The 52,338-nt window shown below is 36.8% G+C and overlaps 1 protein-coding gene and 1 non-coding gene across 3 annotated transcripts; both read left to right on the forward strand.

The window, feature by feature from the left end:
• NSRP1 (nuclear speckle splicing regulatory protein 1) lies at positions 4,117-45,984 on the forward strand. Of its 2 annotated transcripts, XM_005693285.3 has the most exons (7): positions 4,117-4,215; positions 5,382-5,478; positions 38,238-38,294; positions 40,222-40,350; positions 41,212-41,419; positions 42,252-42,360; positions 44,266-45,984. In XM_005693285.3, exons 1-7 carry the CDS (start codon positions 4,196-4,198, stop codon positions 45,308-45,310), a joined length of 1,665 nt encoding a protein of 554 aa, XP_005693342.2. In that variant the 5' UTR covers positions 4,117-4,195; the 3' UTR covers positions 45,311-45,984. The 2 variants fall into 2 exon arrangements, with proteins under 2 accessions (XP_005693342.2, XP_005693344.2); XM_005693287.3 differs by lacking the exon at positions 5,382-5,478 and having other exon boundaries at positions 4,148-4,215; positions 44,266-45,310.
• MIR423 (microRNA 423) lies at positions 4,418-4,537 on the forward strand. Its single transcript, NR_129748.1, has one exon. It is a non-coding gene; the product is annotated as a microRNA 423 (primary transcript).

Consider the following 52,338-nt stretch of genomic DNA (forward strand, 5'->3'; position numbering starts at 1 on the left):
ACTGTCTGCAACACTGAGAAATCAGCCCTCTAGCTTTGGGAAAATCTCACAACTGCTTCATTACAACAGCCTGTAGGCAATAGGAGAATACAGAATCCAACATTCCAATTTAGAAGTTCAAATTATATAGGATATTGAGCCTATAATTTTGTGTAACTAATTCTCCACTCATTCTCTTTAAGAAGCAGATAGCCCAGGCGGGGGGTGGGGGGAGGCTTTATTATTTACCCTTTACTGATTCTTTTTATTTTAAGCAAAGTAACACATGCTCATAGTTTAAAGAATCCTCTGTCATACAAGGTCTGTCAAAACCAGAGCATTTCCCAGCTCCACCTTACCCCTATTTTCCTTGCTTCTGAGTCAACTATTTTCAATTCTTTTAGCTCGAGTTAATAAACAGTACAAGCTAAATCTAGCCAGTTTCCTGTCATGATACAGTTTTATTGGAAAAGTCATGCCCAAATTGTGACTTCTCTCATACCCCTGGGCAGAGTTGAGTAGCTGCCAGAGACCTCTGAGCCATAAAATCTAAAGATTTACTATTTGACCTTTTGCACAAAAAGTTTGCCAACCTGTTTTGGCTGTAGTTTTGACATGCACCTCCATGTTGCAATATAACATGCCATGTGGCATGTGTTTTTTTTTTTCCCCTCTGAATTAGGCAGTATTTATTAACCTCCCAGAATCCAATAGAGATTTAGCTCCTTCCTGAGCGTGTGCATCCCCCCACATACACACTTCCTACTCCTTCATTCTTCCCAACTACCTTGTAATTTAATCAGAATAGCTGCTTATTCACTATCATGATCATGTATGCTTATTTAGGATGTAGCCATGTAGTAAGTTATTATTTTTCTTTTCATGTTGACACATTTATTATATAAAGGATATGATATAAAGTATACATGTGAACAACCAGATAGAGATATATAGGTGAGGTCAGGAAGGGTATTTCTGTCCTCAAGTTGGGGTGCACCATCCTCACGGCAGGCGGCTATTTTCACCAACCCAGCAGTCTCAGAATTCCATATATTGGGTTTTCTTAATGGACACTTCATTATGTAGGCAAGAACAATCATTAATTTGGTTTAAAAGCCCTCTCCCCTTCCCTGAGGATAGGATGCGAAAGAAAATTCCAAGCTTCTAATTATGGTGTGGTCTTTCTGGTGATAAGCTCCCATCTGATGCTATCCAGGGTTACCTCATTGAAACAAAAACCCTATCACCCAGAGAACCAGGGACCAGGGTCAAAGATCAAATATCAAAACAGAAGTTGCTCTTCGTGCTTTTATTACTCAGGAAATCACAAGGGTGTTAGGAGATCTGTACCAGGAATCAGGGGCAGAAAGCAATATATGTTTCTTTTTTTTTTTTCATTTTTATTTTTGGCTGCACTGGGTCTTCATTGCTGTACATGGGCTTTCTCTAGTTGCATGGTGAGTGGGGGCTACTCTTTAGTTACAGTGCATAGGTTTCTCATCACAGTGGCTTCTCTTGCTGTGGAGCAAGGCTCTAGGGCCCTGGGGCTTCAGCAATTGCAGTGTGTATGCTCAGTAGTTGTGGCGTTTGCTTAGCTGCCCCGTGGCATGTGGGATCTTCCCAGACCAGGGGTTGAACCTGTGTACCCTACACTGACAGGTGGATTCTCAACCACTGGACCACCAGAGAAGTCCATATATGTGTGTGTATATATATCCTTTTATTACACTGTGCCCCAAGATTTCATATCTGGCTTCTGTCTGGCCTTACCCTAATCACTTTGAGCGGGAAAAAAAGACATTCAGCACATTCCTATATGCAAAGTTATATAATTCCTATAATAGTATGTTTCAGCATTAATTCATTTAAAAGAGTGGATCTTAAAGTGTGGTTTGTGGACTCCTGCAGGTCCCTAAAACACTTTTGGGATTTTCCAGGTCAAAACTATATTTCTAACAATGCTAGGAAATTATTTGCCTTTTTTCACTCTCATCCTCAGAACAGTGTGCAAGAGAACTTTTCAGAGGCTTCTTGATATGTGATGATGTCATTGTTCTGACAGTTAATAGAACATGTGTGGATTCTTTTAACTTTTTTCTTCCAGTTTTATTGATACAATTAATATACAGCACTGTGTAAGTTTATAGTGTTTAGCATATTGACATATACATTACGAAAAGATTACAGTAAATTTAGTGAACATCCATCATCTCCTAAATACAAAATAAAAACTATTTTTCCTTATGACGAGAACTCTTAGGATTTACTCTGTTAACAACTTTCATATACAGCAAGTCAATTATATTAATCATATTATACATTACATCCAAATACTTATTATCTGGAACTCTGTACCCTTTGACCATCTTCTAAAAAAAAATAATTATACTACACAAAGATACAAAGATCTACACAAAGATACAAAGACACAAGAAATGGTAAGCATGTGTAATAATATATTTTTCTTATTAAAAAAATATTTTTAAAGGGTAATTGTTTAAAGAAAAATAATAATTTATTGTGCATTTACAACACTGTTAGAAATAAAACTCATGACAAAATACAGCACAAAGTTTCAGAGAGGGAAATTGGAAATATATTTTTTTAAAGTTTTTGAGTGGTACATTGTTACTTGAAGATAGATTGTGATAAAGATGTATACTAGAAACCTTAAAGCAAAACCTTGCCAAAAAAAAAAAAAAATCTTAAGCTAAGTCGTAAAAATTTATTGATTAATCCAAAGTCAAGGGGAAGGTGGCAGAGGAGGGTACAAAGAACAGACAGGAAAAAGAAAAAACAAACTGCAACTACACTAATACTTACGTTAATGAAAACGTTCTAAATACCAACTTAAAAGGAAGAAATTGCCATACTAGATAAAAAGCAACACCCAACAATATGCTAGCAACAAGAAATCCACTTTATATTAAAAGTTAGGTATTATATAAAAAGACAAATCGATTAAAATAGGTTAAAAGGATGGGAAAACATATACTATGCTAAAAACCAATGCTGGTTATAAATACTAATATTAGATTAAGTAGATAAATAAATAAAGAGGGTCATTTCTTAATGGTATAGGGGTCAACATAAAAGGACACAACAACTCTAAATGTTTAAATATGTAGTAGGGAAAGTTAGTCGCTCAGTTACGTTCGACTCTGCTACCTCGAGGATGTAGCCCGCCAGGCTCCTCTGTCCATGTAATTCTCCAAGCAAGAATACCGGAGTGGGTAGCCATTCCCTTCTCCAAGGGATATTTCCCACCCAGAGATTGAAACTGGGTCTCCAACATTGCAGGCAGATTCTTTACCATTTGAGCCACCAGGGAAGCCCAAGTATCTAATAACAAAACTTCAAAACGCACAACTACACTTGGAGGTTTAAACGTCCTTCTGTCGGCAGTTTACAAGATCTCTTCAACTGCTGTACAACTAGTTTGGCATAGGCCGAGAAAGAGTGGGTTCACACGTGAAATGTGACTAAAATTTTTTTAATATCATGTATGATTTTACTTTCTATACCCAGTGGCACTATAGTATTGTTATTCATCACTACTGTCCAATAGTAATATATTTAGCGTGTGGATTTTCATCTTCTGTCAAGTTACCCTAAGCCAGGAATGGGTGCGTGCTTAGTCATGTCCGACCCTTTGCGATCCCCTGAACTGTAGCCCACCAGGTTGCTCTGTCCATGGAATTTTCCAGGCCAAGAACACTGGAGTGGGTTGCCATTTCCTCCTCCAGGGAATCTTTCCCACCCACGGATACTTACACTGAACACCTCAGGGGTTAAAAAAAAAACACTGCCTAGGGCAGTGGTTTTCAAACTTGAGTATCAGGATTATCTGGTGGACTTGTTAAAATTCAGATTTCTGGGCCCATCCCAGCGTTTCTGATTCCGTAGGAAGGGAACAGGGGCAAAATTTTCAATTTCTAACAAATTGCCGGGGGATGACAATTCCCGGGACCACACTCTTAGCCTAAAATTTTGTTATTCCTTTCTTACCACTGATTTCGAGGCAATCCGTCGGTTTTCAAACAATTCCCAGGGCTAAGGACTCCACTCCCAGCAATGCGGAAGTAACTCAAAGTCATACCCAGCAGCTAGGCGAGTTCTAGGCAGCCTAAAGCCCCGCGAGAATTCGCGTGATGACGCCAGCGTCTGCATCAGCCTTACGTCGGCGTCGGCCACGTTCAGCGGAGACGGGAGCAAGATGGCGATTCCGGGCAGGCAGTGAGTGATCCGGGAGTTAGGGTCGGACTGGGGAGTGAGATACCACGGCGACTGTGTCTTTGGCCGAGGAGTAGAAGTGCGCTGGAATTGAAGGGGCTGTGTCGTCAGGGATAGAGGCGGGGAAAGCGAGAAATCCCGAGGAACATATATTCCCATCCCCCCACACATTCTGCAGGATGGAAGCCCGAAGTTTGAGGGAGAAACTTGTGAGGAAATAAAGGAAGTTAGGCTGAGGGGCAGAGAGCGAGACTTTTCTATTTTCCAAAAGCTCGGTCTGAGGCCCCTCAGTCTTGCTTCCTACCCCGCGCTTGAGTTTCTCCCCGGTTGGATGCTTTCAGGGGAAATGAGAAGAGAGACATTTCCTGGCTTTCTTAGAGGGCCTTGTTCTCCTTGGCAGCTCAAGTTCTGATTCCCGCCCTCCCTTCTCGGTTTAGGAATGTTGTGCTGAGAAGCCACAAAAAAGGGTAGGCACATAGGGAATTGGGGTTTACCTTGCCGTAAAAGGAAATGTTACATGTTTTTGGAAGCTTTACCTTAGATGTATAATCCTCAGTTGTGATGCGGCTTCCCGTTATATCTGCATCTTAAAGGCCCAAACGTGAGAAGAAACCAATTGAGTTGGGTCTGATGGGATGGTTCTTTCAGGTGCTCCAAGACAAAGCACGTGAGCTTTATAAAGTGTAATGGTAATTTGCCCCATAGCTACTTGGGTTTCTCAGTTAATGTAATCTTTAAGAAATTTTAATGGATGACATTAATCTTTATTTAATAACTTATTTAAAATGATACATACCCAGTAAGGGGAGGGGGGATGTTTTCTTGACTCTTGTTAGGCCACAAGGATAATTTAGAGTCTTTTTCTTTTTAGTGGGCCTCAACTGAGCTTTCCACTAACTTTTTTTTAACTTTCCTATCGTTTCACTATCTAAAACTTCCGAGCTCTTCATTCACTTCTCTTCTTTAACCTAGAATAATAGTTTAAAAATCTTCAGTGCATTTTGAAGCGTTTAGATCGTTGAAAATCAGAACCAGGGTTGTGTGAAGATCATAAGCTCTGTGACATGTTTTGACTTGGTAGCTTCATCCGGAAGAGGTAGTGGATGTATTACTGTTTTAACATTTAGGTATAATGGTGTAATTTCTATTTCAAAACAAAAAATATGCAGGTATGGGCTTATTTTGCCAAAGAAGGCACAGCAGTTGCACCCTGTTTTGCAAAAACCTTCAGTGTTTGGGAATGATTCTGATGATGATGATGATGAGGTAAGGGAAACTTTTTCTACTGCATTGTTGGAATTGTTTTTGTTTTTAAATTGAACTTGTGAATTTGATATCTTTGCTTGCTTCAAATGTTTTGTTAGTACAGTGTATCTGTAGCATAATTTACAGAAATAGCAAAGGAATACTTAAAGAAAACTCCATTGGTGGTTTTTTTTTTGCTAAGTGATACATGGATAATCCAAGAGATTTTCTTTCAACAGTTATGAACTTCAGCTATTTTTAAGCAGTTAGACAAAAGTAATTTCATACAACTAATACTGATACAACAAAATTGTTAGTGTAAAGATCCTAGGAAATAAGCTATTGAGATGTCACCAATTTCCTAGAAATTTTTATCAGCAAAATAGTTTCTTGTGAGATGACTTTTGTAGTTATTCAGTATCTGCTAAATGTAATTACACAGTGTAGTTATGGTAATGTATAAAGTTAGCATTGATAATACTACAATAATGATATCTAATATGAAAATTCTATGTTTTAGCAGCCAAAACAGTGTTTTTCTATGAAGCCCACAGTTCTTAACAAGCATATCAAAATAAGTGCACCCTTCCAAATGTCAAATTTGAAATTAATAGATTTTAAGTGTGTAAAATATGAAATTCATGGATTTTAAGTGTATAGGTTGATGACTTTCAACAAATACATATGCCTCAAAGTGAAAGTGTTAGTTGCTCAGTCATGTCCAACTCTTTACAACCTTATGGACTGTAGCTTACCAGCCTCCTCTGTCCATGGAATTCTCCAGACAAGATTACTGGAGCGAGTTGCCATTCCTTTCTCCAGGGAATCTTCCTGTCTCAGGGGTTGAACCCAGATTTCCTTCATTGCAGGCGGATTCTTTACCATCTGAGCCACCAGTCAAGACGTAAAACATTTCACTCTTCCCTGAAAGTTCTTTCATACCTCTTTGCAGTTAATTTACTTTCCCATATTCTGCCCCAGACAACTATTTCATTGTGGTTTTGATTTGCATTTTGATGATGACCTATGATTATGGCCATTTATGTATCATCTTTAGAAAAAGGTCTGTTGGCATAATTTGCCTAGTTTTTTTTTTTTTTTTTGCCTAGTTTTTAATTGGGTTATTTGTCATTTTGCTATGAGTTGTAAGATTCCTTTGCATGTTCTAGGTACAGATCACTTGGTGGTGATGGTGGTTTAGTTGCTAAGTCATGTCCGACTCTTGTGACCCCATGGACTGTAGCCTGCCAGGCCCCTCTGTCCATAGGATTCTCCAGGCAAGAATAAGTTATTAGATGTAATTTGTAAATATTTTCTCCCATTCTGTGGATTGTCCTTTTACTTTCTTGACAATGTCCTTTGAAGTACAAAAGTTCAATTTTAAGGAAGTCTGGTATATTTTTTTCCTTCAGTTGTTACTGCTTTGGTGTCATCACCTAAGAAACCATTGCTTAATCCAAGGTCAAGGTTTATGCTGTGGTTCATTTTGAGTTAAATTTTGTATTTGATATGAGATAGGGGATTTCGTTTCATTCTTTGCATGTGGAAGGATATCCAGTTGTCTCAACACCATTTGTTGAAGGCTCTTCCCCATTGAATTGACAGTACCCTTGTGGTTTGTTTTAATGTACGTTCAGTCAGTTCATTAGCTCAGTGGTGTCTGACTCTTTGTGACCCCATGGACTGCAGCATGCCATGCTTCCCTGTCCATCACCAACTCCCAGAGCTCGCTCAAACTCATGTCCACCGAGTCGGTGATGCCATCCAACCATCTCACCTCTGTTGTCCACTTTTCCTCCTGCTTTCAATCTTTCCCAGCATCAGGGTCTTTTCCAGTGAGTCAGTTCTTAACATCAGGTGGCCAAAGTACTGGAGCTTCAGCATTATTGCTTCCAATGAATATTCAGGACTGATTTCCTTTAGCACTGGCTGGTTTCATCTCCTTGCAGTCCAAGGTACTCTAAAGAGTCTTTTCCAACACCACATTTCAAAAGCATCAATTCTTTGGTGCTCAGCTTTCTTTATGGTCCAACTCTCGCACCCCTACGTGACTACTGGACAAACCATAGCTTTGACTAGAGGGACCTTTGTCGGTAAAGTAATGTCTCTCCTTTTTAGTATGTTGTCTAGGCATTTTTTAAAAAAATATTTTAAAGCTCTCCTCTTTCACTTCCATCAAGAGGCTCTTCAGTTCTTCACTTTCTGCCATAAAGGTGGTGTCATCTGCATATCTGAGGTTATTGATATTTCTCCTGGCAATCTTGATTCCAGCTTCTGCTTCATCCAGCCCAGCATTTCTCATGATGTACTCTGCATATAAGTTAAATAAGCAGTGTGAGAATATACAGCCTTGATGTACTCCTTTCCCAATTTGGAAGCAGTCCATTGTTCCATGTCTGGTTCTAACTGTTGCTTCTTGACCTGCATACAGATTTCTCAGGAGGCAGGTAAGGTGGTCTGATATTCACATCTCTTTAAGAATTTCCCTCAGTTTTGTTGTGATCCACACAGTCAAAGGCTTTGGCGTAGTCAATAATGTCAAAAAAAACTTAAATGTACAAGTAATTTTTAAAATCACTATGGACACAACAGAAAAATATGACACATTTATCTTGAGGTTTCATATAAATTATCCTGGCATACCCATGTAATACAAAGCAGCATTGCTCCAGTTTGAGAAGGATGGGTTTGTACAAGTGATCTAGAAAGTTTACTCGTATGATTACTGTTTCTTTTCCATTGTGAGATGAGCCTAGTGGTGGTAGCTGGACAGTGGGTACTGTTTACTCAACAGAAAGGTCTAGAGCCATTTTTCTCTTTCTTTTTGTCCCCCTTCTTTTACATAGAGGGACTTTAATGCAGAGAATTGGTTACATGGCTAATTGAAGACTTGAGAAGCTGCAAAAGATGGTGAAGCAACGCAGAGTTTGTTGTTGTTTAGTCACTAAGCTGTGGCTGACTCTTTTGCACCCTCTTGGACTGTAGCCCGCCAGGCTCCTCTGGCCATGAGATTTCCCAGGCAAGATCTTGGAGTAAGTTGCCATTTCCTTCTACAAGGGATCTTTCCCCACCCAGGGATTAAATCTGTGTCTCCTGCATTGGTAGGTGGATTCTTGACCACTGAGCCACCTGGGAAGCCCAACCCAAAGACTAGCGGTAGTAAAAAGCAAGAAGTGATAAATGGAGAGATTCAAGTAGGAGTTGGGTTCTGGAGGCCAGGGGCTAGGATTACTTGGTGGGAACTGAACTTTTCTAAAAGGAGTTGAAGCCACAGGGAAGATTCAGTCTTAGACAAGCAGGGAAAAATACTAGTTGTATCCCCTTCTTCTGCCCTCAAATATACTATCTTGGTATCTCTTTGGTAGAGCCCAGTCAGAAGCCTATTGATGAAGGAGCTGCAGTTTAGTTCTTAATGAGCAGAGAATATAAAATTGTTCCTTAGCATAATTTCTTTACCTATAGAAAATCAGTCTAGGGGAATTCTTCAGTGGTCCACTGGTTAGGACTTTGCTGTTTCACTGCTGAGGGCCCAGGTTCAACCCCTGCTCAGGGAACTAAGATCCCACAAGCCGTGCCATGCATCTAAAAAAATGTGATGATTCCAGTTTATCCTCACATATTATTTGAATGTTAGTAAGCTTTGAATATAAACTCTTTTTTAAAAATTTATTTTATTGAAGTGTAGTTGACTGAGAATGTGTGAATTTCTGCTGTCCAGCAGAGTGATTCAGTTTTACATATATATCTATATACACATGCTTTTTCATATTCCATTATGGTTTATCATAGGATATTGAATCCAGTTCTCTGTGCTGTACAGTAGGACCTTGTTTATTTATTGTCCGTAAAATAGTTTGCATCTGGTAGTCCCAAACTCCCTGTCCATTTCTCCCCCACTCCCCCTACCCCTCGGCAACCACAAATCTGTTCTCTATGGCCGTGAGTCTAAAACTCTCTTCTTTAAAAATTAATCCGTTTAAGCAACAATAAGGTTATTCCTATTTTGAAAAAGACAGAGAAAGATATTTTATGGTTCCCCTCCTGAAGAGGGCATTTGATACACCTGATGAGTTTCCAAAGCAAATCCAGCTATTCTTATTTTCACCAATTCCACAGAAGCAATTAAGAACCCAAATTTAAGATCAGACTTTTTCAGTGGTCCAGCAGAGGGGGCCCTACCAAATGAAATCTGTGTTTTAATATGCGCTGGTATCCAGAATTAGTTTAAAAATGGGAGAAGGTAGTAGTCTAGCACTTCAAATTATTACTTAAATAGTCCCTCTTTTTTAAATTAGCAGAACTAAATAGACAGTTATCGTTTTGTTCAAATGCAGAGGAGATGAAGAGTTTTTACCCTATATAAGTAAGGTTTATGTATGTGTGCTCAGGTGCTCAGTCACATCCGACTCTTTGCAACCCCATGAACTGTAGCCCGCCAGGCTCCTCTCCATGGGATTTCCCAGGCAAGAATACTGGAGTTGGTTGGCTTTTCCTTCTCCAGGGGATCTTGCTGACTCAGGGATCAAACCCAGGTCTCTTGTGTCTCTGGCATTAGCAGGCAGGTTCTTTACCACTGAGCCACCTGGGAAGCCCCTGTAAGTAAGGTTTATAGTGTATCCAAATGCTGTTATCTGGTCATAAGTATTTGAGTAGTTTCGCTATGGTGCTAATGTGTTTATTTTCTGTTTTTCCAATTCTTCTTTATTCTAGTCCCATTGCTACCACCTTTATCACTTCTGTCATGAATTATTTTAATAGCTTTATAATTAGTTTCCTTATCACCTCTCTCTCCTCAAATTCATTTCAAATACTGTTGATAGATTGATCTGCCTCAGTTCAGTTCAGTCACTCAGTCATGTCCAACTCTTTGCGACCCCATGAATTGCAGCACGCCAGGCCTCCCTGTCCATCACCAACTCCTGGAGTTCACCCAAACCCACGTCCCTCGAGTCAGTGATGCCATCCACCCATCTCATCCTCTGTCGTCCCGTTCTCCTCCTGCCCCCAATCCCTCCCAGCATCAGAGTCTTTTCCAATGAGTCAACTCTTCGCATGAGGTGGCCAAAGTACTGGAGTTTCAGCTTTAGCATCATTCCTTCCAAAGAACACCCAGGACTGATCTCCTTTAGAATGGACTGTTGGATCTCCTTACAGTCCAAGGGACTCTCAAGAGTCTTCTCCAACACCACAGTTCAAAAGCATCAATTCTTCGGAGCTCAGCCTTCTTCACAGTCCAACTCTCACATCCATACATGACTACTGGAAAAACCATAGCCTTGACTAGACAGACCTTTGCTGGCAAAGTAATTTATCTGCTCTTGAATATGCTATCTAGGTTGGTCATAACTTTCCTTCCAAGGAGTAAGCGTCTTTTAATTTCATGGCTGCAGTCACCATCTGCAGTGATTTTGGAGCCCCCAAAAATAAAGTCTGACACTGTTTCCACTGATCTGCCTTAAACAGTTCTAATCACTGTTACTTCCTTGCTTTTGAACCTAAATGTATTTAAAATCTAAACTTCTTATCTTGACATAGCCTTCCCTGTGCTTTGGCTTCAAAATGCTCATTAGCGTTTTCTCCTATGTTTTTCCATGCAGAGTACACTGTCACGTTTGTATTTTTTTACAGCTCTACTTTTCTTCACACTGGAAGTGTCTCTATCATATATGTCAAATTATAGCCGTCTTTTCAAACCCAGTGCAAAAGCTGCCTTCTTCAAGATTTTCCCCACTGAAAACACTCTTCCTTTTTTCTGACACTCTTTATCATTTTTAGAGCACTTAACTTTTTTATACCTTATATTGTAAGTTATTTGCATACCAGTTTTACACTGTGCAAGAGTATGAGCTCCAGGAGTTAAGATCTATCTGTGCTGACTTCAAAGAATGAGTAAAATTATTTACTCAGATGTTTTAGCTGTGTTGTAAAGAGCCAGATAGTAGACACTTTAGGTTTTGCAAGCTAAGTGCTCAAATTTGCTTTCACAGTGTGAGAGTAGCCATTAGATAACATGGAAATGAATGAGCGTGACTAATGTGTTCTAATAAAACTTTATTTACAAAGTGGGGGGAGGGTAGCTGAAATTTAGCTGTGCTTGCTGTCCACTAATGTATACAATTATCCAAAGCACTTCTGACAACAAGTATTTCACAAGTGTTTAAAGTGGTCAGTGACTAAAATAGATGTTGCATAACAAGTTAAAACATGAAACTTCCTTTTAGATATTTCTGTGATAAATGCTTGCTCATTTCGCAGAATATAATGAATTTTCCTTTTAGTCTTGGCAATTGAAATACTTATTTCTAGATAATGATATTCTCGTGAGATCCAGTTTTGCAATATAACTTATATGCCATGAAGAGGTATGATTTATACCACCTGAGAATTGTTGCTGTTGGATAAAGATAAAAACTTCTGCATCTCTTTAAAGAAAGTATTAATTTAAAACAGATAACTAAAGTTTATTTAGTTTTTTTTTTCAATATTTACCAAACATGTCAGATAAATGGTGGATGATAATAATTGCACTTTGAATACTCAGAAGCCATGTAGTCCTTTTATAGGTTAAGCTTTCATTTTCATAAGATATAAAGCAGTTATAAAAACTGTAAGAAAAACACCAAAACCCCCAGAGAAAACTGGAAAACATAAGGTAGAGAAGAAATGGAAATATCTAATAAGCAATAAAAATACTTAATCTTACTATATCTAAGAAGGGTAAATAAGGGCAGCAGTAAGCTGCCATTTTTTTTTTTTTTTTAGTAAGCTGCCTTTTAAAGAAACTAATGTAGATAATACTTTTGAAAATGATATGGCAAAGTTTTGATGAAATGGGAAATTTAAAAATTCAAAATTTTGTTGATGTAAATCAGTGCCCCTTTCAGAAAACAATTTTGCAATTTGTATCAATCCTTTAAGGGTCAGGTATGTTTAACCCACTGTATCAGTCAGAAGGTGGAAGCTGTGCCAGTATTTTCCTTTCTAAAATTCTCTCCTGAGGACATGGTCAGAAATTTGTATTAAAGATTTATAGATACACAGAAGTATTTATTTCAGAGTTGTTTATGATAGTAGAAACTTAGAACCAGTCCAGCTTTCAACAGTGAAAGCATGGCTAAGTAAAGTGAGGTACAATGTCTGTACAAAATTATTATAAATAAAATGAAAGGAAAAAAGTAAATCATTTCAGAATTAATAGTAGTCTTTAGTGCATTTATGAGTGATTTATGCTTTTCTGTATTTTCCTGTTAAGAAATATTTTTTGAGAAAAATTTATGCCGGACTTTAAGAATTTTCTGTAAGATACTTAGCTTCCAAATCATATTAAAATATGAAAGGAAATAACATTTAATCTGAGAAGGCATAATAGAGTACTGGAACCATTTAAAAGCATGAAATAAGTAGAATATAAAATTGAATATGTATATGTGGTTGTAGAAAACTATATGCATAGATAAGTAGAAAATAAGTGAAAATTGATCTGAGGGGATTTTTTAGTGATAGTATGAGCTTTTTTCTTTTTTTCAAAATTGTGTTCATTCCACTGTTACAATTTTTGAGAACAGAAGGAAATCAGTGCTTTAAAAAAAAATGTGACTATGGTTGTATGGGCTTCCTTGGTAGCTCAGATGGTAGAGAATCTGTCTGCAATACAGGAGGCCCAGGTTCAATCCCTGGCTCAGAAAGATCCCCGAAGAAGGGAATAGTAGCCTATTCCAGTATTCTTGCCTGGAGAAGACTATGGGGTTGCAAAGAGTCAGACATGACTAAATGACTAATACTTTCACTTTCATAGTTGTATATTCCCAAAGTTAGAAATATTTGCAATTTACTGGATTACATGACATGTTTTCATTGCTTTCACTACTTCCTTTTTTAAAAATTGCGTTGAAGTATAGTTGATTTACAATGTTGTGTTCATTTCTTCTGTCCAATAAAGTGGCTCAATTATATGGCAATCCACTCCAGTATTCTTGCTGGGAGAATCCCATGGATGGAGGAGCCTGGTGGGCTACAGTCCACGGGTCGCAAAGAGTCGGACACGACTGAGCGACTTCACTTTCACTTTTCACTTTCTAAAGTTGATTTACATTGTTGTGTTAATTTCTTCTGTCCAACAAAGTGGCTCAATTATACACACACACACACGCATATTCTTTTTCATATTCTTTTCCATTATGCTTTGTCACAGGATACTGTGCTATACATTGTTGTTTATCCATTCTGTATGTTTGTCTCTACTAATTCCAAACTCATATTCTTTTCCTTCTCTCCTCCTTCCTCTAGGCAACCACTTTTTATATCTGTGGGCCCATTTTTGTCTTGTAGATATGTTGATTTGTATTGTATTTTAGATTCCCGTATAAGTGATGTTACATGGTATTTATCTTTCTGACTTTGCCTAGTATGATAAGCTCTAGGTCCATTCATGTTGCTGCAAATGGCATTATTTCATTTTCTTCCATGGATGAGTACTGTTCCTGTGTGTGTGTGTGTGTGTGTGTGTGTGTGTGGTGTGGTGTGGTGTTTGTGTGTGTATTCCACATCTTCCATGGGTGAGTAGTGTTTGAGTGTGTGTGTGTTCCATGTCTTTATCCATTCATCATTTTCTTCTGTGGGTGAGTAGTATTCCCGTGTGTGTGTGCATGTGTGTGTATTCCACATCTTCTTTATCCATTCATCATTTTCTTCCATGGGTGATAGCATTCCTCTGTGTGTGTGTGTGTGTGGTGATCTTCCATGGGTGAGTAGTATTCCTCTGTGTGTGCGTGTGTATTCCACATCTTCCATGGGTGAGTAGTGTTCCAGTGTGTGTGTGTGTTCCATGTCTTCTTTATCCATTCATCATTTTCTTCCATGGGTGAGTAGTAGTCCCGTGTGTGTGTGCATGTGGGTGTATTCCACATCTTCTTTATCCATTCATCTGTTGGTGAACGTTGTGGTTGTTTCCATGTCTTGCCTATTGTAAATAGTGCTGCTATGAACATAGAGGTGCTTGTATCTTTTTGAATTGTTATTTTGTCTGAGTATGTGCAAAGGGGTGGGATTGCTGGATCATATGGCAACTCTGCTTTTAGTTTTTTGAGGCATCTCCTTACTGTTTTCCCACCAAAGGTGTGAGAAAGGTTTCCTTTTACCTCTACAACACTTGTTACTTACAGACTTTGTAATGATGGGCATTCTCATTGGTGTGAGGTGGTACCTCGTTGTAGTTCTGATTTGCATTTCTCTAATAATTAGCACCATTGAGCATCTTTCTGTGTGCCTACGAGCCATCTGAATGTCTTCTTTGGAGAAATATCTAAATAGATGTGAAATATATATATATACATTCTGAAGTCTGGGAGTTATGCCTATTTGTCTTTCATCACTTTAATTCCAATATTTTAAAAACACTTTCTTGAATAAGTAGTCTTCATAGGTCTGTTTTTCTTAATGAAAAATGAATTTATTTTAGTTGGAAGCCTGTTTGGCTTGCTGATGCTAAGAAAAAGTTAAAAATTTAATCTCTGAACATTATAATTGCATTTTTCACTGTTTATCAATCTTGAAATTTCCTATTTCTCTGGAGGTAGTCTAGTATAGTTCAAATAAAATGAGTTGTATAGACATGACAGCATATTATTTGTGAAAATGGCAGGAAATTGGGGTTATTTTAATGATGGCTAAGAATTTTTTTCATTTTTATCATTTGCTACTACACTGAATTCTGAGAAATTCATAATACTGAATATATTAATACATAATAACAGTATAAACAAAGATTTTAAGTAAATGTGTAATTTTGCCAAGAATTCATTTTTTAACCTGTTATCCATGAGTGAAATAGAAACATAAGGAAATGCAAGGAGAGAGCAAAGGGCAACTTTAAATGATGTAATTTTGTTAGGAGTGGGAGCCGCAGCAAGAGAACTCTGTTCTCCTTATTTTATCCTCCAGTAGGATAAGAGCATTACAGAAGTGGCTAAACTAATCCAGGTTAAGAAGATGAGTGAAGTAGGAATTTTTGTTCTTTTCTAGGAAAGAAATGGTAGTATTAATCATGAGTCCTCTTAGATGTAAAGTTATTTTGTGAATCTCTGGTTAAATCTATTGAGTTTTTTGCCAAATTATGTTGACACATGGCTAAGGGTTTTTTTTTATTTCCTATCTTCGTTGGTCTAAAATATAATTCAGAAGCACTGTTGTATTTTTCAACTCCTGAGGTTGGTTTGGTTTGTCTCCTTGCTTTAAAGTAATTTTTTTTTAATTGGTATTCTCTATTTGGTGAGACATTCTGGCCTGGAGAATTAGTCCTCAGTTGGACACGACTGAGCGACTTTCACTTTCACTTCTTCATACTTTAGTTCTTTAGACATAGTTTCCTTTAGTTCATTGAAGGCTTTTATTCTGTGCGTGAATCGTACTCTCTTATTTATGTATATGTCTCATAATTTGGGGTTGAAAATTAAAAATTTAGAATAATAGAAAATGGCAGCTCTGCAATCAGAGCTGCCCCTGTTCCCAGGGTTTGTTGTTTGTTTGTTGATTGTTTTGCTTTTTTTGTTTAGTGATTGTCTGAACTAATTCTTTGAGTCTATGTTTGTCGTGTGTGGCCACCAAAGTCTGCTTGGTTACTTTAGTGGTCAACTAATGACCTGACAGACTTCCTTAAACACCTGTAACTAATAGGTCTCCAGTCTGCCGAGAGGCTTTGTGTACATGTTGGCATATGTCTTGAGTATATAACCAGGCATTTTACAACTTTGCCTTAGCCTTCACTTCTGCTTGTACAGAGCCTCATGTCAGTCCTCAAGATCAGTCTTGAGAGTTTAGGACCTTCTCAGGTCTTTCCTGATCTTGCACAAAGGTCTGTGTGTGCATGTGGTTTTCATGATCCCCAGAAACATTCTGGAGATTTCAAAGTCCCGGTGGACTTTCTGTTCTGCTTTAAGCTTTTTGCTTAACCGTAACCTATTGTTTTCCCCAACTATTAAAACTGTTACCCACTGCCTCAGGCTACCCTGATGTTCAACAGTTGTCTTTGATTGTTTTTGACAGATACCTCCAGGGAAAAGGCTGTTTTACAACAGCAACTCTTGTCAAGTCAAATAAAAACAGCCTTCTGAGTGGCGTCTTCCAGGGACCATCAGACAGTTCCAGTAATTCTCTTGGATAGGGTTTTGAAAGAACCTCATTTGCCCTCTGTAGTGGCTGCCAGACTGCTGATTTTTCTACTGTGATTGTGGTCTCTTGTTTTTAGGCCACCATGGTACTAGGGCGGGGGTGATGGAAATAGGGTAAGTTAAAACCATAGAGTTCTTACCAAGATTCAGCTGTTCTTGGATAGATGTTCCCTGGACTGCTGTTAAGCTGTTGGTTAATTTCCAGAGTTCTAAAAAAGCTGATTCTAACTATTTTTGGCCAGTGTTTTTATGCTGTTTTGGAGAAGAGAATGTTTGTCAGGTCTATACTCTGCCATTTTCAGTGACATTCCAGGTTGTCTGTTAAGCCTCTCCGATGCATTTTTTGCACACAAAATCACTATTCATTTCCCATTGCTCTTAGAGACCAAAATGTTCATTATTGTCCTACAAAGTCATGCATTGTCTTGCATTCTCTTTTCCTCAGTTGTTCTTCACTCTATTGCTCTTTCCTTATTTAAAATTGCCTTCAGTCATTTAAGTGGATTTTTGTGTCACCTTCCATTTTATAGCAGGCTTCCCAGATGGCTCAGATGGTAAAGTATCTGCCTGCAATGTTAGAGATTTGGGTTCGATTCCTGGGTTGGGAAGATCCCCTGGAGAAGGGAATGGCAACTCCAGTATTCTTGTGTGGAGAATCCCATGGGCAGAGGAACCTGGTGGGCTACACAGTCCATGGGATCGCAGAGAGTCAAACGCCACTGAGCGACTAACACCACAGTTTCATAATAAAAAAAATTATAGAGATTTTGATTGGAATTGCATTGAATATATAGTTTAGAAGAAAATTGATATTTTAGTATTTTACTCTTTTCATATATGAAAATGGCATATTTCTTTATTCAGGTGTTCTATATATCCTTTAGTACAATTTTATTATTTTTTTCCGTAAAGGTGACACCCGTCTTTTGTTAGATTTATTTGTAGGTACCTTATAGCCCTGTTATTGTATAAGGAAACTTTTTCTAATTTATTATAAAAGCTTCTGTTTTTTGTTATTGTTGATTTAATTTTAGTAAATATAGTTCTAATAGTTTGCCTGATGATTCCTTCGTATTTCCTTTGTAGACAATCATATTGTCTGTAAGCAAGGATAATTTTGTCTCTTTTTAGTTCTTTTACCTCATATTTCTTGTTTTGCTATGTGATTATGAGTGTTTTATTATATTGCCTGAAAGCTACAATATAGAGATAAATAGAAGCAATGATAGAAACTTTGTTACATTCCTGACTTTAATGGAAATTGCTTATGAAATTTCTCAAATGTGATTTTTGCTTTAAGTTTTGGATACTGTTTTTAGTTCACTAATAATTTTTATCCAAAGAGTATTAAACTTTAATTTGTTAGCATCAATATGAATTTATATTAATGTTTTAAAGTTAAATCATTTCTTGTATTTCTGTATTTTGAAATTCCTTGGTTTTTTAATTTAATTCAGTGCACTCTAGTAGTTCTTTTACCAGTGATTTCCATTTCTGAGGTCTTTTGCATAATTTCCTTATGGAGTAGTTTTTCAACATATTCTCATGGGGCATTATTTCCTAAATTCTTAATTGTTAAGGAATGATTGATTGTTGTTTTTATCACCTAAATAACCTGAATGGTGTACTATCTCTAATAACAATTTATTTCAAAGCTTTGTAGACTTTAGTCATTTTCTCTGGGACTGAATGTTTTTATTAGAAAGTACAGTAGTGTAGTTATTTTATCCCACTTCCAATGAATTTCTTTCTTATTGGCTTGGACAGCTGGTGACTATTTTCTTTATATCCTTTAAGTTCTGTGTGTTTTGGTACAAATAATTTTGAATTACTTTCCCTGGAATACGTTGTTACTTTTTACCTGAAATATTTAACTATTTCTTGTCATAGAATTTTATTTTCATCACGTCAATACTTTTTCTGATCCATTTGCTTTTTATCTCTTTGAAGGATCATCTCTGTTTGCCATATCATCATGCATTCATTTGTTCATTCAAATATTTAGTGATTCCTGCTCTGTCCCAATGAAACACAGCAAAGCCACTGCCCTTTTGGAGTTTACATTCTACTGGGAAGAGAAGAGGTGATAAATGGTTAACAGATTAGTAAATTACTTGTTAGTTTAAGAAAATGAGGACCAAGAGAAAGTGGAGTCGGGTAAGATGAGAGAGTTAAACAGATATTAAAGAGAGTTAAATAAGTATCAATCTTTGTCTTTTTTTTGCATCAAGTATTTTAGTTACCTTTTTTCTGTCTTGTTTCTAATTTGTTAGTTTTAGTGGTTGTTAATGGTCTGTTTTAGTCTTCATATTTTTTCTTAGTTCATTCTTCAGTCTCCTTTTCCGTCCTTTTTTTCCTGTCACGTGATCATTAACTTTTTAAATTAATGGTCTTATTTTGAAAGAGTTTGATTGGGAAAAGCAAGAAGGAAATGGAGACGATAGAAGGGATAATGGTAGAGTTGGTGGAAATTTCCTTTTTCTTGTTGTCTTAGATGGAGATGATTTGTGCATGTTTAAAAGGAAAGAAGCTAAAGGAAAAGGGAGATTTTATGCTAAAGAATCTTAGGTGTCAAGAAGTTAAGTAAATTGACCTGTGTCACACACGCAGTAGTTAGGTAATAGAGCTAGAGTTTGACCCCAGAAGATCTGCTGGATGTGAAATGCTGGGCTGCATGAAGCAGAAGCTGGAATCAAAATTACCAGGAGAAACATCAGTAACCTCAGATATGCAGATGACACTACCCTTATGGCAGAAAGTGAAGAACAACTGAAGAGCCTCTTGATGGAAGTGAAAGAGGAGAGTGAAAAAGTTGACTTAAAACTCAACATTCTTAAAACTAAGATCATGGCACCCGGTTCCAACACTTCATGGCAAATAGATGGGGAAACAATGGAAACAGTGAGAGACTTTGTTTTTGGGGGCTTCAGAATCACTGCAGATGGTGAGTGCAGCCATGAAATTAAAAGACGCTTGCTTCTTGGAAGAAAAGCTATGACCAATCTAGACAGCATATTAAAAAGCAGAGACATTACTTGGCTGACAAAGGTCCATCTAGTCAAAGCTATGGTTTTTCTAGTAGTCATGTGTGGATGTGAGAGTTGGGACTATAAAGCTGAGCACCAAAGAATCAATGCTTTTGAACCGTGGCGTTGGAGAAGACTCTTGAGAGTCCCTTGGACAGCAAGGAGATCAAGCCAATCGATCCTAAAGAAAATCAGTCCTGAATATTCATTGGAAGGACTGATGCTGAAGCTCCAATACTTTGGCCACCTGATGGGAAGAACTGACTGATTGGAAAAGACCCTGATGCTGGGAAAGATTGAAGGCAGGAGGAAGGAGACAACAGAGGATGAGATGGTTGGATGGCATCACCGACGTGATGGACATGAATTTGAGCAAACTCCGGGAGTTGGTGATGGACAGGGAAGCATGCTGCAGTCTCTGGGGTCACAAAGAGTCAGACACAACTGAGTAACTGAACTGAGGTGATCTGCCTTATCCAAAGTCTGTGCGTTTAAAAATGATAATTACTCCTTCTGAGAGGAAGTTTGTTTGTAATGGAATTTTAAAAGTTTGAGAGACCCAACGGAAAAGGGGTTAGTTGGAAAATTAGCAGAGCTCAGAGACTTCAAGAGTCGATTTATTTACTGGTTGGAACAGGAACACAAGTAGCTTACAGTTGAGTTGCAGTTTTTATCATGTGAAATTATACAGCTTTGCTTTCTTGTGGTTTAGGAATATATTGGGGAGATGAGTCTATTAATTTTCAACAAGATGGATGTCTATTTGTCCAATTTTTTTGAACAGTCTTATTCCAAGGGTTTTTCAACACTTCGAGAGGCATTAAGAAACTTATATAGTGACTTTTATAACTTTTACTTACCACAGTTATTGAGGGTATTATTGACACCAAGTTTTGATGTGGCCCAGGGATTGTAAATATTCTGTATTTTGTTACCCCCATCCATATAGATGAAATCCCTCTGAAGATGTATACAGATGAAAAACTATAATTTTGTGAGCCTTGGACTTGTTCTTTTTACACGTAAACACAAAATGTGTTTTGTGCATTTTGTTTTTATTAATCAAAGTTTGTAATAGAATGAAAATTTCAATAGTTTTTAAAAAGTATTATTTATATGTGGCAAAATGTAGGCTAAAATTCTCCTCTTTTTTTGGTGATTTTATCTATTTATTTATTTTTGGCTGTGATGGGTCATCTTTGCTTTGTGTGCGATTTCTTCTAGTTGCAAGGAAGCAGGGTCTACTCTGGGAGTAGGGTCTATTCTGTGTTGCTGTGCAAGGGCTTCTCTTTGCACTGACTTGCTTCTCTTGTTGCATCGCACAGACTCTAGGCACATGGCCTTCATTAGTTGCAGCACATGGGCTCTGTAGTTGCAGCTCACAGGCTCTCTAGGCTGTGGCCTCAGTAGTTGTAGCACACGGGCTTAGTTTGCCACAGCATGTGAGGTCTTCCTGGACCAGAGATCGAACCCATGTCGTCTGTATTGGTGCTGCGCCACCAGGGAAGTCCTTCCTCTGCTTTTAACTTTTGTAGAGTGAAGATTGTACCCTTGTCTGTTTAGAACTTCACCAAGAGTCTACCATATAAGAAACTCATGTCCCCGTCCACAGTGTCACTTGTAGTGTTTGAGTCACCAATTCAAGTTAGCATTTGTGTCCATAGCATTAATGGTGATTACATTGATTCCAGCTGGTAGAAGCATTTGACAAATTACTGTTTTCTAATGTGGTTACATGTTTACATATTACTATTTTATAAATTAATTTCTCTTTATTCTTTACAGTTCTGTAAGGATGTACCTGTTTGTGTATCCAAAACTGAGTTAGAAAGAAGTGTGTGTGTGTGTATAGCTTTTAAAAATTGTGTGTAGAGTTTAGATTATCCATTTTCAGAATGATTAAGGGGATTTGCTTCCCTGGTAGCTCAGACTGTAAAGAGTCCACCTGCAATTCAGGAGATGTGGGTTCAATCCCTGGGTCAGGAAGCTCCCCTGGAGAAGGGCATGGCTACCCACTCCAGTATTCTTGCCTAGAGAATTCCATGGACAGAGGAGCCTGGCAGACTACGGTACATGGGATTGCAAAGAGTTGGACAGGACTGAGCGACTAAAACACACAACGGACATTTACAAATACTTCCTATAAAAGGAGGGTATTGAGTATGATACGATGAGAACTACCATTATGTGCTATCCTCTCTAATACATAATAATTTGTTTATTATATATTAAATTCGTATAAATTTGTGGGTCTGTATCCCTGACTATTCTGTTCCATTTTATTTCTTTCTCTAATCCTGCTTCATTGCCTTTTTATTTCAGTTGCTCTAGCAGTATAATCTGTTTTGATTATATATAATCAAAATATATACTGGAGTGAGTTGATATATATATGATTAAATATAGTAGGACAAAGAATAAGAAAATTAATATTTATTGAGAGTTTGCTGTATATTAAGTAGTGCTCTTTTATATGAATTAGTTCATGTGATCATCATAGTAACACTAAATATTACCGTATTTTATCAAGTGTAAGATACTTTGATGCTTTCTTGATGTTATCAGAAAGTGTCAATGAAAAATTTTCATATACTACATTATTGCTTCTTGGGAAACAGCTGTTCTTTCAAGAAGTCATCAGTTTCTGAGGTTAAAGTATGAAAAAATGTTTTTAGAATCAATGAAATAGATTTTCGTTATCTTCACAGTGGAAGAAACAAGCAGTTTGTCTAAGAAGATGACATAGTTAATTGGCTTCATAGGTCATATGTTTGAGATCTTCTAAGTTTATTATTACATTTATTAATTTTCTAAGCATTTATTGTTGATATATAGCAATAGTTATTTTTGCTCTAGGTTCATGGTAAATACCTTTTTTTCAGGGAGTTGCCCTTTGCTGCAGATTGGTCATCCCCAAGTTACGTTTACAATTACTGGGTAGCCCTCTCTAACTGGGTCCATCTCTATAGAGTCCTCCCATCAGATGACCCTCCCTGCAGGAGAGTATCCTTCCTGACCCTTGGCTTATTCATGAGACTTGTTTTGACCAGTGTAGAATGTGAATGGAAGTGATAAGCTATATCTGAGCAGAAGCTTTTGAGAGTCATATGATTCAGTCATTCCTTTTTTTCCTGTCTGCCATCTGAGCAGCATGTTGCAGATAGGGACTGTACTTTCAGTCTCAGTCCTGGAATGAAGACAGTGTGGACCTATAGCCATTCATAGTGGACAATGTAGTATGAGCAAGAAATAAACCTTTGTGTTGTAAGCCATGAGATCTTCATGTTCTTTGTTGATGCAGAATAAATTAGTGAAAGTTGGTCAGTAACTCTGAATCATGAATGTCCAGATGTTCAAGCTGGTTTTAGAAAAGGCAGAGGAACCAGAGATCAAATTGCCAAAATCACTGGATCATGGAAAAAGCAAGAGAGTTCCAGAAAAACATCTATTTCTGCTTTATTGACTGTGCCAAAGCCTTTGACTCTGTGGATCACAATGAACTGTGGAAAATTCTGAAAGAGATGGGAATACCAGACTACCTGACCTGCCTCTTGAGAAACCTATATGCAGGTCAGGAAGCAACAGTTAGAACTGGACATGAACAACAGACTGGTACCAAATAGGAAAAGGAGTACATCAAGGCTGTATATTGTCACCCTGCTTATTTAACTTCTATGCAGAGTACATCATGAGAAACGCTGGGCTGGAAGAAGCACAAGCTGGAATCAAAATTGCCGGGAGAAATATCAGTCACCTCAGATATGTAGATAACACCACCCTTATGGCAGAAAGTGAAGAGGAACTAAAAAGCCTCTTGATGAAAGTGAAAGAGGAGAGTGAAAAAGTTGGCTTAAAGCTCTACATTCAGAAAACGAAGATCATGGCATCCGGTCCCATCACTTCATGGGAAATAGATGTGGAAACCGTGGAAACAGTGTCAGACTTTATTTTTTTGGGCTCCAAAATCACTGCAGATGGTGACTGCAGCCATGAAATTAAAAGACACTTACTCCTTGGAAGGAAAGTTATGACCAACCTAGATAGCATATTAAAAAGCAGAGACATTACTTTGCCAGCAAAGGTCCGTCTAGTCAAGGCTATGGCTTTTCCAGTAGTCATGTATGGATGTGATAGATGGACTGTGAGGAAAGCTGAGCACTGAAGAATTAATGCTTTTGAACTGTGGTGTTGGAGAAGACTCATACAGTATTTGTCTTTTTATGACCGCCTTTACTTAGCATGGGCTTCCCTGATAGCTCAGTTGGTAAAGAATCTGCCTGCAATGCAGGAGACCCCAGTTTGAGTCCTGGGTCAGGAAGATCCCCTGAAGAAGGGATAGGCTACCCGCTCCAGTATTCTTGGGCTTCCTTTGTAGCTGAACTGGTAAAGAATCAGCTTGCAGTGTGGGAGACCTGGGTCCGTTCCCTAAGTTAGGAAGATTCCCTGGAGAAGGGAATGGCTGCCCACTCCAGTATTCTGGCCTGGAGAATTCCATGGCCTGTATGACCCGTGGGATCGCAAAGAGTCGGATATGACTGAGCAACTTTCACTTCACTTTTCACTTAGCATAATGTCCTCAAGTTTCATCCATGTCAGAATTTCCTTTCTTTTTAAGGCTGCATAGCATTCCGTTTTGTGTCTGTATCACATTTTGTTTATCCATTCATCTGTCGTGGACACTTGGGTTTTTTCCAGCTTTTGAGTGTTGTGAGTAATGCTACTATGATGTTTGTGTCCAAGTGTCTTTTGAGTCCTGCTTTCAGTTCTTTTGTGTATATACCCAAGTGGAATTGTTGGATCATATGGTAATTATATTTTTGAGGTACCACATTGTTTTCCACAGTGGCTGCACCATTTTACATTTCTGCCAGCAGTGAACAGTGGTTCCAGTTTCTCCACATCCTTTCCAAAACTTTGAATAGTTACTATTGACTTTTCTTTTTTTTTTTAATAATAGCTATTCTCAGGGATTGGGCTTCCCTGTTGGCTCATATGGTAAAGAATCTACTTGCAGTGCAGGAGACCCAGGTGTGATCCCTGGGTCAGGAAGGTCCCCTGGAGAAGGGAATGGCAACCCATTCCAGTATTCTTGCCTGGAAAATTGCATGGACTGAGGAGCCTGCTGGGTTACAGTCCATGGGGCCGGAAAGAGTCAGACAGACTGAGTGACTAACACTTCATTTCACTCTCATGGTAGTGAGGTAATATCTAATTGTGCTTTTGATTTACATTTCCCTAATAATTGTGCTTTTAATTTGCATTTCCCTAATAATTGATGATGTGGAGCATCTTTCATGTGCTTATTGCTCACGTGTAGATCTGTTTTGGAGAAGTCTCTGTTGAGGTCCTTTTGCCCATTATTAAGTTAAGTTGTAGGAATGTATTCTGGTTATTAGATAAATTACTTTTTCTTCTGTTCATTGGGTTACCTTCTCACTCTGTTGATTTTTGTCTGATGCACAGAATTTTGAACTTTGATGAAGCCCAGTTTATCACATTTTCTTTCATTGTGCTTTTGGTGTCACACCCAGTAAATCATTGCCAGATCCAATGTATGAAGCTTTTCCCCTGTTTTTTCCCCAAGAGTCTTAACTCTTCGGTTTAGGTCTTTGATCAGTTTTGAGCTAATTTTTGTGTATGTTATAAGGTAAGTATTTGCTGTTAAAGTCACATTGGCTTACAGTTTTCTTATACTGTTCTTATCTGATATTTGTGTAGCTCTCCATCTTTTTTTTTTCTTTTCTATAACAGTGCTCTCCGGTTGTAATATGGAGACTCCTGGGTGTTCTCAGGATCCTTTCATGAGGTCTGCAAAGTCAAAACTATTTTCATAGCGATACTAAGACATTAATTTGCCTTTTTTCACTCTCATTTTCTTTTTAATGTGCAGTGGAGTTTCCCAGATATTGCAGTACATGTGGATTGCAACAAATTGAAGACAGCAGTATGAGAAAACCCAACAGTCTTCAGTTAAATAGACTTGCAAAGATAATAAAGCATTGCCACTCTTCTTACTAAATTCTTTAGTAAAGTAGTTATTTTTCATAATACTGTTTTGAGTATGAAATGGGTTTATTGTTATTTTTTGATGAATTAATAAATATTTAAAATTCTCTGTTTTACTTTCTAATATGGTAAATATTAATAGGTATAACTCACATAAACAGAAGTTCTTTGGGTCCTTAATAATTTTGAGTGTAAAATTGTCCTGAGACTAAAACATCTGATAGCCTCTGCTTTAGAACAGTTAACAGAAAATATGTTCCTTTAAAATATTTTAAAATACACAGTAATATTTTGCATTTGGTCCTTAACTATTTCAGTTTCTTCCTTTTTTAATCTATTTCAGTTTCTACATTTTCAGCCAATTTTGGTTATTTGTGTTTTCCTAAATCATTCATTTTTTTAGGAATTCAAAGTATATTTGTAGAAGATTTTAATAATAAAATACTTACCAAAAATCTCTTCTGAACTTGTAATTATGTCTCCCCAACCCCCCACCATGTTGTTTATTTGCTATTTTTCTCTCTTTTTCCTTGATGAGACCTGGCAAAAGTTTGCCTATTATACTACCTTTTACAAGAATTAACTTTCTGATTATTGGTCCTTCAGTTATCTTTTTCTATTTTGTTTATTTTGTTCTCTGTTATTTCCATACAATCTTTGTTCTTGTCTATTTCTTACATTCATTAGTGGAACATCTTTTTTGTTTCCTAAAACATTTATTAGTGGCTATAAATTTTTCCATAGTCCTGCTTTGCTTGCCATAGGCTTTGTTATTTGCTGACCCTCGTTGTATACTTTTTAACAAGGAACTTATAATTTTTATTTTGATTCTCCTTTTCTAACGCAAGAATCATTTAGAATTGTAATTTCCAGGTATCTGGTTTTTTCCTTTCCGTTTGCTGTTATTGATGCTAATGCATTTTGCCTGTGAACATGGTCCATGTGAGACTTCTGCTTTTTGTAATGTCTTGACATTTCCTTCATGGCTTAATACAGGTTTTGTGACTGATCCAGGTATATTTCAAATTTTCTTTAAAGTATGGCACACACTTGTACTGTAATAAACACTTATAAACATATATATGAATATATATTCATATTCATGTGTATAGTCATACATTCAGTTATTTAATAGACACAAGCAAGTTGCCATCTGTCATGACAATCTTTTTTAATTTTTTTGAAGTGTGACTACCTTTAGGTGGGGCTTGTACTCTGGTTAGCTATAGTTTCTGCCAGTCCCTACTGATTACTTACTATAGGCTGCATCTCTCAGGCTCCAGAATGAGTTTCCATTCCCTATCCAAACTTAACTATATTGTTCAAGTCTGTACCCTTTCTCACTTGTTATCTATTCGATATTTTTCTGAGGATGGTATGGTAGCTTACCACGATGGTTACAGTTTGCTGGTTTCTCTTTTTAAATAAATTTTATACATTTAAAACTATGTTAATTTTGTAAAGATTCATTAGTATCTTCTTGGGTTGTTCCATTTTTGCCTTGACTTAAGATTTGTTTAAATTAATATTGCTCTGTTCTTCCTTTTTTTAGCCTATTTGTGCTGTCTCTCTTATCATCTGTTTATTTTCAGCTTTTCTGAATTCATCCATTCATTTACTTGTTAACTTTTTTTTGTATCTCTTGGATATAGCAGTGTTTTGTCCTTGTTTTTTAAATAAGTGATTGTGATGTTTGGACTTATTCTTGTCATTTTGTATTTCTTGTTTACTATGCTTTCTTACTAGTCTTGCTGCTGCTAAGTCGCTTCAGTCATGTCCGACTCTGTGCGACCCCATAGACGGCAGCCCACCAGGCTCCCCCGTCCCTGGGATTCTCCAGGCAAGAACACTGGAGTGGGTTGCCAGTTCCTTCTCCGATGCGTGAAAGTGAAGTTGCTCAGTCATGTCCGACTTAGCGACCCCATGGACTGCAGCCTATCAGGCTCCTCCGTCCATGGGATTTTCCAGGCAAGAGTACTGGAGTGGGGTGCCATTGCCTTCTCCGCTTATTAGTCTTATTTATTTCTTATTTTTCCTTCTGGTTGTTGGATTAAGGTTTTGCTGCTGTGGCGATGGTGGCTGTTCCATTTTACCTCCAAGAGTTTCACATTCCGTTGTTTTAATGTTTACCCTTAAAATTTCAGCACAGTAATTAAACTTATATTACTCTAATGGTGATTAGAATATTCACATTCTCTCTTAATCAAAAACCTTAGCAAGTTACATTCTCTCTTAATCAAAAACCTTAGCAAGTTTTTCCCTCCTATTTTCTGTTTTTCTGCTAGGTTGATTGCATCTGAGATTTTAGTAGTTTTTTTTTTTTTTTAAGCCATTCATTCATTATTGATTTCTGCATCCTACTTCTTCGTACTTCCAGTGGTATTTTCTCGAGTAATTCTTTTAGAGAGTATCTGTGGGTGATAATCTTTAAATCCTTGAAGATCTACAGATGTCTTTATTTTACCTTTACTCTGGAAAGATAGTTTGGCTACATATAGAATTACAAGTTCAAAATTATTTTCCTTCCAAACTTTAATACTTTGTTTTCCTTTTATCTCATTATTTCCAAGTGGAGGGCCCTGGTTTCAGTCCAATTCTTTGTAAGTAATCATCATGCTCAGCTTCTTTCCCAGGTGGTGTTAGGATTTTTCTCTTTATCCTTGGTGTTGTAAACTTTGAGCAGTCATGTGTTCACTTTTCTTAATTAAAGGCAGAAATGAAATCTTTTAATATGCCTTTTCCAAAAAAGGTAGAATGTAACATGGGTCACCTGCACTGCTGCTTCTAATTCAAAAACGCCAATTAATTCGTCTTTGTCTTCTGCTCTTTGTACCCTTTACATCAGAACATGTAGTACCCTGGGAACCATACCCATCTTTTCTGGCATTCAGCCTCTGGGCAGTGTTGGTTTCTAGTCTTCTGTCTTCCTCAAGTTTCCAGTCTGTTGACAGTATGCTTTCTTATTTTCTAGCATGATTATGGATTTCTTTACTGTCATTCCATGGGTTTAGAGGAAGAGGAGGCTGCAGCATGTATTAATCTGCCACTTTAAACCAGAAACTTTGCATTGCTTTCCTAGCTCCGAGATCTTGAGCAAATTGTTTAATCTCTTAGTTTTAGTTCCATATTAAAAAAAAAACCTCTGTAATATCTAAATATTTAAAGAACCAAAAATACCTTAAGTGCTTAGTACATTGCATGCACAGAATAGAAGTATCATAAATAGTAGCTGTGAGTGCGTGCTCAGTCGCTTGTTGTTACTGACTCTGCGACACTGTGAACTGTAGCCCTCTAGGTTTCTCTGTCTGTGGGATCCTCCAGGCAAAAATCTTGGAGTGGATTGCCATGCCTTGCTCCAGGGGATCTGCCCGATATTCTGGGATTGAACCCATGTCTCTTGAGTCTCTTGTGTTGGCAGATGGGTTCTTTACCATTAGCACCACCTGGGAAGCCCAAATGGTAGCTGTATTGCTACAATAAAAATAATATCTTCTTTGTGTGCAATAGCTGTCATCATTAATCACTAGCCATCTGAAAGTTTCTTGTGCTGTCTCCATCCCACTTTGTGGTAGACTGTTGAATTTGGTAGCTTTTAAGACTTTTTAATAGAATCTTGATCTTCATTTTGGGTTGTGGCCTTTAACTCAGAATCATTATATTAGAAAAAATTTTTATAAAAAAGGCAGTAATAACCATAATTATATTTTTGCATTGTTTTATTTGATTTCCATACAATCTCATTGCACCCTTTTTAGTCATCATTTTTAACTGACAGTTTCTGATTAGAAAATGGTAAAAACTTTACTTCTACATTTGCTATTAAATAACAGAATTAGCTTTCTGTTTTTCTAAAACTGTATGCATCTTTCTCATTCACCGACAAACTTTGATATTGCTTATTCTAGCTTCACCATAAAACCATTAAAAAAAAGTTTTTTCTTTATTTTCCTGTTGTGTTTCAGTGTGTGTAGTCAGACAAAAAGCAATAATCCCCCATCTCATTCTTGGATTTATCAAAAACTGAAAATAAAATAGATCAGATCACTTTCTGAAACAAAATTACTTTATTAGTTTAGTAATAATTTGAGGCTACTTTAAAGATAAGAAGCAGCATTTGGGAGGAGATTCATTTCCTGCCTTTGGGTTTTATCTGTAAGAACTACATCTTCAATGTCAAGAGATTGTGTATGTATAACTGGAACTCTAATAAAGTCTGTACTGGGAATACTGCACACCTGACTCAGTCATTATGATTATATATTAGGTGCCAAACTGTTGCTTGTCTTTTGAAAAAAATACATTACCAAGTGTATTTCATTAAAATTTGGCCTGTGTGAGGAGGAGGATTACAAGACCTTCAACTATTGTTTATGAATGTGCTGGTTATTACCAACAGGGTTAATGATGTTCCTTTGGGAAATAAGTGGAATAGTAGTTTTCCTTTTATTGGTAAATTAAGCAATAATTGGAAGAGATGTTATTATAATAAATGTTTTTATTAGTACTAAATCTTACAAAATGTTTTTCTACAACTTTTTGACTGATGCATCATAGGATATTGAGAATCATGTTTGAGTTTCTTTTTTCCACTTAATCCTTGCTTCTTTACACTAAAGTACTTTACATTAAAGAGCTATTCTTTGCCTTATGAGGAGTCCAAAATTACACTTTTATTTATATTCCTTTTATGCTTCTCCCACTTTTTGCTTTATGACATTTCTTCTCTGTCTCTGTATGCTTGTGCACATGTGTGTTTGTCTTTCGGGAACTGTGACATCTCTGACAAGGAAAGAACTATTATGCATGTAGTAAGATTCATTTTTGAAACAGAATTGTTAGCCATACTTCTCATTTCAAGGCACATTCACATTATCAGCCTGCAAAGACTCTTACTTTATCAGTTTTCCTCTTCATTCCCTCTCCCATTCCTTTTTAAATATCCTCTGATATTTGATATATATGCTTGAATATGTATGTACCCTTTTGTATTGTTGGGCAGGGGGGCTGGGGGTGCTGGTCATTGCTTTGTTGCCATGCTCCGTGGCTTATAGAATCCCAGTTTTCCTCAACCAAGGATTGAAGTGATCACGGCAACAAAAGCCCAGCACCCTAACTACTAGGTCACCAGGGAACTCCCTGGACAGAGTTTAAAGCAAGGCCAGGATCAACTATGTCAGATATTTCTAAGGTCAGATAAGGTAAATGCCTGAAATATTGTTTAGACTTAACAGCAGAGGTTTTATAGAGAACAGTTTCACTGGAGTGGTAGGGATAGAGGCCAGGTTATGCTGGGGTTGAGGAATGAATGTGGATAGAGGCAACAAGGGTAGACCGCTTTGGCTCTAAAGGGATGCCAGGATTCTTAAGGTGGCTGTTTGGGTCAGGGGGAGAGGGATCTTTGTTTTCTTACAGGAGAGAATTGAGCTTGGGTTCTGGCCCACTTAAGGTTTTTAGGTTTTGTGAGAGAGTTGTAGGAGTTCTTTTTTTGATGTTTCTCTTCAAAGATGCCAACATCATAGATATCACTCAAAAAGGGAAAAGATAAAGCCATAGAGGAAAGATGTTTGTAACCATATAAACAAAAGATTGTTGTCCAGACTATACCAAGAACTCCAGCAAATCATTAAGGAAAAACAAAAGAACCCAAACAGAAAAATGTACAAAAGACATAAATAGGTTTTTCACAGCAAAGGAAACTTTAGCTAACTAATAAATACATGAAAAGATGTTCAGCCTCATTAATGATAAGGTAAATGCAAAATAAAATCATTTTATGTCCATAAAATTGCTTAAAGAATAAGATGTTCCATAATATAAAATGTTCCCAAGAATAAAATAGTAGGAATTTATGTACTGTAAATGGGAGTGTGAATTTAGACTACTTGAGAGAATAATTTATCGCTATTTATTGAAGATAATCTACAGTGTAGCAGTTCTGCTCCTGAATGGTTGCACATGTATATCAGGACACACACACAATGAGGTTCATAGCTTTTTTGTTTGCAGAAAGGGAAAACCCAGATGATCATCAGCAGAGGAGTGGATGCTAGTTCATAATCTGTAAAATAAAGCAACATCATTTAGAGATGTAAACTGTGGAGAAGGTAAACTATTCCTCTACTCTACCAGAGACTCCAGCTGGGATTGACGTAAGATAGATTAGCAGGAGGAAAGAATAGGAAATTCTTTTACATGTATATTGGAGCCTTCACAAGAAAAAATAAAACCCAAAGAAGTGAATAGACTAAGCGCTTATATAGTTGGTTAACAAAGGGAGCAATTGTGGAGAAGTAAAATTTGGAGCAGACTAAAGAAAGAGTTATGCAAACAAGATCTGTTTGTGTAGCTTTCTCCTGACTTTGACTCCCCCATCTCTGGTGATAATGCTTCTAACTCCTAGTACAGGGAAGGCACCTTTCCCGTGTGAATTTTATTTCCTACCTTAGGGAGAAGGAAGATCAGAGTGTCCTTGCACCTGCTGTTTCTCAAGTGTCTTTAACTCAATATCAGAATGTCAAAGCAGCATATTTTCAGGTAGCATGTCCTGAGCACCTTCAGTATATAGCAAAACTAAAGTAAGGAGACTATAAACAAAATTCAGAGTAGAAAGAGTAGGAGATGAGATCAGGGAAGGATATATAGGGATTTCTTAGGCTGGATAATGAATTCACAGATGTTATTTTTTGTACATAACAATTTTTCATAGTTTTGAAAGGTGGCAGTAATCTGTAATGTGTGTACAGGGCCTTGACAAAAGACTAAGAGGTTTAAAAAGAGAGGAGCCTGGATATAGTTGGTAGAGAAAGAAGATAGTCTTGACTAGTGAAAAAGAAGAATTTGTAGGTAGTATTAGGGCCCAATTACAATTAGAAAATAAGAAATTATATTTTCCAGAAGTGCTCAGCAGGCCTAATATAGACAATACATGGTTGGATTGATTCAGGACTGGGTTTGTTAGATGAGTGCAGAAGATAGGCAGTATAGCAAAGGAGTTAAGATTATTGGCAAGAATAGTCGACGATTTATTATAGAGATTCTAATAGAAAATGAAATTATTTTATCCATAAAATCAAAGAAAAGATACAGTGGAAATAAATGATCAAGAGAACCACTGTATTTCTTCAAATCTAAAACATGTATGTTGCACTGTTATTTTATGTGAAAGTGTTAGTCGTTCAGTTGTGCCCAACACTTTACGACTCCATGGACTGTAGCCAGAGAGACTCCTCTGCCCTGGGATTTCCCAGCAAGAATACTGGAATGGGCAGCCATTCCTTTCTCCAGGGGATCTTCCTGGCCCAGGGATCAAACCCAAGTCTCCTGCATTGCAGACAGATTGTTTACCTAAAAGAACAGTATCAAATATGAGTCTTGTCACTTAGAATTCTAATTGTGTATTTAGTACATGATACAGTATTGAGTTCTTTCAGTCTTAATTAGATACAGATTTTTAAATTTAGGTTAATCTTAAACATACATAAAAAGCAAAATATAAGTGAAGTTAGTTGGTTAAGGAATTTATAAAGCTTTTTCAAATCTAGAGTCTCTTTTGGACTCGCTTTTTCACTCAGATTATGTATTTCCACACTATATCATTCTCTTGACATCAAACCCAATGGTTTTAAGGAGGGTATTTGGAGGTGGTGAAGTAATAACCCCAAGTGGCAATCAAAAGTAAATTATCTCTACAAAATTGCATAATTTTAAGAATCACAGCATGAACACTCAGTGATGCTCATTCTACAAGTTTTGACACTGGTAACTTACTATTTACACACGCAGGCAGTATTATCGACTAAGGTATTAATACCTTTGGTTCAACAATAATTAGACGATGCCACTGATTGTAAGCTGTATCCAACGTCAGCAGTGTTAAAACGTGAAATAATGCACATCTCATGTTCAGTGAAATTTGGTAGAAGGGTAGTGGTGGTTATCAGGTGGGTTGCCCAAGTTTATAGTTTCAGAGCTGAGTCAGTGGAAGATAATGACAAGAGTGACCATGAGAGAGGGTGGCTGAAGTAGAGAAGAAATCATCAGTAAATTGCACTCAGATATGATACAACTAAAAGGGAAACTTAAAAACCTTGTAAAACATAACTGGAGATGAGGAAAACAATGTCAGTATTTGTGGCATGGGTTATCTGGGATGATGGTGGCATGCCAGAGAGATGGCATGGTGTTCCTCAGTAGAGAGGAAGACTGAGCTCAAGTAATAAAGGATTCATAAACTGAGAGAAGAGGGGGCTAAGTGTAGCACAGTCGTATACTATGAGCTTCATAGAAACAGGGATTTTTACCTGCAGCAGATGAAACTAGAATCAGGAGGACACACAGTTTCCTAATCTGAAGTACAGGGTGTGTGAGCTGTGAGCAGCTTCAAAAGAAAGATGTCTTTAGAGAAAAGTCAGTTTTTAGTCAAGGAAGTAAAAGAAAAATTCATCATAGAGGATGAGGATGTGGGGTTCCTAAAGGACTTAGTGGGAAGGTTTGAGTCAAGGTGAAATACACAAGAAGCAGTGTGGCCATCGGATGAGGGGAGGTGGTTATTGGGTGGCTTCTTGAACCAGTCCATTCTGAAGGAGCTCAGCCCTGGGATTTCTTAGGAGGGAATGATGCTAAAGCTGAAACTCCAGTACTTTGGCCACCTCATGCGAAGAGTTGACTCATTGGAAAAGACTCTGATGCTGGGAGGGATTGGGGGCAGGAGGAGAAGGGGACGACAGAGGAGGAAATGGCTGGATGGCATCACTGACTCGATGGACGTGAGTCTGAGTGAACTCCGGGAGTTGGTGATGGACAGGGAGGCCTGGTGTGCTGCGATTCACGGGGTCACAAAGAGTCGGACACGACTGAGCGACTGAACTGAACTTGAATAGTGAACAAGGACTAACATGGGTGTAGCCTTAAAGTTTCCCCATACCATTAAATATTGTTGAAAGCAGGTTTTTAATGGGCTGGCTAGAGAACTTTCCATTGAGTTACTTAACCAGTATTCTTTTGTTGAAGGTGCAAAGAAGTCCATTCATTCAGTCGTTCCTTGCTGTCATCTCCCATCATCCAGTGTTGACTAGCATCACAGCAGAGGACTCCCGCAAAAAGAGAAGAGTTCTTTCTAATCTCATGCTTTGGGGCAATGTATTTTCATTTATAGTTGCTAGTAAAATCACTTTCAGTTCTAGAATGCCCATTTCTAACTATGCCACAGCTGCCATTGCTTGTGAAGGATTCAAACGTATGCATCCTCCATTTTCCTGTGTTTTGGCGTCCTGAATATGAAACCTAAGGAATCTTAACACACAAAAGAAAATATTTGCGCCTTTTAAATATTCAACAGACTATATTTTTCTATTTCAGTTGTTGCAAATTGAATCATACTGTACTACGACTTCATGTAAATTCCAATTTCATATTTATTAAACACACTGATGAAGTGGAACATAGTGTACATGCTTTTTTGGTGAATGCCTTGGTTTAATTGTAATACTCCAAGGGAAAAAAACCTATAGCTACTATTTTCACATAACTTAATTTTCATTTGTTTAAATATAAGCATTTCTTTTGACTACTGTTCTTAAATATGAGCATAGTAATAATAATGGTAGTAATGATAGCTAATGTTTATTGAGCTCTTCTTTAAGCCAGATACTTGCAAAGTAGTGTTTACATATTATCTCATTTAATCCTCAAAACCACCTTGTGAGGTGGATACCATTGTGTAGATGAGTAACATACCTGAAATAACACAGCTAGTAAGAGAGAACAGTTTGAAAGTCAGATTCCTGAGCTTACACTTGTGACCATTATTCTGCACTTCCTCCTTTAGGATCTCTTAAATTTAGAGGCTGACATGTTGGCAGTTATTATATATCTTAGTTTTATTTTATGCATAGGGCATATGTATGAAATCGGTTTCTTTTTTTGCTGAATTCAGTGAAATGAAACCTTCCCTGACTTATGCAGGAGAACCTTTTTCATTTTTATCTTCTCTTGCATATCCTTTCTCGTGGAAACCAGACTAAATTTGTCTTAACATTTGTATTAGTATTGTAATTTAAGAATATCTCTTAAAACCTAGAAAGGCTTGACCTTTAAAATATAAAGTCTTACTGATCGTGCATTTAATTTTACCATCTCTAATATGAATCTGAACCAGAGTTTCTTATGTTTGTTATGTAGGAGATTTTAAAATGTTATTTAAGACATGTACTGATTTTTATATAGAATCACTACTACTGAAACAAAAGTTTTATTGCTGCTGTTTTCAGTTTTTTAAGTTATCTGTGTTTAAACAAGTTGTTGGCATTTTAGCCATCACCATTAATAATCATTTTAAGTTCTTTTAGCTAGAAAACAGAAATGAACTTCCAAAGAAGATAGTCTTCCCTGAGTTTTTCAGCTTAGTTTCAGTTACTTCTTTATCCACTGATGCTCTTGGAATCTGGGGTACAAGTTGGTGGATAGGATATGTAAAATCACTCTCTCCATATGTTATCACTCCTGTAAGTAATAGCAACTGATTTTTTCAAAGGTCAGATTTTATCTTTCCAAACAGCTATAAACATGAAAACAAAGTCTCTTGAGATGTCTCAAAATGTGCTTACCTTTTTAGATTGGAGAGGCCTTTCCCTTCTGCTTATTCTACATTATATAAACATCTAAAAAATAGCCTTGTATTTTGTTTTTTTTTCAAGTTCAGTAGTTCAGGTTGAAGCAACCAGTTTGAAAGTAATAGGTGAATGGTGACTGGAAGAGAGGTAGGAAAACATAATAAAAATATTAGCAAAAGTCCAGCATCTGGGGATTTACTCTTCTAGTCAATCCTGAGGACACTGTTGACTCAACGATTAAGAAAAATAAATTTAGCATACACTAATTAGACTGAGACATTGGTCCAGTGATTAGGACTTGGCACTTTCACAGCCAGGCCTAGGCTCCGTCCCTGGTTTGGGAATGAAGGTCCTGCAAGCTGTGAAAAACAACAAACAAAATGCATTGGAAAGAATTTCATGAGATATGCTTACTAGAATATTTAATATTTTCATGTTTACAAGTTATATTCTAATGAGTGAAAAATGTGTCATCACATAACAGGAACTTTGATTTAAATGAGTAATACTACAATACACAAGTAATATACTTAGCATACTAGCATCTGACTCTTACTGATGTTAGGGCTTCCCTGGTGGCTCAGATGGTGAAGAATCTGCCTGCAGTGCAGGAGACCCAGCTTCAATCCCTGGGTCGGGAAGACCCCCCACCTGGGGAAGGGAATGCCAATCCACTCTGATAACCTTGCCTGGAGAATTCCATGGACAGAGGAGCCTGGTGGGCTGCAGTCTATGGTGTTACAAGAGTAGCTTTCACTTTCACTATAGATTTTAGTTACTATTAATGTTTTTGTTAACAATCTCTCTTCCTCTAGTTGGAGTCAGTTTACTGTCACCTAAAATAAACTTGGTCTGTGCCTGTACACTTATTTTATTAGTGTTCTGTTATTACTGTCTGGCTTTTGTGTATTAGTTTTACTCATCTGCATGGTCATAGAAAACTAGAAATAAGTTCATTCATTCTGTTTGTTGCCATGGAAAACAAGCATGCATCAATTGATACTCTACAGCTGAAAGCAGCAAATGTCAGTAGGCTAGAGAACTGTAGTTCTAGAGCTGAGGATTATATTTTCAGTTAAAAATAAGTTCATGAGTATTTTTTAAGATATAATTTGCACAACATAAAATGCACCCCTTTCCTATGTTGCATTTCCATGTTGGTTAGGATATTTACAAAACTTTAAACTTTTAGGCAAACAGTTTTTCCCAAGTATTCTATTTCTTTTCTTAGCTGCAAGTCTTTACTTTTCTCTGTGGTTACTGCTTTCTGTACTTTTCTTGCCTTCTCTGAAATTCCTTTTGATTGAGGTCTAATGTCATATCTCTTTTGGGAAGTCTTTCTTGATTCCTCAGACATTTAGTCTCACAGCCCCCTTTTTTAATCCCTTTATTATATTGCTTATCATATTTATAATTATCTCTTCAGTTTTCTTTCCTTTCAGACCATTTATCTCTCAAGCATAGCGACTGTTCTTGTTTTTCTGCTATCTTCAGAAATTCAAACAATGTCATGGTAGGCTTTTTGGTACATATTTATTGAATGATTATAACGGCAAGTAGTTCTGGCAGTTCCTAATCTGTCAGCATGTACTAGGAGTGTGATATACTATATTCAGTGTTGAATATTAAAATAATGTGCATTTTTTGGGGGGAATTATGCCATTTTAGTATTGGAAGGCACCAATCCTCCCCAACTCAGCACATACACATTAATTTATGCACACAAAGCAAATTGAAATCCATAGAAGTTGAACAATGTTGAAGCTGGGACTAAAAATCCATGTTACCTCATGTCCCATACTAATTTATTTTCTCTTACATCCTGATGACTTAAAAATTCATTTGTCTCCTTGAAAATGTTGATTCATAATACTGTATTTTTAACCATAAGTGAGGAACTAGTTGCCAACCAGAATACCGGAAAAGAACTTTTAAATTGGTTTAAACTATGACATCATTTTCCTATTTTATAGACCTCCGTGAGTGAAAGCCTTCAGAGGGAAGCTGCCAAGAAGCAAGCAATGAAACAGGTAAGGTGGAAAGGGTGAATTAAATGTATTTGATGAAGTAATTATTTCAGCTCACATTAAAAGCATCAGTTTTGGGATCTGTGCAACTGAGACTACACAGTAGGTGTGTATTAAATAATTTTATCTTGATGCTTGTTTTCTGAAAATGGGTAAGATGTTTCTTGATTTGCATAGATTTCAGGTTTCTTGTATAAATTTTAAGGGAGAAAAACACTGAAGAATTAGTCCCTTATTGCTGTATTCTAGATTAAACCCATTTCTGCTTTCAGATGACTTAGTCTGACAGTGGGTTGCATGGTTTAATAATTCCTGCTAGTGTGAGCTGCCAGGATGCAGCAATTCCACTTCTGTGTGTGTATCCAAAGAAAGTGAAAATACTAATTTGAAAAGATACAAACACCCCTGTGTTCATTACAGTATTATTTGTAATGGCCAGAATATGGAAATTACCTAAATGTCCATTGATGGGTGAATGGATAATGAAGATGTGAAGTGTACACACACACACACACTCACACACGAATACTACTCAGCCATAAAAAACGAAATATTGCCATTTGCAATAACATAGATGGACCTTGAGGGTGTCATGCTAAATGAAATAAGTCAGAGAAAGACAAATATCATATGATTTCACTTATACATGGAATTTAAAAAACAAAACATTTGAACAAAACAAAACTCATAGAGAAGAAATTGATAGTTGCTTGAGGGGAAGTGTATTGGGGAGCTTGGTGAAATGGATGAAGGGGATCAAGAGGTACAAAATTCAAGTTATTTTTTTAAAAAGTCATGGTGATGTAATATACAGCATAGTGACTATAGTCTGTAGTGACTATAGACATTGTATGCAAATTTGGAAATTGTTAAAGTAAATCCTAAAAAGCTTTTGTCACTTGAGGAAGTTTTTTTTTTTTTTTCTGGTAGCTTTGTATGGTGACGGATGGTAACTGGACTTACTGTGGTGATCATTTCACAAATGTCAAATCATAGTCTATGTCAGTTATACTTCAGTGAAAATAAATAAAAAGTTCCTTACAATTATTAAACTATTTTTAAAGAAAAATCTATCAGACAAAAAATTCTTAAAACTACTTGTATTCCAAAGTAATTTCCTTAGTGAATATACTATTTAAATTCTAGAGGTGACATCTCTAAAAATAAAGCAATTTTCAGTTATTAAAAAGTATTTCATACCATTTGAAACCTGAACATTTTATTTGATAACACAACTAAAAATGATATGAAAGTTTAATATGTAGTATAATATAGGCATCTCAAAATTAAGGTTTGATGTTCCTAAGTCATACCCTAGTCCTTTTGACTTTTTGATGCAGATAACTATTTATTTGGGGGCTTCCCTGATGGCTCATCGGGTAAAGAATCCGCCTGCAATGCAGGAGGCACAGGAGACTCGGGTTCGATCCCTGGGTCAGGAAGACCCCTTAGATGAGGAAATGGCAATCCACTCCAGTATTCTTGCTTGGAAAACCTCATGGACAGAGGAGCCTGGCTATAGTCCATGGGCTCGCAAAGAGTTGGACACAACTGAGGGACTAAACACACATTTATCTTTAAGTGAATAGGTAATAATAAATAATGTTTAATATCCTGGAGGAGGGCATGGCAACCCACTCTGGTATTCTTGCCTGCAGAATCCCATGGACAGAGGAGCCTGCGGGTCTGTAATCCACGGGGTCGCAGAGGGTCAGACACGACTGAGCTACTAAGCACAGCACAATGTTTAATTAACACTTACTCTGTGTAAGGCTCTATTCTAAGTGTTTTAAGTTTAAAATGTGATTGATACAATTTTTATGATATATTTCTGATTTATGATCCTGTCCCCAAAAAACTACTTAAGACTTTTTCTGGTATCTATTAGTTGGCCCATATTTTTGAAATATGTTCGATTTTTTTTTTTAAGACCAAACTTGAAATTCAGAAGGCTCTTGCAGAAGATTCTACTGTTTATGAATATGACAGTATTTATGATGAAATGCAGAAAAAGAAGGAAGAAAGTAACCCCAAGTTGCTTTTGGGAAAAGACCGAAAGGTTTGTAGCTGAAAATACACTTTCTTTGACTTTCCCCTGCATTTTGTATCTTACTCTTATTTCACCATGAGAATGATCTGACAAAAAAATTTTAGGTATATAAAATATAAAGAGCCCCTAGTTCCAGATAGTGTAGATTTTTTAGAATCTAGGAAGCTGTATATAAAGTATCATAACCAGGAGCAAGAGAATTATCTAACAATTTTATAAATTTTGTTTTTTGCCTTAAAACTTTTTCAGATTATTTTTTGAAAGTCTTTGTATTGCTTCTCCTGTTCATGTTTCTGTTTTATAATTTTTTATTGCTTCCTAGCTGATAACTGAATCATCCATCTGTATCACGATCAGATTTTTAGTTTGATGAAAATGTAAAGGTGTGGAGATTGAATGAAATAAGTTCAAATTTTCTACCACTCTTACTCTTTTACAAAGCACAGATTGGTTTTTAAGGATCTTTACATCTTACAGTATCTAAAATAAAGTAGTGGTGTAAAATTATATTAAAGCTACTATTTTCAATAATTGTATTTCAACTAATGTGAAAAACTAGTTGGAAAGCTTTCCTGTTCACATATCTGAAGAAGTAAAAAAATACCATTTTGTAAAAAGGATGAGAAAAACAGTGGGAAAATTACCTATTTAGTTTGAGATTTTTTTAAAAATGGTGTTTTGAATAATTCTGTCTATACTTAAATTTCTATTGAAATGAATTTTATTTTCAATCTTGCTAGTAAATTTATATTGAATTTTGAGAAGTTGATCCTGTTAATTTGACTTTTTATCTTAATTCATGGTAACAGTAGAATATTAACAATTCATTATCTTTGACTCTCTCCTAAATAATCTTATTTTTTCCCCTAGCCCAAGTACATCCACAACTTACTGAAAGCAGTTGAAATTAGAAAAAAGGAACAAGAAAAAAGAATGGAAAAGAAAATACAGAGAGAACGAGAAATGGAAAAGGGAGAATTTGATGATAAAGAGGCATTCGTAACATCTGCTTATAAGAAAAAACTGCAAGAGAGAGCTGAAGAGGAAGAAAGGGAAAGAAGAGCTGCTGCACTCGAAGGTGAAATGAAAGAGGGAGAAGGGTAGAAGGAAATAGAAATAGGAGAATTCTGCCCTGTGGTAGCCATTTGTTCTGTCACTGAACTTTTTGATTATAATGTTGTCATAAGGTATATGATGTTATATAGTATTATAAAATAGAAGACTTTAGGTAAAAACACAGTTGCACTCTTAGTAGCTGTTATTTCTGTTCAACTTTCTAGTTATATCTCATTTTGTTGCTTAAAACTGTAATCATCACCAGTCATTGCCTTAGAAAATGAATTCAAATGTAAAAACATCTATTACAAGGCATAACAGCACAGCATTTGTCAAAGGGAGTATAAACTGAGATTTAATCCTAGTTATATTTTCCTGGGATGAGAAAACTAACATCACGCAAAGAACATTAATGAGGCATTTACAAAAAGAATAACATTAATTCAAGAAAGAACAAAGATGTGCAGAGGCCAAAAAATATCTTAATGCTTTACTGCAGTACTTTCTACTCATGGTCGTTTCTTATGATCTAAGTAAAATATGTAATTATAAACAGCTTATTTGTCAAGTGCTTACCAATTTTAAATGGACAAAAACCACATGTGTAAGACTTGGTCTCAGGATGTACTATGTGTTCATCTAGAGCACCACTCAGGACGAGATAGTAAATAAACAGGGCTACATTCCAGTAAAAATCTATTGATAAAAAAGGCAACAGGCCAGATTTGACCTGCAGACTATATAGATCTAAAGACCAGTTTATACACTATGTTATATACTCTGTGCCTGTAAAACTGAACTACGTTTTGCCTTGTTGAATATAAATATTCTCACTTTTGCTTTCATTCTCTTAGCACGTTTGGATGTAACCAAGCAGAGGGATCTCAGTGGATTTTATAGGCACCTATTAAATCAAGCAGTTGGTGAAGAGGAAGTACCTACATGCAGCTTTCGTGAAGCCAGGTGAGATGTGGCATATGGACTATTTAGAAGAAGGATACTGTCCTTAAGTTCTGATATGATCCCACAATCATTTAAACTTCCTGGAAGTAGAGGACTGTAGTATTGCATATTTTGTTGTTAGCCAAACCTGACCTAATTGAATGAATAACTAGAGATTTACAGCTTTTTAGTTCAAGATATTTTTATTATAGTAATTCTGCATGCATGTTCAGATAGTATGTAAAAAGAGAAGTGTATCTTTTCATAAATAGGACCTAGCCTCTGTAAAACATAAAGATGCACATAATCAGGGGCTTAGAAATGCATTATCCAGTATGTAGCCACTAGTTTCATGTGGCTGTTTAAATTAAATCTAAAATTTTGGTTTCATCAGTCAACATTTCAAGTACTCCATTCTCACATTTGGCTAGTGGCTACAATATTAGAAAGCACAGATATGGACATTACCATTTCTGTAGACTCTTTTTTTTCTGGCTATGCTATGCTGCTGGTGGAATCTTAATTCCCCACCAGGGTTGGAACCTGGGTCTCAGCAATGAAAGCACTGAGTCATAACCACTGGACTACCAGGGAATTCCTCATTTCTTTTGGCATTTCTATTAGTACTGGTCTAGAAAGTAAGAATTGGAGGAATTTTTAATAAAATTATAAGATATTATGCATAGTAAGTCGCTTCAGTCATGTCTGACTCTTTGCGACCCTTTGGACTGTAGCCCATTAGGCTCCTCTGTCCTGGGAGCCTGGCAGTGGGATTCTGTAGGCAAGAATACTGGAATGGGTTGCCATTCCCTTCTCCAGGGGGATCTTCCTGACCCAGGGATTGAACCTGCATCTCTTATATCTCCTGCATTGGCAGGTGGGTTCTTTACCACTAGTGCCACCTGGGAAGCCCATAAGATACAGGAATAGTGAAATTATCATGCTATAAATATATATATACCCACTTTGAAGGTAAAGTTTGTCCTAAATTTGTATCTAAGGAAAGCAGTTCCTTGAGAACCATAGTTGTTGCTTTGTTTGTGTGATGAATAAGTGATACTGAGAATGAATGTGTGAGTAATGTAAATAAATTAACCATGCTAATCAGCTGGGAAAATGTAGGTGGTGTAAACAGTGTTAATGTAACTGATCATAATAGCTGGATGGATTCACATATTTCCATTTTGTTGTAATAGATGCTGAGGTGTATAGCAGGAGGCTGATGCCTTTTCAATCATGAGAAGGATTATTTAGTGATATTTAGAATTAGATTTTGTCACCATTTTGTGGTGAAAAAAATTTATCTTTTTGCAGGACTACTTTAAGTATTTTTTAGAAAGAAAGAAAAATAAAAATCCAACAAAAAGCCACAACTTGAACCTCTTGTGGAAAACTAGTACTTATTCCAGGATATGCCTTTTCCTAACAATTTGTTGTCTGCTGCTGCTGCTAAGTTGCTTCAGTTGTGTCCGACTCTGTGCGACCCCATAGATGGCAGCCCACCAGGCTCCTCCATCCATGGGATTTTCCAGGCGAGAGTATTGGAGTGGGTTACCATTGCTTTCTCCAATTTGTTATCTATGTTTGGCAAAAAGGAAGACCTTCCACAGACCCCCATCTGAAGGTTCTAGAAAACCTTCCACAGACCCCTACCTGAAGGTTCTAGTGGTCTATACAGAAGGGCTGATTTTTACTTTTTCATTTCTACCAATATTGAAGATAATCTGAATGATTAGAATATACTAATGATAGATGTTTACCAGGTAAATAGACATCAGTACCTTTTTGAATTTGGGATAATCAGAAAGTATATACAGTTGTAAGTGTATTGACTTAAGTACTGATAAAAATTCTATGAATTTATTTATAGAATTTATTTACCATAATTAATAATGTGGCATTTTGTGTTACATTATTTTTCTTAAGGTCTGGGATAAAGGAAGAGAAATCAAAAGGATATTCTGATGAAGTAAGTTCAGAGAGCAGAATACCTCATGTGAACTGCATTCGCCAAACTGGTGTGAAAGTAGAGGAAAACCCAGATGCAGACAGTGACTTTGATGCTAAGAGCAGTGAGAATGATGAAAGAGAGGAAAAGAAAGGGAACTGTAGAAGGGAGAAGGGCACAGAGACCCTAAAAAATGACTCCAAGCATCACAGGAATCCTACCCACTCACCGTCATCTAGTGAGGAAAGAGAACATGGCACCCAATGCCACACAAAAAATTCCAAGTCAGGAGGCCGTGAGAAAAGGGAAGAGCAACACCAAGAGAGACCAGCCAGGGAGCAGGACAGCTATCACACTGACCGTGATTCTCGAAAAGAAAAAAGGGATTCCCATAGGCACAGAGAGTCCAGTCACAGAGATTCACACTGGAAGAGGCATGAACAAGAAGAGAGACTGAGGGGAAGAGATGAGAGAGAAAGAAATGACAGAGAATGGAAACGGGAGAAATATCCCTCCAGAGAACAGGAAAGATACAGACAACGAAATAATTATGACCGACACAATGAGAAAGGATGCGAGAAGGAAGAGAAAAGCAAAGAAAAGGAAGAGCATGTGAAAGCAAGAAAAGAAAGATACGAAAACAGTGATAAATATAGAGAAAAACGAGAAGTCAGTGTTGAATCTTCAGAAAGAAATCGAGATAGAAAGGAAAGCAGCCCAAATTCTAGGGCAAAGGATAGGTTTGTTAACCAGGAAAGAGCCAGTAAAATGAGAGACATGGAAAAGGACAAAGAAAGAAACCCAGAGAAACCCTCTAGTTCTGAAGCGTCATTGGGAGCAAAACACAGAATCACAGAGGAATGCCAAGAGACAGGCAAAGAACAGAAGAGGCCGCATGAGACAGTGAACAAGTTTGCAAAGCGGAGCAATGAAGAGACTGTAATGTCAGCAAGAGACAGATACTTGGCCCGGCAAATGGCAAGGATTAATGCAAAGACATATATTGAGAAAGAAGATGATTAATGACTGCCCCAGTAGAAAGACCTATGGAAGCACAGAAAATTACAACTCCTGAAACATGCTGTATAAAGGAGTGTGTTAAGAGTGGTTGGGAGGGTATTTTAAAATATATTTTCAAAATTCATTTTGGGTTTTGGTTAAGTCAGAAGTCAGTCCTTTTATCTTGAATGTTTAACTAAGTTAATATGTAATATTTACTTATCAGTACGACATTCTTGGTTATATTCAAGTAACCTAAAGAGACTGCTAAATCCTCATAGGTAATATGAAGAAAATTGGCTCTACATTAAAAAATAATTTAAACAACTCTTCTATTGTTGATTTTGTTGCAGGAGCTGTTTATTTTATAAATACTGTGTTTCAGATAAAAATAATGTGGATTTGAATGGAGAATATCGTTTTATGTCCTAAAATTTGTATTAAAGTATAAAATATAGATCACAGATCTTGTCTAAGCTTTTTAGCTCACAACATACCTCTCTTTTATAAAAATTATGATACATTTGTACCATTTAATTGCTTATTTAAAAGTGTCACATTTAAAATGTCATTCGTGTCATGCCATCATTCCTCTTTTGTGAAACCTTAGCAAGATATTAAATTGGTTATGTGTATAAATGAGTTTTAGCTAAGGGTGAAAAGATGGAGATACCCTAAATAAAAAAAAATTAGCTAAAGAACTGGGTAGCCTATTTATGAACATGTCTTGTTTAATATACTCTTAAAAATACAGTACCATTTATTACAGTTCCATATGTAGAGGTTCTGTACTAAGTCTTATCAGTGACAGTGACAAATACTGCAGAAGCATAGACTGAGTGTACACAGAGGGGTGTAGTACAGTGTAAATGGAAAATTTCGGGTAACATCATGGAAGACCATGAATGACAGGCTGAAAGTCTTCAGCTTTGGTGAAGAATTGAATTCCTTTGTTAGAGTTGTCATACTAGAGCACAGGGTAGCAGTTCTTGGTTAAATAATGATAATGAGTTATTTGGATCAATATAAATAAGGGATTCATTATATGTGTGGCTAGATACATGTTCTTTTAAATAGTTGAGGTCTAAAATAATGGACTTAAATTGTATAAGTTGGTAAACAACTGTTCTGTGATTCACTATCTTAATTTTCCTCCTCCCTCCACTTGTTTACTCTTGTTCTAGTACTGTTTATTTTGGCTTCTGTGGATGATGATTTTTTTAAAATATTTCTTTAATTGATTTTTAAGGTGTTAATTTTTGCTATACAGCAAAGTGACTCAGTTGTATATACATTCTTTTTTGTATTCTTTTCCATTATGAGTTATCCCAGAAGATTGGTTGTAGTTCCCTGTGCTGTACAATAGGACCTTGCTGTTTATCTGTTCTAAACGTAAAAATTTGCATCTACTAACCCAAACTCTCAGTCTGTTCCTTTCCCTTCCCCCTACCCCTTGGAAACCAGAATCTGTCCTCTATGTCTGTGAACCTGTTTCTGTTTTGTAGATAGGTTCATTTGTGCTGTATTTTAGATTCCACATGTAGGTGTATCATATGGTGTTTGTCTTTCCCATGTTGTCTCAAATGCCATTGTTCTTTTTCATGGCTGAGTACTATTCCATTGTGTAAACGTACCACATCTTTATCCATTAATCTATCAATGGACATTTAGGTTGTATCCATGTCTTGGATATTGTCTGGCTATTGTGAATAGTGTTGCTATGAACATAGGAGTGCATATATCTTTTGGGGTTGTAGTTTTGTCCAGATATATGCTCAGGAGTGAGATTGCTGGATCATATGGTAATTCTATTTTTAGTTTTCTGAGGAACCTCTGTGCTGTTTTTCATAGTGGCTGCAGCTATTTACATTCCCACCAACACTGTAGGAGGATTCCGTTTTTTCCACACACTCTCCAGCATTTGTTATTTGTAGACTTTTTAATGGTCACCATTCTGATTGGTATGAAATGATACCTCATTGTAGCTTTGATTTGCATTTCTCTCATAATTAGTGATGTTGAGAACCTTTTCATGTGCCTGTGACCATCTATATGTCTTGTTTGGAAAACTGTCTAGGTTTTCTGCCCATTTTTCGATTGGGTCGTATGAGCTATTTATGTATTTGGACATTAAACCCTTGTCAGTTGCATTGTTTTCAAATATTTTCTCCCATTCCATAGGTTGTCTTTTCACTTTATGGTTTTCTTTGCTATGCAAAAGTTTCTAAGTCTGATTAATTCCTATTTGTTCTTTCTATTGCCTTGGGAGACTGACCTAAGAAAACATTGGTATGATTTATGTCAGAGAATATTTAGCCTATGCTCTCTTCTAGGAGTTTTATATGGATGATGTTTTTAAAGATAGACATGCAAATAATGGGCTTCCCTGTGGTTCAGCTGGTAAAGAATCCATCTGCAATGTGGGAGACCTGGATTCGATCCCTGGGTTGGGGAGATTCCCTGGAGAACGGAATGGCTACCCACTCCAGTATTCTGGCCTGGAGAATTCCATGGACTGTATAGTCCACGGGGTCTCAGACTCAGATACCACTGAGCAGCTTTGACTTTCATGCAAATAATCTTTGGTCTGCAATCAGAAAACCTAGGTATAAGGCCTGTTCTGGAACTTTCCAGCTGTGTGAACCTGGGCAAATCAGTTAATCACTCTGTGCCTCATGCTCCTTATCTACAAAACTGGGGAAATGACATCTATCACATAGATCTGATGATCAAGTGACATGATACTTGTGAAAATACTAGTTGCCTCAGTCGTGTCTGATTCTTTGTGACTCCATGACTTTAGCACACCAGATTCCTCTGTCCACAGAATTCTCCAGGCAAAAATACTGTAGTGGGTTGCCATTTCCTTTTCCAGGGAATCTTCCCAACCCAGGGATTGAACCTGGGTCTCCTGCATTGTGGGTAGATTCTTTACCATCTGAGCCATCAGGGAAACCTGATACCTGTGAAAGTACATTATAAACTGAAGCTCTACACAGATTATAATACATTTTGCTTTACTGAAATTTAATATTTCTAGTTCTAGGTACTTTTGATGCTAAGTATTTGCAGATCACATGCAGTGGTATTTTGGGGGATGTTTTGACAATACACAGTTAAGATTTTTCTTTTAACCTTAAGAGTTTTTTTAAGGGATTTTTGTTTCATTCTGTTTTTTCTTCTTTTTAATGAGACAGTCTATTCGTCATGATGTTAAGAGTTACTACAGTAGTAGTTAACAACAAAAGGCATTTACTGATGTCTTAAAATATAATTTGAAATATCTATGACTAAATTGCATAAATGAGTACATGGGCATTTTATGCATCTTAAAGAGGGGACTCTTTATTTTGTATAAATAAAACAGGTTTAATTTTGTCACTGAAGTTTAAATGTTTCATAAAAAGATAACATTGGACAATTTCATATAACCACAGTTGACAGAGGTGAATAGTAGAAAATATTTATTCTTAGCTATAAATAATGTGGAAGAAGAAACTAAAAATGAGGAAAATGAAGTACCATTTCTATAATTCAGTTAACTGTATATAGTCCAGAATTTGAAGTACCCCATTGATACTTTTGGGGCTTCCCTCATAGCTCAGTTGGTAAAGAATCTACCTGCAATGCAGGAGACCGGGGTTTGATCCCTGGGTTGGGAAGATCCCCTGGAGGAAGACATGGCAACCTACTCCAGTATTCTTTCCAGGAGAATTCCCAAGGACAGAGGAGCCTGGCAGGCTACAGTCCATGGCGTTGCAAGAGTCGGACACAACTTAGCGACTAAATCACTACCATTGATAACGTTCAACACAAAGTATCCTGAAAAAAAATTTTTTTTTTTGTAAATCAGATCATATTTAAATGCTACTGGAGAAATAACTGCAAATTCTTATTTTACATAAGTCCCTAATTTTATCCTTTAAACTTTGCATTTTTCATGTATCAAGTTTTAAGATAACGTATACTTCTAATATTAGAGTTGAGTAAGAATCAAGTAGCTTTTTAAAAAAATTAGCAAATATTCTTGTTTATGGAAATGTAGGTATTTGGGGCTTCCCTGGTGGCTCAGATGGTAAAGAATCCACCTGCATTGCAGGAAACCTGGGTTCAATCCTTGGGTTGGGAAGATCCCCTGGAGAGGGGAACAGCTACCCACTCCAGTATTCTGGCCTGGAGAATCTCATGGGCAGAGGAGCCTGGCAGGCTTCAGTCCATGGGAATGCAAAAAGTTGGACACAACTGACGTACTGACACTTTCATTCATTCCTTCATTTTCAACATTTCTCTGAGATTTTTTTTTGATGTATGTCGCTTTCACTTCAGGCATTTTAAGCCTAAAGATGGGCTAGCTCCTCTTTCCTAAATATTTGTTGTTTGAACTGTCAGTGTTTACAATTCGTTAGATTATCTACTACAATTGTAGTCTTCAGTTGTAGAACTGAAGGACTGAAATCACCTATTCTCTCTCCTAAATGTTAAGGTTCTTAGTTTAGCAGACATAAAACTTTTTTCTGATGACGTGCTCCACCAGTGCACACTGGTTCCAAAGTAGATTTGGCCAGGGAAGATAATCTCTTTTTGATAAGGAAATAAAAACTTGATTGGTGGTAGAGCAGTTTGGTATGGATATTATGAGGTGTTGTTAAGAGAAATACAAGCTTAAATTTCAATTGCAATATATTGTGAATCATTACAAAATTTGTTTTGATACACCTAATGTAGAAACAGTACTGAATGGATTCCAACTCTATGTTACACAAGCAAAGGCATACTTAAGATTCCATCTTTTCCACTGGAGTAAATGCCTATTAAAAAATTGAGAGGAGTATTATGTCATTCTAGGAGAGGAAATATTTATTTAGAAATTTCTAGATGCCAGGAAGAGTAGAGAAAGTAAGTAGGTTTGTTTCTGCCCTCTAATGTAGTTGTTTGAACTTTAAAACTTTGTTCCGTCATTGACATTTAGAGACAGTTAACCAATGAGGGGGAAAGGTGATACTATAAAAACAAGATCTAGAGCTTTTGAAATAGCCCTTCCATGGAACTAAACAAGACACATTTTAATATATATCATTGACTTATCTGTGATATTGAAGAAAAAAATTCAGACTGTTTCACCAGGAAAGCTTTCTACAGTATAGGGATATTCCTTTTTTTTTTTTTTCAATATTTGGATTTATAAATTTCAGTCTCCAGCATACTTTGCAAGCACTTTCTAAATTCACCTTCCTAATTTAGAGCCTTTTGTGTAACTCTCCTTGTGATTTTAAGTAACAGGTGAGCTCCATGATGACTGAAGTATACAACTTCCTATTTTGTGTAGAACTGTTTTGTTTTCATTGCTTTATGGTGATGACAGGTTGTAATAGTCTCTGAGGGATCTACTGCTCTTCCCAACTGTCTCTGACCGAAAAAATGGAGAAAATGCCTTCTGAATACTGCCTTGTTTTAATGACATCTTAAGCACCAGGTGTTGATTTATGAGCCAAAATACATGCTACAAAAGCAACCAGGCATGGATTGTACCATTGGATAGCTAATGATTGTCTTAAGATGCATAAGAACACCACAGTTAAGCCACTGCATTCTGTGGTTTTAAGCTTTGCTTTGATGGTGACCTCCAAATCAACTGTACAACAGATAGAACATACCAGGTCAGTCTTTCCTACTTTTCAGAGAGAACATAGTTCTAATTCTAGGAGAATAATCTCTCTTTTTAAGGAGATTTGGGGTGGATAAGTTAAATGGAACTTCGTACTTAAAAGTTTGGTATTGGTGGCACCAGATTAACAAGCTGCATAAAAAGGATGGTGAGAGAGTGACTGACCGCACTTTGAGATTCATTATTTGATTTGTCATTATATGATTTTGGAGCTAATACATTGACTGGGTGGGTTTGTAGGGGTCTTTGCTTCCATCTCCAGATGGGGCAGCCAGGGCAGTAAATTTAGGTTACAAGTCATGCATTCCATATAACAAATGGAGTAAGTTTTAAATGGGTTTCAAGTTTTTTGGAATGGAGATAAATTGTTTGGACTCCATTACATATCAACATATAGGAACAATCTCAGTCAACTGAATTGACCTCCATTCTTTTGTTGTGCCTTGTCTGTTCCTTATTTCTGACTAGTAAATCACAGAAAAGAAATTAACTTCAGCACTTTACAATTCATTCCATTTTTATTTTTTGCTTTTATGTAAATGCTGCATTAAATGTAAAAGGTCTTTAAAAGATTATTTTTTAAAGTTGGTCTACCAACTAAGTTTTCCTTAAAAAATTGAAATTCAAAGTAGTATTGATAAATAGGAATCAAGTAAATGCAGACTATATTGAAGAGAGATTTTGGATTTTTTTAAAGTCTAGTGACATTTGAAAATTTTCAAAACACCTGTATAACACCTGGCTTGACAAAACTCTTTGTTTGAAAAAGTCCTGTTTAAAAAATGGTATCTTTGGAAAATGCATAAGCATGTGTGAGAGGGGGCGAATCCATATAAAGCAAGTTCTTAAAATTTGCAAAGCTATTTACCACCAAATACACTGCCACTTATATCACCTCTCTCCTTTCAGCACCCTAGAAAGCAGAGAGAATGGACATAAGGTAGCAAGAAAGAATGAAAAAGCAAAGATACGGTAGGTCACTAAGGGTCATTTTAAATCCCCCTCCTCATTCCCTCTGATAATTTGGGAAATTTCTCAGCAGCTGACATCTATGGGAAAAATACCCCACTGGGGAAAGCAGGGCATCAGAAATAGAAGGATGTAGTGGAATACAGTGGCTGGGGAATATTGTTGGGGAAAGGAAGCCAAGGGAGAAAGATCTATAATTGGATGAAATTAGGCCTCTACTATAGGGATCTTCTTTCTGTAAGGTTGTTAGGATTGAATTAGATTCATATAGAGGACTGATGTGATAACGCGGCCAGAAGATTGAGTCCTTTTATCATTGACCAGGCTTTACTGCCTTCAAGGTTTTGGTTAAGGAAATGTCACTCCAAGGTAAAATTTGCTTCTCTACCTATGCATCTGAGCGTCCCAAGCCACTGGA

This window comes from Capra hircus, chromosome 19, assembly GCF_001704415.2.
Source record: "Capra hircus breed San Clemente chromosome 19, ASM170441v1, whole genome shotgun sequence".
NCBI lineage: Eukaryota > Metazoa > Chordata > Mammalia > Artiodactyla > Bovidae > Capra > Capra hircus.

Bases quoted from the DNA above. Each gene is read 5' to 3' on its own strand.
- NSRP1 (XM_005693285.3), top strand. From the start codon at position 4,196: ATGGCGATTCCGGGCAGGCA. The intron at 40,351-41,211 runs GTTTGTAGCTGA...TTTTTCCCCTAG, and splicing joins TTTTGGGAAAAGACCGAAAG to CCCAAGTACATCCACAACTT. The intron at 42,361-44,265 runs GTGAGATGTGGC...ATTTTTCTTAAG, and splicing joins TGCAGCTTTCGTGAAGCCAG to GTCTGGGATAAAGGAAGAGA.